General features: G+C 38.1%; 3 protein-coding genes across 4 annotated transcripts in view; 1 reads left to right on the top strand and 2 right to left on the bottom strand.

Moving 5' to 3' along the window:
- Nucleotides 1-31,825: 31,825 nt before the first annotated feature.
- Nucleotides 31,826-40,338, bottom strand: MAIP1 (matrix AAA peptidase interacting protein 1). Of its 2 annotated transcripts, XM_054477602.2 has the most exons (5): nt 39,587-40,338; nt 36,492-36,563; nt 35,951-36,077; nt 33,911-34,058; nt 31,826-32,128 (listed from the first exon to the last, which is right to left on the bottom strand). In XM_054477602.2, the coding sequence occupies exons 1-5, from the start codon at nt 40,034-40,036 to the stop codon at nt 32,050-32,052; spliced, it is 876 nt and encodes a 291-aa protein (XP_054333577.1). In that variant the 5' UTR covers nt 40,037-40,338; the 3' UTR covers nt 31,826-32,049. The 2 variants fall into 2 exon arrangements, with proteins under 2 accessions (XP_054333577.1, XP_054333578.1); XM_054477603.2 differs by lacking the exon at nt 33,911-34,058 and having other exon boundaries at nt 39,587-40,036.
- On the top strand, nt 40,310-65,448 carry TYW5 (tRNA-yW synthesizing protein 5). The gene is made up of 8 exons (XM_054477601.2): nt 40,310-40,442; nt 47,397-47,551; nt 52,022-52,091; nt 55,743-55,787; nt 56,828-56,965; nt 59,421-59,508; nt 59,872-59,988; nt 62,582-65,448. Exons 1-8 carry the CDS (start codon nt 40,365-40,367, stop codon nt 62,836-62,838), a joined length of 948 nt encoding a protein of 315 aa, XP_054333576.1. The 5' UTR covers nt 40,310-40,364; the 3' UTR covers nt 62,839-65,448.
- Nucleotides 65,449-67,637: 2,189 nt separating this feature from the next.
- C11H2orf69 (chromosome 11 C2orf69 homolog) overlaps nt 67,638-72,089 on the bottom strand; it is a 16,558-nt gene continuing 12,106 nt past the window's right edge. Inside the window, exon 2 of the mRNA XM_054477600.2 lies at nt 67,638-70,829. Coding sequence (XP_054333575.1) covers nt 70,005-70,829 — 825 coding nt within the window. The 3' untranslated portion in view covers nt 67,638-70,004. The remainder of the gene's footprint in view (nt 70,830-72,089) is intronic.

Below are 72,089 nucleotides of genomic sequence, written 5' to 3'. Positions count from 1 at the left end.
CTATTTTCATCTCATTGTCTAGAACTTAGATACATGACCACATCCAACTGGAAGAGGCTGGGAAATACAGTTTATTTCAGCCAACGAGAATCCGCCCCCCCACCCACATTCCTAGCTAAAAATTAGGGTTTCTATTACTAAAGAAGTAGATAATGGGAACTTAGGGACAATTATCTGGCTTTGCCACAGGTTGGAAGAGCAGAGATGACAGAAAGAATTGCCTTAGCAACATGCTGTTTCGCTTCTGATGCTCTGAAATCCTTGGTGGTATGGCCATCTTTAGGTCCTGGTCCTTCTACTGCTATTAGGAGGGTGTGGTCGAAGCCTCCCAGCTCCCCTAGTCCCATTTCTTTTTGGGTAAAGTCTGGAACAGCAGGCTACCATCTAGATGCTGGGTGAGAGTCACGTCTTAATTTGTCCTTGCACAGCTCATCAAAGGCTATTTCTCTCTTTGAATAAGCTGTAGCTGTAGCCGTTATTATGCCCGGAAAGGCTGTGAAGTTTCCACGGATCAGCAGTTTTGGTAGTTGACTCTGCCTGATCAGATGTAGAGCAAATCATAAACTATTCAACATGTAAACACTGGAGGATGTGCTCTGCATGGGTAATGCACATGAAGTTTGGTTTGGCTCAGTGGCTCCTGTGAGGGCTTTAACCCAGCCCAGCTGGGTGGAAGTGTGGTTTTAAAGCCTCTCAGCCCAATATGGCAAAGTTGGGGAGGGAGAGGATGTTGAAATGATGAGGGAAAGCAGACAAATAAAGAGAAAGGGGTCTGTTTTTCATAGAGGAGTCTTCCCTAGGAGATTCTGTTCTCTTCCTTCCTGAAGCCCCTCAAACTCAAGGACTTCTGTGGAGTCCATTGAGGAAAGTCTTTGGAATGCTGTTACACAACAGTCTAGGGAAGAAAAGGTGGCATTATGAATTCCTTGAAAAGGCAGCAAAGCCATCACTCCAGCCAAATCCTAGCACTAACTTGCCTCACCCACTATTTTACCAGAAGAACTTTCTAGTTGATCTCTCTTTTTGAACTGTTACCACTCACCAGAGGCCCAGGAAGGGAGAACACCATTCTGGCCAGTCCATGGGATTTGGAGTCAGGTAGATCCAGGCTAAAATTCTGCGTCTGCTATTTACTAGTTATGTAGTTTTAAACACATTAACTTTCTGAGCCTCAATTTGCCTACCTGTAAAATTAAAGGGGGAGAAAACTACCTCACAGGATTGCTGTGAGGCTTAAGTAAGATCATATGCATAAAATCCTAGTTCAGTTCCAGCCCTTCAGGCACACAAGCTATAATTTCCTTCCATCTCTGCTGGGAACACTGAATCACAAGTAGGATGTGCCATTAAAACCTTATATCTAAGAATCCTTGCCCACCCCCAGTCCCCTTCTCTACTTTCCCTTCTCTTGCTGTTCCTGACTCTGGTAGAACCCTACCCTTATCCAATTCTGTTCTCAGCAGTTACAGGATGTCCTTTAACAGCTGCCTGACCCTCGTCAATTTCCCCCTTCCCCAGAGAGACTTATGGAGGAAGTCTTTAATTTCTCTTACCACAAAAAAATTGCTTGCTAGCTAAATACTACCTCAGCCCAGACGACCTGGGCTTGGCCAGTCCAGGGTGTCAGTCTATCCACAGTTGTAGATACATGCTGTCCTCGAGCCTCATTGTCCTCTGAGCCTGAGGGCCCTCTGGACCACTCCATGAAAGTCTAAACTACTGAATTGAAAATGACCAAAATCTTCTGGATCAGAACAGGATGGGGGAGTTAAATGGAGAGACCCGAACTTTCCTTCTTGGCTGTGGCTTCTGTGTACAGCTCAAACCCTCTCATTCCCTTCTCATCAGTCTCTTGGCCAATAACATCAGCAGGGACAGAGTAGTCCAGCCACACTGAGTTCAGTTAACATTGGAAGCCTTGCAGTGGCAGAAAGAAATCTTGCTTCCTCAGTAAGACAAATGCGGTAAGACCTACATCTGCCTATCTTTTTCTTCCTCCCACCAGAGCAGGAGGTGCCCCCAAAGGCAACTCTGCTTGGGCTCAAGTCTCAGTCCTTCATGCTGTCTCCCTAGTTATACCTTCTCCTTTTTCATTGCTTCCCTCTGGGCTGAATCATTCCTGACATCATATGCAAACATACTTTATTATTTCCCATTTAGGAAAACACCAAAACAAAAATAAAGACCCTCTCCTGACCCCACATTACCCTCCAACCACTATCCCATTTCTCAAAACCTCTTAGAAGGATTGTGAGCACACTGTCTCCACCTTCTCACTCCTGTTCACTCCACAGCACAATCCAATCCGGCTTCCATTCCCTTTGCTCTGCTGAAACTATTCTAGCCAAGACCTCCAACCATCTCCATACTGACAATCCAGGGAATTCTTTCTGTCTTCATATTGCTTGACGTGGCACCGGCTCTCAGTGAAATTGGCTACCCTGTCCTTCTTTCAACCTTTCCCTCTCATAGCTTCCATGGCTTCACTGTCTCCTGGTTTTCTTCCTACTCACTATTACCCTCTCTCCAGCTCCTTTGACAGCAGACCCACATCTATCCAGCCCCTAAAAATTGGAGCTGCTCACTGTTCAGCTCAGAGCCTTATTTTCTTCTTTTTCACACTCATTCAGGGGCCAGATATGTCTCATCCATTCTCTTGGGTTTAGAAATCTTAGAATATTATGTATATGTTGATTATTTCTCAATTCATAAGTAATCCTTAAACTCCTCGTCTGAGATTCAGACTCATCTGCCACTAGAATTCTCCACTGGATGGCTCACAGGTATTTTCAAATGGCCAAAATGGAACTTTAGATGTCCTTGAGCCATGCTTCTTCCTCACTCTTCCTCAACCAAGGAAAAGGCATCCCAATTCTACCCAGTTAGTTGCTCAAGCCAATAATCCCTGATGAATGCAAGTGCCACCGGGAAGAGATCTTTGTCAGTATTCACTGTTGATATATCCCCAACAACTAGAACAGCGACTAACACATAGCAGGCACTCAATATTTATTTGTTGAACAGATGATTCCCTTAATTTTCATCCAGTCCCACATCTATTCCATCAGCGAGTGATTGTACACTGCCAGCTACCCACACTCTTCATCTCCATGGCTGTCATGCTGATCATCTCACCTGAATGTCTGAAATAGCCTTTCTTTTTGTCCTGTTGCTTCCACTTTTGCTCCTTGCCAACCAGTTCTTTTTAGAGCATCGTTTTAAGCAAACGAATGACATCAGATGATGTCATTGGTTTGCTTAAAATTCTTTAGTCTTCCCATTGGGCTTAAAAGGACATCCAAACTTCATTTCTTGGCCTTCAGAGCCTTTACTGGCCATGGTCTAACCCTTAAACCTCATCTCATGACCCTTCCCAACCTTCTCATGAAGTTTTAGTCTTTAGTCATTGGCCTTCCATGGATTCCAGAGATTTTCCAGTCTCTTTCTGCCTCAGGGCCTTTGTGCCTGCTATGGCTTCTGCTCAGAGTGTTTTTCCCTTTGCTTGCTGTGTGGAGGATTCTTTTTAAGTCTTTAGGCCTTAAGAGTCACTTCCTCAAGAGACCTCAGTGACTACCTAAAATGACCCACCTTGGTATTTTTTATTACATCACCCCATTTTTAATATTGCATAAAATCTATCATTATTCTGACCATTTATGTATTTAAATGTTTATCATCTCTCCCCATTTTTCTCCCTACTCCCCCCTCACTAATGTAAACTCCATGAAGTCAGGGACTGTTGCCATCTTGTTTGCCATCATATCTTGCTAGGTCTGGTATGTAGAAGTGGCTTTAAACTTATTGAATAATGAATGAATGGCTCAAATGTTCTCCACATATGAAGTAGCATGTGGATTCTTGAGATGTCTGGGCCTACCTTCACAGTCATTTGAATGTTAAGCAACTCAGATTATCAGCAGAGGTACCCGTTCTTTGCTATTTACATATAGTTAAGAAGAACTCCCTTTCCTGCAAAAGTGCAATACCCTCAGGATGTTTGTGAATGCCTGGTGTCTTAAATTCTCATGAGCACTTGTGGTTTTAATTTGCTGCCCCTGTAAATTTTCAATCTCATTCACATCTCATCTCATGCAGCTGTTCTTAGCTTTCTGCTCCAACATGACCCAGATGAGTCTTTCTCTTTTTTATTGGCCCCAGATATCACCGATCAGACATTTGAGTATAGACCAGTCTTTCTTCAAGTGTTGGAGCATTGGTGGGGACAAAGAGGCAGCCAGGGGCCATAGTGTCTATACCACAACACTAGGAAATAAACAACTTTAAATTTTAATATCAAATATCTTAACAGTCCTTTTGGGCTGGGCTCAGTGGCTCACACCTGTAATCCCAACACTTTGGGACGCCAAGGCAGGGTAATCACTTGAGGCTGGAATCTGAAACCAGCCTGGGCAACAAAGTGAGACCCCATCTCTACAAAAAATTTTTTAAGAAATGAACTGGGCATGGTGTCATGCACCTGTGGTCCCAGCTACTTGGGAGGCTGAAGCAGGAGGATCTCTGGAACCCAGGAGTTTGAGGCTGCAGTGAGCCATGATCACAACACTGCACTCCAGCCTGGGTGACAGTGTGAGACCCTGTCTCAAAAAAAAAAAAAAAAAAAATTCCTTTAGTTACCACCCCCACTGCCCTCCCACTGGTGACTTTTTGCTGGTGACATTTCTCAGCCCCTCTTCAGTCCTTTTCACTTGCTCTTCATTATTTCTTTTGGAGAGCAGTTTAATTCTCTGTTCCTGTTCTTTCAAATGAGAGGGGGTGATGAGATGGGAACAGGGAATAAGAGAAGAAAAGGAATATTCGCCTTTCAAATAACAGAAGGCAATCTACTCCTAGAGAAATAGTCCAGTCCCTTAGAAACAGAGCAGCTTCAGGCTGCTGTGATTTTAAAGAGCACTTTTTAAAACTCCACTTTACCAACACATTCTATGCCCCAAGTGAGGGAAGTACATTTATTGCTATACGTTGCTATATTTTCCTACATTAACAGTCACACACACATACACACACACAGATGCACAATCATGTGTTGCTTAATGATGGGGATAGGATCTGAGGAATGTGTTGGTAGGTGATTTTGTCATCATGTGGACATCATAGAGTGTACTTATGCAAACCTAGATGATATAGCCTACTACATACCTGGGCTATATGGGACGACAGTCTATTGCTCCTAAGCCACACACCTGTACAGCATGTTACTGTACTGAATACTGTAGGCAGTTGTAGCACAATGGTGAGTATTTGTGTATCTAAACCTATCTAAACAGAAAAGGTATGTTAAAACAGTATTAGAATCCTACGGGACCGCCATCATATCTGTGGTCCATCTGAAATGACTGAAAGGTCATTATGCAGCACACGACTGTGTGTATGTATGTGTATGTGTGTTTATGTGTGTCTGTGTGTATGTGTGTGTCTATGTGTGTGTGTAATTTTGGTGGTTTTCCAAAAAAGCTCCTGTATAGGCCAGAACCTAGTGAACCCAATTCTCAGTCAGCCATACCTTCAGAGTCTGAGTCAAAATTCTTGATTGGGTCTGCCAGCCTCCCCACCCTCACCCCTTCATGCTGAGACCTGTTACACCTTGACTCAGGTAGACCAAATAAAAAGCCTAGTAGGGTGAACTGGGGAAGGGATTTAAAGACACCAACACATATTCCAGTTAAGATCAGCCACAGAAGGTAAGAACATTTTTGTTTGGATTTAACGTATGGAACACCAATAAGAATGGTCTGAATTGATTTCCAAAGAACAACTTTGAGCACCTAGAAAACCTCATACATCTTAGAAACGATAAAGACAATAATAAAAGGACTATGCTACTCTGGTGAAAGAGATTGAAACCACTCTCTCTAGATAAAAACATTTGGGAAAGTCATGTTTAGATTACCCAAGGGCCATAATAGCTGACTCCCCAGGGCTCAGAGCAAAGTACACTCTCGGACTCCAAGATTCTCTTTTGCTCTAAGTACAATTTGATATGTTCTAGACCTTTCAGGCCAAAAAAACTTGGTCTCTGAATACCGATGAATTTATGCTTTAGAGAGAGCTCTGACCCATGCCAGCTTGCTTAAATTATGGAGAATGGAGTATAAATGGAAGCACCTAGCAGTCCCCAGCACCTAACTTAATGCCTGTTGTTAACAAACACTCACAAAATAAATGAATACATGAATTAAATATACACTGGCTGGCTCGACTCTTTCTTTTCTGGTCCAAAGAAGTAGGTTTAAGTAAATTAAGAAGGAAGCAAGGATTAATAGCAAATTTGAGCTCTGCACGTGCAAACTCAGCCATTCAGATGCATAATCCTAAGGAAACAGAGTTGAAAATATAGCTGTGTTCTCAAAGGATAATCTTTGATCATGCCCTGGACCCAGAGAAGAGATATCAGGGATCTGAGGGTATAGATGTATTCTTACTACATTTAAGTACATCTAGAATCATTTGATGGAGTACAAGGAGTTCTCAACTTTGGCGCTACTGAAATTTTGGGCTAAATTATTTTTTTGTTGTGAGAGACTGTCATGTGCATTGTAGAATGTTTAACAGCATCTCTGGCCTCTTCCTACTAAATGCCAGTAGCACCCCTCCCCCAGCTGTAAACAACCAAAAATGTCTCCAGAAATTGCCAAATTTCTCCTGGGGGCAAAATAGTCCCAGTTGAGAACCACTGGTCCATGTTCAGATGGATCATATGATCTGAAAAGTCTTAGGTGCCATGAAAGAAAGAAAACTACATTGGTAATAGGTTGCTTTATATTCCTGGCATGAGGAATAGCACAAAGTATTCAAAGGCCAGAATGTGTAATCAATCTAGCTTTAGCTTCAGAAATAGACAAAAGATCTACAGGATGAAGCCTGAAGCTCACTAGAGATTTCCAAAAGAAGAAGGAGGTGAATTAAATATGATTAGATAAAATAATTCATGCAACTGTGACAGGATTTAATTATGGGTGACTGCAGTCTATGAATGTGAATCCAAAAAGTGCCAAAGGCACATCGCGCAATGATGACTGAAATGATGCTCATCATAAATGACTGGCTCGTAAACTAGGGCTTGCTGGATGGAGCATGTGGACCAAGCTGCATCTGGTAGCAGCCTCAATCAATAGGCAAGTCTAGGTAAGCAGTTCAGGAGTTGCTAAACTGATGGTATCACTGGCCCATGGCACTGGGATGAGAGTGCTTTATAAATCATCTTGACATCCATCCAAGCGCTAGAAAACCGAAACTGAGGTTTCAGATCTTAGGTTTAGAAGAATGTGGCAAGTGTTTAGATAAATGGAGTAAAGAGAAATGATAGGGATGAGACAGAAGTGGAACGTGCTCTGCCCATGTGAAATAAACCCCAACATTGTATCGCCAACATGCAAATTTAGACACAGTGAAGGAATCAAAACAGTTAAGGAAATCAGCCTAGAAGGATCTTGGAGTGGAAAAATGATTACAATACACAGCCCTCCCAAGGAAAACAGGAAACACACTGCACTGGGGAAATAGCACAAAACCTTTCTCAGACAATCTTACACGCAAGTGGAAACTTGAAAGGAGACACAGAGCCACACACTCTCACACAAACACTCGGTAACCACATAACAGCTGTCTGATGCAGAGCAGGGTTTGTGAATATGTCTTTGAAATTATCAGTGGCAACAGCTGAAGAAGACCGACGCTGCGAAGGCTTCTTCTCTGTTAAGAGAGACTTTTAGAAAAGATCTGGGAGACCACGGACCTCATGATTTCAACAGCAGGGGGAAAGTGTTTTGAAGCTGTAAGCCACAGCTTGAACGTAAGAATCCTTAAGAAAGTTATGTTTAATGACAAAGAAATCAGCACAAATTTTCAGTGGTGAAACTGTCCTGCAAACCTGTGAGGTTAAACTGCAAAAGAAAACATTAATGGATGAAGCACCCTATCCAAATAATTTAAACACCCTTCCGGAAAGCATTTGACACCATTTTTCATTAAAAAACCTAATCTGCAAAAATACATTCTGGCATTTACAAGGCAAGCTATTTTAACCACAATGAGAAAAAGAATCCCCCAAACCAATTTTGAGATAGGCTATCGTATTACAGTCAATACTGTGGCCTGGCAGGAAGAACACTGAAGCTCATTTGAAATACTGTGTGCAGCTCTGATAAGGACATAAATATGGAGAAGGTGGAGCAGAGAGCAACCAAGTGATAAAGAGACTCAAAGGAGACATACTTTACATTAGCACATATCTTGCAAAATCAGCAACTGCACAGCACTTGGTCAGCAAAGAAGGGGATTTATGAGAGAATTTCATTGAGATGTTAAGAAAAAATCTGAAGGGATCACAAATGATAAAGCAACAGGGCTGCTTGACTTTGAATGTAAAATCAGGGTCTGCAAATTCAGGTGAATTGAAAAAAGGTTTTTAATGTTTTTTGTTTGTTTGTTGAGGAAGAGCTTGGAGTTGTTGACATGGGGAAAGGAGCCTTGAGCAGTGCTGAATGGGAAAGAGGGACAGCGGAATAATTGTCAGAACCGTGGAAAGGTTAAAGGAAGAAGAAAATAAATGTTATAGCATCTTTGACATGGCAGCATAGAATCATCCCACCTTAGACTGGAGAAATAGATGCTTTCCTTCGCAGATCCACCTCTGAGTTTTATAGAGAGAGATGTTGCTCTTCTTGGGTCCAGCTCATACTGGTTTTGCGTAATTCTGATATATGATGCAGAAAGTAACTTGTTTCATTGTGATGGAAAATCTAGATCCCATAGATCAACTTCTTAAGGCTCTTTCTGGCTTTTCTCTTCCATTATTTCAAGTCCAAGCCACCATTCAAGGTTCAGTTCAAATTCCATCTTCTCTGTGACATCTTTGCTGATCTCCCCAGTGGAAGTGAACTCTTCCAGCATGTACACCTTTCATATTCATTTGGCACTTTTTAACTGCCAGGGAGGGTCCCCTACCTAGATTATAAGAAATTTAAGGGCAGGGACAATATCTTATTTGCTTGTATGTTTTCCCTTCATACTTCTCACTGCACTTTTTGGTAAGGGGCTCAAAAATGAGTTAGGGCTTGGTTAGTAAAGGACATAGAATCATCTTATTACTTATTAATAAGCATGCTTATTACTTATTAGCTCATTACACCTTATTATCCTAGGTCTTGGTTTTCAAAGACAGCCAGGCAGTGAGGATCGGTGTGATAATAATAATGGCTACCATTTATTGTGCACCTACTGTGTACCTAGCATCAGTTATATCGAGAGAGAGAAAAAAAAACAAGAATTGCAGGGAAAACATGCCCTTTTGAATGGTGAAAAGAAGCAAGAATAGAGAGCTGAGATCCAATTTAAGATGTGAAAATGGAAGAAATCGGTTTTCTTAGAAAAGAGAAAAATATTTTAAAGTGCTAATTTATAGTTACATTTATTTTAAATTATTTCATTATGTTTCTATTATGTGATCATACTCTACCATATATGTGTGTGTGTATATATATGTATGTGTATATATATGTGTCTGTGTATATATACATATATATCCATGTAAATGTATTTTTTAAAGTTCTAGAGGGACAGACACCTGCTGATAGCTGTGGTTTCCTCTAGGGAGTGGAGTAACTAAGTGATAGATACTCATAGGAGACATAACTTACATGATCGCGTTCAGTGTGCAGCAAGAAAAGGGGGTAATATTATTGAGGACTTTCTATTGGCCTCTATTTATGTATTATTTTTATAAATGTATATTCATGTGTATACCAGTAAGAAGAAATACACCACTTCGATTATTTTACCAGTGAGAATTAGAATTAAATATAAAGAATTTTTAGCTAGGGATTAAAGAATTGACAAGGCAAAAAGGGGGCCACTGAAATGTAACAGAAATAATAACTGCAGAAAGTAGTCACCACTTCAGGCTGGGGAACAAAGGGAGAAGGTTGGGCTTGTTAGGATCTCAGAGGACAGATTCTGATCTCTGATAAGCAGGTGTCCGCAGAGGCTGGGAAAACTGCACACTGGAATCAACTGCCTTTGCTGGGGTGAAGGGCTATGGCTGGGAAACCCTAAAAGGAACAGGAAGCAACTAGTTCTTTCTCTTCCTTCCACCATGCTGTCTCCCCTTGGCGCCCTCTAATGGAGACAAATGGCTGAGCTTCCTTCTAAGTCCCACGGGCATGTGTGTGGCTTATTGATGAACTTCCCAATTAAGCTGTGCTGCAAACTCTACCGATCTAAGTGGATGACATTAACAATTCAGCTCTATCATAGTCATAGGAGTCAGAAGTAGCCCTAAAGAAGTTAGAAATGAACCTGGCGCTTATGTATATAACTAGGTACATTGGTTTGGTAGAGAATACACACAAGACCCCAATTTTTTAAATTCTATTTGTGGCCCTCTCCACTAATTAACTGGACAATTCTATAGAAACCACATCATGTCTTTCAAAATAACCATAGTAAGAATTAATTCCAGTATAGCACTTAACGATGTGCCAGACACTGTTTTATATATGTTAACTAATTTAATCCTTGTGACAACTCTACAAGGAGCAGGACTGTTAAGTAACTCATCCAAGGTCACTAATAGTAAGGGGCAGTCCGGGAAGTGGGCCCGACCATCTGATACAGAGATTGTCTCTTTATTACCAAGCTTTGCTGCCTCTCACTTACATTGGGCTTATCATATGCCAGGTATGGCTCTACTCCCTTAAAATGTAGAACAATCCTCTAAGGTAAGAACCGTCATCCCCATTTTACAGATGAGGAAAACAAAGCCTGAAGGGCTATGAAACCCTCTGGACTCCATTTCTCTGGCTGTCAAGTAAGGAGGCTGGACCAGCAGAAGTAAAAAGCTGGTTCTGTAAGACACTAGGAAAGAGCCCAAGTGTCCTGGCTCAAACACAACTAGAAAGAAAGACTCCCTTTATGTCTTTATAGACCCCCTGACCTCAGAGGATTGATAATAAAACAGTCTTGTATATGAGTACTAAAACTGCCAACTCAACAGAGGTTTTTATTCCCCACTGTCTATTCTCCTGCCAGGAATTAGATGGGAAATAAAAGAAAGGGAATTAACAGCTTTAAAAAAAATCATTTAGGAAAATCTGTTTCTTGCTGTTGGCAAGTAGCTCTCTGGTCATAGATGCATCTGAGTATATTCAGACTCCCTTAATATTAAACGGGAGTGTGGGGGTGAGGGATAACACACCCTTTTTATTGCTTTGCTTTTTCCCATTTTTATTTTCTGCTTGACTTTAATAGTTTCAGTCTAACACCAGCCTTTGAAATGGGTTAGTATTGTCACAGTGGAAAGGCGCAGAGCCCAGGGAAGCTCAAGACCTTGCCTGAGGACACCCACCTGGTGAGAATTGAGCTGGGATTCGAACTTGTGATGAGTTTTACCTAAAGTGACAGTATCAGGACTGCCAAGACTAAAATTGATCTTGTGTTAGAAATTCTGTTTTTTTAAATAAAAACTTTCCTATCACTGTGTAAGCTTATAACTCTTGACAAGCCAAGGATAGGGACATTGTTATACTGCCAGACCCTCAGCCAAGTGAGCAGACATCATTGCATCTCTGACAGACTCATGATAGCAAGTCACAGGCCATCCACGCATCATGTTGATGCCATTTGAGGTCCATAGGTGTTTAACATCCCCAGGACCTATACACCACGTGAGGGAACGGGCATGTGGAATATGGCAGTACCTGCAAGAGCCACAGGAATGGAGTGATTTTATAAGGATGGACACCTGTTTTCTTCGAAATGTTCCTATGTGGGGTGGGGGGGGAGTCCTCCTGGGCAAAAGCAAGTCCTCTCTGTTCTCCACCAACAGATAACTTTACCACACTTTTATAGTGCCATTTTGGGCTTATAAAAATGTTCCTAATATAATCTGCTGGGAAATTGATGGCTTATGGTAATAACAAGAAGCCTGCCTCAGAGAATGATCTTAATTCATCATTTTGAACATCTGTAGAACCCCCTAAAGTAGCCTGGAGAGGAATGAAAGTGAAGGGAGGAGAGCAAACCTTCCCAGGGAATGGGACTGGTATGATGTAGATTCCTGCTAATTTACTCTAAGAGTTGTTAAGCAGAGACGGGGGAGAGCTGCTCCTGTTTCAACCCTTCCCTTCTTCAGATAAGCCAGAAGGTCTTAGTGAATTCTACACTCCTCTACAACACAGCTACAAAGGGTATTATTCAATACCCCCTCAAACTTGAATATGAATTACTTTAATCAACAAAGTCAACAGTTAATTGAATCCAACACTGTTGAAGGGAGATTGGAAGGAGATGGGGTTACTTAGATCAGGGTTCCAATCCCACAGCCCTCACTGGATATGCAAATCTTTGCAGGTATTACACATTTTGTCTGGGTTTCTTCATTGAACAAACAGGGGTAATAATGCCCATCTTATTGGCTGATGAAACTATTAGCCATGATGCTTGGCATTGTGCAGTTTACAACATCTGGATAAAATTTTAGTGTATTCAGAATTATGTTGACTGACTAAATTTTAGTGCATCCAGGAGGCATGGCTATTAGTTTCCTATGGATGTCTTAACAAAGTTCCACAAACGTAAAACAATAAAAGTTCTTTAAAGCAACAGGAACTTTTTCTCTCATCTGGAGGTCAGAAGTCTGAAATCAAAGTATCAGCATGGTCATGTTCCCCCTAAAGGATCTAAGGAAGAATCCTTCTTTGTCTGTTACAAGGAGGCTCCAGGCACTCCTTGGCTTATGGGTACTTAACTTCAATCTCTGCCTCTGTCTTCACATGGTCTTCTCTCTGTGTCTCTGTGCTCTATCCTCTGCTTAAAACATCACCAGTCATTGGATTTAGGGCCCACCCTACTCCACAATGATTTCTTCTTGATCCTTAAGTAATTACTTCTGCAAAGGCCCAAATAAGGTCAAATTCTGAGGTTCCAGGTGAACATGAATCTTGGCAGACACCATCAACCCACAAGAGCTGATTAAGGGGGTTAAATGAGAAGGTGCAGTTGAAGTGCCACACATATTACCTGCACATTAGGGGTTTTTAATAAATAAAGGGAGTGGCTTTTGTTTTGTTATTATTGCTGCTGCAGGGATCATGATTGTTTTTCCAGGGAATGGAAGGAGAAGGTTGGATTTGGGAGTGGAAAGGCAGGCCTGAGGAGTAGATGAGGAGAGAGCAGCATAAAGACCCAGCGGAGAGAAAGGAGGAGCCTGAGAAAGGGGGGAAGAAAGGGCTAAGAGGATAGTCCTTGCCTGGGCTTGCCCGGCTCCTGTGCCCTCAGATGCCAAGGCCTGGATAAGCAAGCAGGGTTGGTCAGGAACCCTGGACACCTCACCCTGGCGCAGTCTGGCACAGTCTGGTCCTGTCCCCATAGTGTGGTCCCACTTCCCTAAGAGAAAAGAAAAAGGAATATGCAGAAAGAAATTGTGTGTAAGTTTCCAATTCTTCCTCTCTGTCTATAGGTATTTCAGAGTTTTTCTTAAGGGAGTGGGAGAAGAGTAGATTCTAGAAGTAACACTCTCAGAATGCTAGACCTTCTTGCTGAAAAGCAATGAATCTCAGTGCTGAGCCTGGACAGAAATTCCTAGGCTTTCAGAAGATTCCCGAGCCCTGGAAGTCAATCAAGCATAACAAAAATGTAAAAGCAACTGGAAACGCTGGGCCCCTCCTTCCCAAGGCCAGGATGACAGGTGTCCTGGATGTGCTAAAATTTAGTCAGTCAACATAATTCTGAATACACCAAAATTCTACCCTGATGTTGTAAATTGCACACTGCCAAGCATCATGGCTAATAGCTTTTGAAAATTTTTTATTTTTTGATTTCAGTAGGTTTGGGGGGAACAGGGAGTATTTGGTTCCATGAATAAATTCTTTAGTGGTGATTTCTGAGATTTTGGTGCACTCATCACCCCAGCAGTGTACACTGTATCCAGTGTGTAGTCTTTTATTCTTCACCATCCCTCATCCTTTCCCCAGAGTCCCCAAAGTCCAAGGTATCATTCTTATGCCTTTGAGTCCTCATAGCTTAGCTCCCACATATGAGTGAGAACATACGATGTTTGGTTTTCCGTTCCTGAGTTACTTCACTTAGAATATTAGTCTCCAATTCCATCCAGGTTGCTGCAAATGCCATTATTTCATTCCTTTTTATAGCTGAGTAGTATTCCATCATATGTGTGTGTGTGTATATATATATATATATATATATATCTCATAGTGTCTTTATTTACTCATTGATTGATGGGCACTTGGGCTGGTTCCATATTTTGCAATTGCAAATTGAACTTCTGTAAACGTGTGTGCAAGTATCTTTTTATATAATGACTTATTTTCCTCTGGGTAGATACCCAGAGGATCTACCCTCTGGGTATTGCTGAATTAAATGGTAGATCTACTTTTAATTCTTTACAGAATCTCCACACTGTTTTCCATGGTGGTTGTACTAGTTTACAATCCCACCAACAGTGTAAAACTGTTCCCTTTTCACCACATCCATGCTAACATCTATTATTTTTTAATTATGGCCATTCTTGCAGAAGTAAAGTGGTATCACATTGTAGTTTCGATTTACATTTCCCTGATAATTAGTGATGTTGAGCATTTTTCCATATGCTTGCCGGCCATTTGTATATCTTCTTTTGAGAATTGTCTATTTATGTCTTTATCCCACTTTTTGATGGGATTGTTTGGCTTTTTTCTTACTGATTTGTTTGAACTATTTGTAGATTCTGGATACTAGACCTTTGTCAGATATATAGATTGTGAATATTTTCTCCCACTCTATGGGTTGTCTGTGAACTCTGCTGATTATTTATTTTGCTGTGCGGAAGTCTTTTTGCTTAACTAAGTTCCATTTATCTTTGTTTTTGTTACATTTGCTTTTGGGCTCTTGGTCGTGAAGTCTTTGCTTACGCCAAAGTCTACGAGGGGTTAATAGTTTTAATATAAGTGTGGGACATGTTTATGTCACTGGAAAAGATGGAAGGGCAAGAACTGAGTCATGACTAAAATTATTGAGCACAAAGATTCCCTTTAAGACTGACTTATTTTCTCCAGAAACTATCCTATTGGCCTCTCAGCCAGGTGTTAATTTTTTTTTTTTTTTGGTACCATGAGCCCTTTTGCCAGTCTGGGGAAATCCATGGGCTCCTTCTCAAAATAATGTCTTAAACTTAATAAAACTAAATACATAAGATTACAAGGCAAACCAATGATATCAAAAGACAGTTATTAAAATATCAACAAAAACAACAAATTTGTGATATAATTCTGTATGTGCTTTTTTATTAATACATTAAATGACAAGATCCAGCAGTAGTCCTATAGCTACTGTAATTTTGAAGTCATGAGATGTAAATGGTATTTCAAGATATCTGCAACAACCGTAGTGGAATCTGTAAATATCTGTAATTTGTTGCCTATATTCATAATTGAAGAAAATGCTAAATTTCAGTTGGAGCTCAGCGAAAATAAACATATAGCGTTTTTCCCATCCAAGTTCACAGAATTTTATCCACGGAGATTTGTGCGCACCAAATTTAGAACCCCTGCTCTAAGCAAACTTTTCAAAGGCAACCAATTTTTGGTGGGATCTACCAGCTAGCCTGAGCACCAACACAGTTATGTTTGCAAAGGACGCCCCCTGCAGGCCAAAAGGCTTGGGCTATTCACTCGAAAATTCATTTAATTTGCCGTGTTAGAAAACAATAGGTCAGGCAATTAATTCACTGACTCACATTAAGAAATGGAGAAAGGAAGACTACTTGTCAGCGAGGCCCAGGGGCATCTAATCAGCATAGATTTAAAAGCCCCTTTTGGCTTAACGGGAAAGTGCTGATGACTTGTGCTGTTGGTTATTAGCACAGGAGAACAAGATTGCTAACCCCGCAGGCGGTTGCTGAGGGGGCTGCTTCCCCTGCTTCTGGTCAACTGCAGGGCGGCTCTGCAGATTGCTGAAAGGTTAGATTTCCCAATGCGCTGTCTGACCAAGGACTTTAGAATCTGCTTTCAGTGCTTGGAGCTTGGAGCCAAGAGAAAAGGAAGGAGAAAGAAAATGAATTCAGAACTTACTATGTGCCAGAAACCTGCTGTTTTCGCTTAGGCTATTGCACTGAGTCCCTAAAGCAACTCTATATGGAATGTATTATTATTGTTACTACTATTTACAGAGGTAACTGAGGCTCAGAGAGGAAAGTCGTCACTTGCCCATGGTCACTCTGAATAAACAACTGTGTGGGTTTGAGTGGGTAGGGAGCCCATTTGCTGTCCAGTCTCTGCCACCAGGGGCACGGCAGTGAGAATCCCACAGCACTGACCACTCCTGTTAGCATAGAGTTCTGGAGCCTGGTTTGAATTCCGGACTTCCCCACTTACGGTGTGAACTTAAGCAAGTAGTCTTGTGCCTCAGTTTCCCAATCTGTAAAATGAGGATAATAATAGTAAAGACTAAATGTTTACTATTACTTTACTAAAGTTACTATTACTTTATTAAATAGTAAAGACTAAATGTTAAGCCTGTAGAACAGTGCTCAATACCTGTAGGCATTCAACAAATGATAGCTATTACTATTCTAAGATAATGTTGTCTCCTGACAACCAAAGCAGCTACACAGCAGCTAACAGCCTAAACCAGTACTTCTCAACCACATGCAATTTTCTTTCCCAGGGAACTTTGACAGTATCTGGAGACATTTTGGTTGTCACCACTAAAAAGGCATCTAATGAATAGAGGCCAGAGATATTGTTAAACATCCTAGAATGCATAGCATAGCCCTCTACAATGGTTTGTGTGGTCCCAAATGTCAGTAATCCAAGACAGAGAAAGCCTGCCCAAAACTGAACACCAGTGAAGTAGAGACTATTTTGCCAAACATAAGGAGGTGCTAAATTGAAACTCTAATTGGGGAGAAGGTGCAGACAATAAAAAATAAAAAATGAACTATTAGATGATAATAAATGCTGTAGTAAAAATAAAACAGGGTGGCAGGAGAGAGTAATGGATGTGGTTGCTTTGGATGGAATGGTCAGGAAAGTCTTCTTAGAGGAGGTGGCATTTAAACTATAACCTGACTGTCAGAAAGCAATCAGCCATTGAAGATCTGAGCAAAGAGCACAGCTGGCAGAGGGAGCAGTTCCTGCAAAAGTGTCAAGGGAAAGGCAACTTTGATATGACTGAGGAACAGAAAGAATGGGAAATTAGAGAGTAGTGGGAGGGAGGGAGAGAGTCAAATAAAATTCCAGTAAGGCCTCAAAGAATGGCTTCCTTTGGACGAGGCTGCTTCTTGGTGTACTCCCTCAGGGGAAAAAAAAAAAAAAAAAAGTCTCAAAGTAATTGACTATAACTAAAATATGTGATTTTTTAAATGTGGTATAATTTTACATTGGTTTTAAAGTTGTTTACTTTTTGTTTTGGTTTTGCTTTAAGGACTAAAAACAAGAAGCCTCTTTCCCAGCACTGAGTTAGTTAATATGGTCAATTATTGATTTGCTTACTTCTGGTTTGAGATAAAACCACACTGTGTCTTTCTTTTCTCTGGAGTATAGGGGATTATTCAGATGTGGTATCATAAGAAAGGAGACAGAGCAGTTTCATTTTGCACTGTTGAAGCATTTCAGCTGCCCTGAGTCAAATGTAAGATTGCAATGCACATTTTGAAAACCAGTAACACCAGGATGGGGGTGGTGGGAAGGGCAGGCAGGATGTTCTCTTAAACCCATACACTTTGTCCATAGCTACTCTGCACTTAAAAAGTGCTAGGGGATGAGTCATAAAAGGAAATCACCATCTAATTCTTGCACTGGTCTTGGTGAATTTCTTTACATGAAGGTAAAAAGTATCACAGGATTCTTTGCCTACATCTCGTCTAAGATATTACTAGTGAGAGAGTAGAATAGTAGTCACAGGATAACCATGCCTACATCTCACATAAAAGTGAGCCAGAGTTGCAATTTATTAAGCAAGTAAATTTTGATAGAATGTCCAATAAACTGATAGGTTTATAATAGGGAAGGAAGTGGGGAGGAGGTTACTTTTGAAGATGGGATAAACTGTATCCAGGGTCCTCTAGGCAGGAACCTGTATGTGGTATAAACAACACGATGTGAGGGTCAGAGATCTGCACCTATCATTTGGAGTAACCCTTCAATGGTTCTAAAATCAGAAAGTTTTCTCTGGGTGCTCTACTTCATTTAAGTTTTGTAAATTACCTGGGAACAGACACATAGAGCAGTGAAACAGAATAGAGAACCCAGAGGTATGTCCACACATCTACAGTGAACTCATTTTTTGACAAAGGTGCCACGAACATACATTGAAGAAATGACAATTTCTTCAATAAATGATGCTGGAAAAGCAGATACCCATATGCAAAAGGGTGAAACCAGACCCCTATCTCTCGCCACATACAAAAATCAAATCAAAATCAACTAAAGACTGAAACCCAAGACCTCAAACTATGAAACTACTACAATAAAACATTGGGGAAGCTCTCCAGGATACTGGTCTGGGCAAAGATTTCTTATGTAATACCCCACAAGCACTGGCAACCAAAGCAAACATGGATAAATGAGATCACTTCAAGTTAAATAACTTCTGCACAGCAATACAATCAACAAAGCAAAGAACAACCCACAGAATGGGAGAAAATGTTTGCAAACTACCTATCTAACAAGGAATTAATAACCAGAATATATTATATAAGGAGCCCAAACAACCCTGTAGGAAAAAAAAAAACAAATAATCTGATTAAAAATGGGCAAAAGACCTGAATAGACATTTCTCAAAAGAAGACACACAAATGGCCAACAGGCATATGAAAAGGTGCTCAACATCATCAATCATCAGAGAAATGCAAATCAAAACTACAATTAGATACCATCTCACCCCAGTTAAAATGGCGTTTATCCAAAAGTCAGGCAATAACAATTGCTAGCAAGGATGTGGAGAAAAGAGAACCCTTATACACTGTTGGTGGGACTGTATATTAGTACAACCACTATGGAGGACAGTTTGGAAGTTTTTCAAAAAACTAAAAATCCTACCATAGGATCCAGCAATCCCACCCATAGGTATATACCCAAAAGAAAGGAAATCAGTATATCAAAGAGATATCTGCACTCCCATATTTATTGCAGCACTATTCACAATAGCCAAGATTTGGAAGCAACCTGTATCCACCAGCAGATGAATAGTTAAAGAAAATGTGGTACATATATACAATGGAGTACTATTCAGCCATAAAAAAGAATGAGATCCTGTCATTTGTAACAATATGGATGGAACTAGAGATCATTATGTGAAGTGAAATAAGCCAGGCACAGAGAGGTAAGTTTTGCATGTTCTCACTTATTTGTGGGAGCTAAAAATTAAAATAATTGAACTCATGGAGATAGAGAGTAGAAGGATGGTTACCAGAGTCTATGAAGGGGGAGATAGGAAAGTGGGGATGTGATAGGAAAGTGGGGATGGTTGGTGGGTACAAAGAAAATAGTTAGAAAGAATGAATAAGATCTAGTATTTGCCAGCACAACAAAATGACTAAAGTAAAAAATAATTTAATTGTACATTTGAAAAAACTAAGAGTATAATTGGATTATTTGTAACACAAAGGATAAATGCTTGAGATGATTGATACCTCATTTAGCCTGATGTGATTATTATGCATTGCATGCCTGTGTCAAAATGTCTCATGTAATCCATATATTCACCTGCTATGTACCCACAAAAATTAAAAATAAAATAAAAACTTTATTTAAGAATTAGCTTAGCAAGGCCAGGCATGTTGGCTCACACCTGTAATCCCAACATTTTGGGAGGCCAAGGTGGGCGGATTGCTTCAGTCCAGGAGTTACAGATTAGCCTGGGCAAAATGGTGAAATCCCATCTCTACAAAACAAAACAAAACAAAACAAAATGCAAACAATTAGCCAGGTGTGGTGGTGTGTGCCTGTAGTCCCAGCTACTCAGGAGGCTGAGGTGGGAGGATCACCTGAACCTGGGAGTTCGAGGTTGGTGAGCTGTGATTGCACCACTGTACTCCAGCCTCGGTGACAGAGCGAGACCCTATCTCAAAGGAAAAAAAAAGTAGCTAGGCAATATTTAGGGCTATTTCCAGACCGCAGTTAGGAGCCACCATGGTCTGTCAGTGAAGCTGGGGAAAGCAAGTCTGTCAGCTATTTGGCAGGGTCTGTGTGGCTTCATGACTCAAGTAACCCAATTAGGGCAAATTGCTAGAAGCCCACAGCCAACATTCATTCTCCCCCTCCTCCTCAGTTTTAGGACCTCTAGTTTTATTTGAGGCAACAAAATGTACCTAGCTAAACAACTACATTTCTCAGCCTCACCTTCCCAATTACGTGTGACCATATGACTAATTCCTGGCTGGTGAAATTAAGTGGAAATGTTTTTTGTGCCTTCTGGGAAAGCATCTTAAAAGACAGCTGATATATATACCCCTTGCCTGTTCTTTTCTTTCCTCCGTTCTGCTCCATGGAATATGGATATGAGAGCTGGAGCTCTATCAGCCATTTTTTAATATAAGGACACATATCATGCCCTGAAGAAGATAGTTGTGACTAGAAGGAGCCTAGATCTCTGAGGACTTTGTGGAGTTGGCATACAAGCCCCAAAGCATCATATCTCTGAAACTCTGTTAGTGTAAGAGGAAACAACTACTTCTATATTATTTAAGCCATAATATTTAAAAGTTTTTGTTTCATGCAATTATTTAATAGAAGTAATCCTAAACAGTATGCCAATCATTTGCATAATCTGCCCACATTATGAAATTAAAATGGCCAATATCAATTACTCTTATAAGGTCTTATTTTATGTAAGTTTCTTAAAATTTACTTTGAGATAATAAACAATTTACAATAATATTGACATGACCAATTTTGTTGTTGTTGTTGTTTTAGAAACAAGGTCTCACTATGTTGCCCAGACTACTGCTAACCTCAAACTCCCACACTCAGGCAATCCTCCTGCCTCAGCCTTCAGAGTAGCTGGGATTACAGGTGTAAGCCACTGCTTCCTCCTAGGTGACCCCATTAATCTAATGAGTGTGTTAGTACACCTTGGCAGATCTCATCAAATGGAGATAATGGAATTCAAGGGCTCTATAGCCTTTCTCACTTAAACTGGTTTAGACATCTGCAATCATTGTTACACTAAACGAGTGATTCTCATCTTCAGACCCTCATAGCAGAGTAGTCAATAATGCTCAGTTAATAATGTGTAACTAAAACACCTGGAAAGTCTCTCTCTTGATCTCTGTGATGTAATACTGTGTGCTTTTTCTGCATGTGGTAATCATTATTGCATCTCACCAAATACTTCTTACCCTCTGCCTTCTAGGAACATGGCAGAATTGTACCTCCTGGGTCCCTATGGTTGAGTGAGACCATGTTCTGGCAAAATAATTGTATCACTTCCAGGTTCACCCTTCAGAGTTGTCTTTTCCATTTGCTATCATAGCTGGTAGTGGCTTCCCATCAGCCTGTGTCCAGGGAAGAAGATGAGCTGGCACTGAGCAGAGTCCCCAGGTGTCTCTTACTGAACATACAGTATGAACAAGAAACAAACCTTTTTGTTTTGTTTTGTTTTGTTTTAATCCACTGAGATTGAGAAGCTGTTTGTTAATGCAGCATAATCTACATTATCCTGACTGATACACCACACAATCTTCCCAGGATGGGCATAATTACAGAGGCACTGAATGATATAATCTGTGGTTCCAGCAGGGATATGGGTAAAATTTCCCTCCAATTTGACCCATGCAATTAACCACTTTTACATCAACAAATTATATTCATAAAATATTTTTGTGGAGCAATTTCCTAAAACACATCTATGTAGAAAAATCTGTCAATAAGCAAAGCAATCTTCCCCTTCCTTAGCGGCTTCATACCCTACCAAACTTACAGCCAATCCTGGCATTTAGATTCCATATACGGTGAGCTCCATCGTGTGGAATTTAGAAAGAATGACATTTGTTACAGGACCATGAAAGTGAGGTCAAACATCCAATAATACCACATACTCCTTGAGAGGGGTACTGTACATGATTTTAAAAATCACATCCAGCTTGCTAGGGTATCAAATCAAAAGCAAGAGGGAAAAAGTTCCTGCCATGTGAACTAGGAAGTTCAACAGAAGTGAGGCTCACTCTTATTTATCCAGTCAACTAATATTTACTGAGCTCCACTTTGTATGAGATATTGTTTCAGGGCCTGGGGATTCAGCAGTGAACAAGATAGGTAAAGTTCTTGCCTTAGTTCCAAAGACAATGGGAGAAATAAACAAACACATCCTACAATGTCTGATCGTGATAAGTGCTATAAGCCAAAATAAATCAGGGTTAGGGTATAGAGAGTGATGGGGAAAGAATTATTTTAAATAAGGTTGACAGAAATAAAGGCAAACAATCCACATTTAGCTTTCCCAAAGTTATTGTAGGTAAATGATCCAAAATCTCAAACATGTATAAACATTCTCTTACAGACATAAAATGAGAAAACACCTCAAAATGCTCAAATCTTGGTTTTCAAATTCATCGCCCTAAAAAAAAAAAAAAAAGACTCCTTGGAGAAATGGCTGATTCCAGCTCTGAGGCAGGAAATGGACAAGAAGATCCTGAAATGTATTGTTACATTGGAAAACACAGGCGCACTCAAAGACTAACAACGGAGTCATGTTCATCTTTAATCTTTCACACAGACAGATTACCAGGACTCCTGCTGGCAAAACTGGGGCATATTTAGGCATCAACAAGAATAATAACTATAATTGATACTACATTGGATGAATAAAAATCCATGAGTTTAGGCTGGGTGTGGTGGCTCATGTCTGTAATACCAGCACTTTGGAAGGCTGAGGTGGAAAGATCATTTGAACACAGGGGTTCAAGGCTGCAGTGAGTATGATTCTGCCACTGTACTCCAGCCTAGGTGACAGAATGAGACTTCATCTAAAAAATGAAGGAATTCGTGAGTTTCTAGTGATATTTAAGAAAAATGAAGGGATAGGGCTCTGTTGTATCAAAGAATGCCAATAGCAGGTATTATAGAATTAAAGAATAATCATTTGGCAAATTATAAGGTAACACTGATTCATATAAGGTTCATCTTCTGTATTAATTTCTTGTTGCTTATGTAACAAACTACCACAATGTAGTGGCTTAAAACAACATAGATTTATTATTTTGCAGTTCTGGAGATCAAATGTCTAAAATGGGTCCGTGTGGCTGCGCTCCTTCTAGAGGCTCTGGGAAGAATCTGTTTCTTGCCATTTCTTGCCCCTAGATGCTGTCCACATTCTGTGGCTGTCATGGTCCCTCATAGTTCCAACCTCTGCTTCCATCATCACGTGTCCTTCTCTCTGACTCTGACCCGCCTGCCTCCCTCTTATAAGGACATCTGTGATAACATTGGATCCACCCACATAATCCAGCATAACCTCCCATCACAAAATCCTGAATTTAATCATACCTGCAAAGTCCTATTTTGCCAACTAACCCCTGGAACACATTTTCACGTGTTCCAGGGGTTAGTATGTGGGCATCTTGTGAGCAGAATATTTACCAGGTATCAAAGTATCATCTCACAGATTACTTATTAACTATAAAGAGAAAAAAATGACTTTTACAACTAAGGGTTCTCATAATCACCACTCTAAACAATGGGACAATAAGAAATTAGGTACTGCCTGATGTTATATAATATGAGGTCCACAAATCACTTATATATTCTTGCCAAAAATGTTTCACCTGAATCTAATCAACTCTTTCGCCCTAACTTCCAGCTTACAGAAATGATGCCATAGAAAAACAAGCACATTCTAGATATGGGACATGCTGTGTGTCTACCACTCTAGACTTCTCCAAATTGCAGTGCCATAAATGAGGATGGGGATATTCTAAATTTTGAAAAAAGGACTAAAGAGACATAATCAAATGCAACAGGTAAACCTTGACTGGATCTTGAATTAAAAAGTCATTTTAAAGACAACCGGTGAAATTTTAAATTTAAATATTAGCTGATACTATGGAATTATTGCTAATGTACATGTGGTTATATAGGATAGTGTCCTTATCCTTTGGAAACACATATTGAAATATTTAGGGTTGAAATACTAATACATGATGTCTGAAACTTACTTTGAAATGCTTTCAATAAAAATGTTTGGTCAAACACTATTCTAGATGTTTCTGTGAAAGTAGTTTTTGATGAGATTAACATTTAAACCACTATACGAATGTTAAATTTCTCTATATAATATATGTTTCCATAGATATCTATGTTTCTGTCTGTCTCCATAGATATGAGATAGATAAATATAAGTTTTGTTTCTCTGGGGAACTCTAACACAATACCCTTCTTTCAACTTTTCAGTATGTTTGAAATTTTTTCTAGTGAAAAGTTAGGGAAAAAATTAAATTCAGATAATTTTTTAAAACATTCAGGAGTTTTTAAAAACATTTTCCTGATCTAGCCAATGCTGACATTCAGGAGTTAAGTGCGTTATTTTGTAGCTCATAGCTATTCTTCTAGGAGAGAAAATTAGTCTTTATGGAGAATAGTCTGAGGAGCCTAGCCAACTAAAAATAAGCATCACCTGTCAGTTTGCAAATATTTTTGAGAATTTATTGTCTTAGTGGCTATGCTCAGTCCTGGGAAAAGAATGGTAAGCCACCCAGAAGTAGTCCTTTCTAACTTCTTCCTGTGTCACTGTGTGTCCCATACTTGGCAAGCCAAGTTCATTTGGGTCAAAGTAGAACACATCTAACTAGTTCTTGATTTTAAGAGAATCTACAGGTTTTCTGATCAGGGAGCCTGTATTGATGATATAGCCACTTCAGTGAAAGCCAACAGTGACAGCTTCATATTTCAAAAGTCAGACAACTCCAGTGAACATGATATAAACTCTTTTCTTCCTCTGTAACCAACACAGAACACATTTAGAAAGCTTATTTAAAAACATGTCAAGTTCTCAGAGAGAGAAGAAGAATGGTTACCAGAGGCTGGGAAGGGAAATGGAGGTGGGGTGGGGGAGTGGGGATGGGGATGGTTAATGAGTACAAAAAAAATAGTTGGAAAGAATTAATAAGACTTACTATTTGATAGCACAACAGGGTGACTATAGTCAATAATAACTTAATTGTACATTTTAAATAACAAAAAGCACATGATTGGATTGTTTGTAACACAAAGAATAAATGCTTGAGGGGATGGGTACCCCATTCTCCATGATGTGCTTATTACACATTGCATACTTATTTCAAAACATCCCATGTATGTGCACCCCATAAATATATAAACCTACTATGTACCCACAAAAATTTAAAATAAAAAAATTTAAAAATAAGAAAATAAGTTCTGCTTTGGCCATAATAAACATTTATCCTGATGCCTTAAACATTAGACAACTCAACAGATTACATGAAACTACTGTGCTCAAACATTGGACAGTAGGAAGCACAGTATTTTTATCTATGAAAGAAGAGAAACAAACAAGGCAGATCCTATGATAACCCAAATTTCTGTGTGGGGCATTTTCTAGACCACCCAGCCAGGGAAAAAAATCCCCAGCAGAACATGATAAACTTGCTGAATTGAGGAGACAGACATGGAAGGCCATGGAGTCTGAAGAGGCCAGAGGTGTAAGGCAAATGTTCAGACAGGAGCAAGCTATGCGGAACAGAACTTCAGAAGTTTGTATAGTAAATTCCTTGAGTTTTTAGTGAACTCTAAGCTATGAACACAAAGGGTGAGGCTCTATAAAGTCAAGCAAAGAGTGACTAGAAGCTGTGAAGTGAACAGTTCCCAGACAGCCTATAGTGCTGGGAATTCATTTGAGTTCTCTAAGCCGGCATGGAGAGTGCTGTCCTGTTTGGTAACTCAGGGCATCCAGTAGAGACCCCATAAATTACTCCACACAAATGGGGCTACACTCTTGGTAGAGGAAAAACTAGTCTAGAAAAACCCTAACAAAGCTTAACAATAGCCTCAAAAAAATCAACCTGAACCCCAAATGACCTAACTGGCTACCTAAGAGAACACAGTTCAACATTCTTCTCAAGGCAAATAATACCCAATGGTATCCAGATATTCAATGACAGAAAATTCATAAATTCAGTGTCCAATCAAAAATTACTAGACCAGGCCAGGCCTGGTGGCTCACACCTGTAATCCCAGCACTTTGGGAGGCCAAGGCAGGAGGATTGCTTGGTCCAAGAGTTCAAGACCAGTCTGGGCAAAATAGTGAGACCTTGTCCCTATTTATTTTATTTTTTAAAAATTACTAGACCAGCCAAAAGCAGGAAAATGTGGCCCATAACCAAAAGAAAAATCAGTTACTAGAAAGAGATTTTAAAGAAAGACAACTTTAAAACAACTGTTGGGCCAGGCAGAGTGACTCATACCTGTAATCCCAGCACTTTGGGAGGCAGAGGCAGGCAGATCACTTTAGCTAGGAGTTTGAGGCCAGCCTGGGCAATATAACGAGACCCCATCTCTACAAAATCTACAATAATTAGCTGGACATGGTGGCATGCACCTTAGTCCCAGCTACTTGGGAGGCTGAGGTAGGAGGATCACTTGAGCCTGGGAAGCAGAGGTTGCAGTGAGCCAACATCACACCACTGCACTCCAGCCTAGGCAACAGAATGAAACCCTGTCTCAAAACAAACAAAAAGCTGTTATAACTATGCCCAGCAAGTTAAAGGAGAACATGAACATAGAGAAGCTATGAGAAAGAATCAAATGGAACATGTAGACATGAAAACTAACACATCTGAAATAAAGCTGACATAATTCCACTCCCACCTTTCACTAACACAACACATTCTTCCTCAAAAATCCCTGTAAGATCAATGGTTTGCTCTGCTCGACAAGACTCCTCCCTTACTTAGGTAATAAATCAATTCAAATTTGGGGTTTTATATTGATTTTGAGTGGTGGTCTCATATTTTGACAATTACGAGGTTCCACCAAGGTTATTTTGATGACTCTAACTTAAAAATAAATAAAGGTGTGCTCACCAGGTGCCTTTGTGTCCAGATTTCATTTATCCTTTGGATTTGTTCCAAGTATTTTTGTCTCAATATTGATCTGTACTCTGACTCTCAGTGAGCATGTATTGTTGAGTTTATTTTGTTAAATGAGGATTCCTATCAAAATAGTTCTTTGCAGATGGCATTGTCAATATTTTGGCCATTAATTTCATTATTCTTCAAGCGTGTGCTTGTTTTGCTTTAGTGCATCTATTAGTACAAAGTCTTGGCTCAGGACTTTTTTTTTCCTGTTGCTTTGTCTTTCGTAGTCATTTTATTTCTTGGATATATAAGGGGGTTCTACATAGGGAATGAACAAAGGAATAAGTCCATCCAGCCTCCAATTCAATCCAAGTTGAATCCAAGGACTATGAATTAGAGGTCCAGTAGACAATGACAAATTCATGATCAAACTTTGCCTTTTGTCCCCTAAACACCTTCATAGGGACACTTCCTCTTTTATCAATTAATGAAAAGCCATTTTGTTTAGCCCATATGCCAGGGTAAAAAATTGTCACGTCATTCATTGCATAGTCCCTTCTTAGCCCCAGTTGGTAGGTAACCCAAGATGCTATTCTTTAGCATATATTTTTGTTTGACTATAATGGCTTCTTTCTTGTTAGTCACGAATTTTTCTAAATTAAAGTCATAACTTCTTACTGGCAGAACTACTTTTTATATGAACTCTCACTAAAATAATAACTCACGTGCTCACCCTAGTACAGCAAAAATATTTTTAACTCAAAGTAGCAATGATTACCTTGGGGGACATTCTGATAGTCAAAATTAATACATTTAAGCAGAGCTCTAGAAAAATGAGGAAAACTAATAATAGTCACGATTCAGTAGTCAACTTCTTTGGTGTGTCGAGACCTCAAAACAAACAATTGATGACAAGATAGTCTCTTTCAAAGACTCTCTAATTTCCTATCATTCAAGCCTTCTGAAACTATGCTCCGTATATAGATGATATAAAATTCTCATCACTCAGTCATATTCTTTCAATTCCTTCTACTCCTGGCCTCCTAAATGTCTAAATGTGATACCCTTTCCTCAGGACTTTTCTCAGAAAAGGTCATTGTATAGTATCTCCTTAGACTTGCTAGAACAGAAAGCAGGATCAATAGAAGCTGAATTTAAACCTTGGTCTAGAGCATCAGTAAGACTAACACAAATTCGCTGCAGAATTTGGAATTTTGTTAGATAGACATTATTTTGGACTATTTAATTTATATAGCTTGCTTAATTGCTAGTCTCTCAAAAGGGAAAAATGGTTAAAAGCAGCAGGATGGGAAACACCAGGAGGAGATTTTCATCACTTAGCTGTGTGTAAGTGAAGAAAATGGCTTTGAGAGGGAAAATAGATGTATATATAGTACACTATATAGGGACATGCAGTTTTTCCTTTATGGATATGAACAGATTCAACATTGTAAGCAAAGTGAAGATGAATTAATACAAGACTTTAAAGATGGATTTCAGGAAAGTTTCAGTTTGAGTAGACAGTTGGAATAGCCCCAATATATGAAATGAAGGGAACCTTATCTGTCATTGTAATGGGCTGAGACTCAAAAAAGGGGTCTTAAAAAGCAATTGTACAATGGAATGGAAAATTGCCAGTTTAGGAGAGTTCCAACATGTAGCTGAACATTTTCAATGAGCTTTAAAAAGGAAACTAGCTGAAAATTAAACCAAACTTATCATCCTTTAGATAAAGTAACTGGCTCCAAGTTAAAAATAATACCAAAAGTCCTCTGTCCTTTAAAAATAAAGAGCCTATGGCTAGGAACACCTGTAGGTGTAAGCAGAAAAGCCAGTGAAGGAAACAACAAGTGATATTTTGAACAAAATATGAAAGAAACAAAAAGATAGTTATCCAAGATTTGTCCAATTATGCTGCTCTAAGAGAAAACTCAGCACCCAGCAATTTTCTGTCATTCCTCTAAAGTCCCAAGGGGAATTGTCTATAAATACAGATGGACAACAATGCAGCTTTTATGTTACTAAACATGCCACCTATCTATCATTAATTCTACTTCTGTAGAATATCAGATTGCTCAGAAAAACATTTTAAAGTTGAAGAGCCAGACGAAAGATGAATTGACTTGTAATACAAGTTCAGAAGAGGGGAAAGGGAGAGTTTTGTCTTAAAGTGAAAATGTTTGGTTGTGCAATAATGTGAAAGAAAATAGTAACAAGCAAACTTAAGGGTGTATATAAATTTTAGAAGGCTTGATGAAAAGTGGACTTTACTTGCCTTGTTTTACTAAAGCAATTCAGAAGTGGGAATTTTTATCAATCCCAAATCTTTTCACCAGACTCAATATTTAAATGTTACTTTGGGACTACTATGAGAACATTCCTTTCTTCTTTGTGACATAAGTCCTATCTTACATGGAATTTCCAGATAAAATAAAGCAGAAGGGTTATTTTTAAGGCTCCCTAAAATTTTCCCTCATATATACACTTACTAACTGGTCTATGCATTGGAAAACTTTCACTATATAAAATTCAAGAAATAACTACAGAATTATCTATGGTCCACAGATGAGGTCAGAATATTTGCAATAAAGGCCATAAGAATCCATTGACTCTTTCAAGGTTATCATAAAAGTTCAGTTATATAGGTGTGTGAAAAGATAAAGCTCTTCTCCTCTAGGGGCCATAACTCAACAGCATGAAAACTGTCAAAGAGCCATTGCGTGTTCTCCTTGTTTCAAAGATATTGTAGTCTCAGCTAATTTTGTTAAAACCTTTTCAGATCATCTTTCCCAATCTGTGAACTGCCTTTTAATTATCTTACTGATGTCTTTCAAAAAGTTTTAATTTTAATAAAGTTCAAGTTATAAATTTTTTTCTTTCATGGTTCATGCATTCTATATCCTAAGAAAATCTTTGCTAATCCCAAGACAGCAAATGTCTCCTATTTGTTTTTTTTTTTTTCTAGAATTTCTAGGTTTAGCTTTTGTTTAGGTCTATCATCCATTTTAAAATCTAAATTTTGCACTAAAATTATGTATGTGATGTAAAAGTTGAGGTTCATTTCTCATATGAATATATACTTATTCCATTTGTTGAAAAGATGCTTTTCCTCTTTGCTTTGGTGCCTTTTTGTTTTCTTTTTAGACAGGGTCTCACCCTTTTGCCCAGACTGGAGTGCAATCATAGCTCAGTGCAGCCTCAACCTCCCCAGGCTCAGGTGATCCTCCCATCTCAGTCTCCCAAGCATGTGGGACTACAGGCACACACCACCACACACAGCTAATTGTGCCTTTGTCAAAAATCAATTGTCCATATATGCATGGGTCCATTTTTGAACTCTATTCTGTCCATTGGTCCTTAACATTTCTTATAAAACATGTCCATCGGCAATAAATTCTCTCATCTTTTCTCTGAGTCTTCTCACTTTTTGAAGATTTTTGCTGAATATCAAATTCTAGGTAAACCGGTTCTTTTTTCAGCACTTTTAAGATGGCATGCCAAGGTCTCTAACTTGCTGTTTAAGAAAAATAGGTAGTTCTTCTTATCTTGGCTTCTCTGCATGAATATACCTTTTTTTTTCCTCCAGCTGCTTTTACAATTTTCTCTGGTTTTCAACAATTTCATTATGATGTACCTTGATCAGATTTTTTTTCTCTGTGTTACCTTGTTTGTTGAATTTCTTGTGATCTGTGGGTTTATAGTTTTCATCAACTAGGACACTTTTCAGCCATTATTTCTTAACATACTATTTTTCTTTCCACTACTCCAACTTCTAGGACACAAAATACAAGTATATTAGAATAGTTGACATTATCCCATAGGTGGCTAAGACACTGTCCTACTTTTTTTTCTTTGTATTTTAGCATGCTTTTAAATTCACTGATTTTCAGTTCTGTAGAGACCAATCTGCTATAATTTCATCTATTCCTTCTTACCTAGCTAGTGACCAAAGAGGACAAATAGCAGCAGTGATTAAAAAATAAATGAATAAATCTTACACATACTTAAAATAAAGGTATAAGGCCAGGCACAGTGGCTCACGCCTGTAATCCCAGCACTTTGGGAGGCTGAGACAGGCGGATTGCCTGAGGTCAGGAGTTCAAGACCAGCCTGGCTAACATGGTGAAACCCTGTCTCTACTAAAAATACAAAAAAAAATTAGCTGGGCATGGTGGTGCACACCTGTAGTCCCAGCTACAAGGGAGGCTGAGGCAGGAGAATCGCTTCAACCCGGGAGGTGGAGGTTGCAGTGAACTGATATCATACCACTATACTCCAGCCCGGGCAACAGAGGGAGACTCCGTCAAAAAAAAAAAAAAAAAAAAAAAAAAAAGTGTAAATGTATTAGCCACAAATAAAATATTTAAGAACTATTAATTAAGAAATGTGTAAGTAGGCCGGGTGCAGTGGCTCATGCCTATAATCCTAGCTCTTTGGAGGCCGAGGCAGAACCACTTGAGGAGTTCAAGACCAGCTGGGCAACATAGCGAAATCTCTATAAAAATTTTTTAAAATTAGCCAGCCATGCTGGTGGATGCCTGTAGTCCCAGCTACTCTGAAGGCTGAGGCAGGGGGATTGCTCAAGCCCAGGAGCTCGAGGTTGCAGTGGACTATGATCATGCCACTGGACTTCATCCAGGGAGACAGAGCAAGACTCTGTTTCTCAAACAATTTAAAAAATATATAAAGAAATGTGTAAGTCGTTTTTTCAATACCTTCTTTATTATGTCTATAAAATTATATGTAGCATTGGAAATGTTATTGAATATGACACCAACAACGTGCTATTGTATTTTTTTAATTTTGACTTCTTTTAAAGAAGGTGATAACAATCTGTGGAAAATGCTTTTACTGTATCATGCCAATATACTGCAAGGAGTATTTCAAAATAATATAAAAGTAATTCACAGACTTAGATTAAGTGAAGATCAAATGACCCAAAAATTTTTCTTCCTTAGTTTTTCACAGCAACTGCTAAAGTCCATAAGCTAATTTTTCCAAGAAAATTATTCTAGTAATTTTGAGTGTTCAATCCGTGCAATGGTCCAGTCAGGCTTTACTCCTTGTGTGAACTCCCTCTGAAACCTAGGAAAGACATTGCAAATAATGTAAATCTTACATCAGTCCAAGTATGTGTTAGATAACTATGTAATTTGCAAGTGTATATTTAGAAGAATTTTTGGCAACAAGCTAATGGTTAATATTAAATCAAAATCAAAACCAAAAAAAGTTTAACCTACCCATTCAATCACAATAAATATACCCACAAAATTGAAGTACATTCTCAAGTAATGTGAGTATTTTTAATGGACTAATCTATATTCAACATCTGCCAGCCCCTAAGAGAAACTTGGATATTATTCTGTTTAAATACTAGCTATAACACATGCCTAATATGAGGACAGCTAAACTGGACTCTGGTGATGCAAACAGCACTTTAAATACATAACCTAGGATACAGGAAAAAAGCTATTTTTCAAATAGCACTGTTACCAATTTAGGAATAAATAGTGGCATTTAGTTTACATACATTAAATCAACCTTGAAAATAACAATGTTTATGAAGTACCCATAGTCTTAGTAAGAAACATCAGAAAAGATAAAGTTTAGTATAATGACAGTGCTCTTTAAAAATGATTTCTTAACAGACAATTCAGTAGATTTAAATTAAGTATTTAAATATATAGAATATTTTGGGTAATTACAAATAAAGCAAAATTTAAAAAAAATCATTTCTTTCAAGAAGAGCAAAAAAAAAAAAATGAGGATATAATTCTCTTTTACCTTAGTAAAACAGAATACATTTTATGTCTTAGGTCATTTTTAGGGTTTGTTATTTTGAAGCAGATTTGTGTAACTCTGGCAACATAATCATATTTTTTTAATAAATGTTAAATTATATCTTCATTGACTTGCTCCAGCAATTCACTGTTCTAGATTTTATTCGCATAAAAATACAATATAATGTCTCTTTTACGTAACTTGCTAACTTCCTACTATACAGTAGGTGCTTAAGGGTAGCATCCCTTCAACTTTGTATCTGAACCTCTACCAGAGCATGTGGGCACACAGATGACCAACAGATGTCTAGTGAATAAATGGTTCATGTACCAATTATGGCAGATTTTATTTTCCAAAAATGGCCACAACCATATCTCCCCTCCCATGTGCTCTTCTGCTATGTGGCCTTGCTGTTTTTTGCCCCAAGAAGGTGGGGGAGTCTTTCTACACCCTTTAAACTATACAGATCCTTTGACTGCTTTGACAAGTAGACTATGGCAGAACTGATGTTCTAATTCTGGGCATAGCCCTTTACTGGTTTAGCAGCTTCCATTTTCTGCCTCCTAGAATTCAGCCACTATGTGAAAGACATGACTAGTCTGAAACTACCACAAGTCCAAGCCACAAAGAGTGGCCCTGGAGAATACAGAGTCATGCAGAAGCCAAGGAGTACCAAGGTGCCACACATGTGAGTTGAGAAGTCACTGTGGAAATGAATCCTGCAGCTCCTGCCACCTGTGTTGATGCCACGTGAAGCAGAGAAAACCCCCTAACTGAGCCTATCCAAAATTTCTGAGCAGTGAAATAGCAGGCAAAATCAATGGCTGCTTAAAGCCAGTGAATTTGGGGGTAGTTTGTTAAGCAGCAATAGACAGCTAAAACATTTAATTAAATTCAGCAACATTACCTCTTTCTAATTTCTTAACTCTCCTGTTTCATATCCAGTGTGTCTTTCTGACCTTTTCTCCTCATAAATAACTTGTCAAATTTCAATTGTTTTCTTCCTAAAGATCTCTTAGTTTTCATACCTTCAAACTACCTTCCATTTTCTGAAGAAAGGAAACAATGAAATCTGATTAAACTTACTCATAGCTTGCACTAAGAAGTTGTTTAGTTTCCACATTCTGATTCCCCAACTTAACCTGGAATACACTGGCTCCTCTTAAAGTTTCACTGGGGATGTTGGCACTGGTTAGATACCAAAAGCACATCAGGATGTTAACAAACTTCCTTCCTTAGAGAAAAAACATATACACACACATACGAATACAAATCAAAATAATCTATCATCCACATATACAAAATGAAATCAGAAATTGGCAGCAGTTATAACAGTTGTTACAGGTCAAATTTTGTGCTTATTTTGATGTGACTTAAAATACTCATATTGATACTATTTTATTTTTAGAAAATTGTCTTAGGGTTTATGGCATACTTGCCCTCTTCTCTGTATCTCAGTAATAAAACTACTACTTAACTGAGCATGTACTTTACTAAGTATACCACATGGATTATTTTCAATTAGTGGCATTTTCTTTTTCTTTCTCTTTTTTTTGACACAGAGTCTCACTCTGTCACCCGGGCTGGGGTACAGTGGCGCAGTATCGGCTCACTGCAACCTCCGCCTCCGAGGCTCAAGCGATCCTCCCACCTCAGCCTCCTGAGTAGCTGGGACCACAGGCACGTACCACCATGCCCAGCTATTTTTTCATATTTTCAGTAGAGACTGGGTCTTGCCATGTTGCCCAGGCTGGTCTTGAACTTTTGAGCTCAAGTGATCCACCTGCCTCAGCCTCCCAAAGTGCTGGGATTACAAGTGTGAGCCACTGCATCTGGCCAGGCATTTTCTAAGATTATAATAACCTCCTGACAGATATCTGTTGTCAAACCAAAAATGAGGAGAAAAAAATACTTTTTGCTGCTCAGTAACTATCTTAACTTCAACTGCCAGAAAGAGTAAAGGCTTCCTATTCTACCCCTAATTCACCTTGCTGTGCCTGGTGATTCTGACAAACTCCTGATGCAAAAATTAGTTAGTGACCATGGTGCTGAGATGCAATTTGAAATATTAGGGAAGAATATTTATCACTAAAAATATCTTTACAAATGTTTCAAAATAATGTGTGCATGAAAAATTTTATCATCACTAAGAGTCTTTTTCTTCCACCTTGGGAAGTGTATAAGCAGAGGCTACATTTCCTGTGTGGCTGGCACATAATACATATGCAAATAGAGTCATCCCTCGAAATCCATGGAAGATTGGTTCCAGGACTCCCCTGTGGACACCAAAATCCACAGATGCTCAAGTCCTTTATATAAAATGGTGTAGTATTTGCATAACACACATCCTCCAGTATACTTTAAATCATCTCTAGATTATTTATAATACCTAACACAATGTAAATGCTAATGTAAATAGTTGTTATACTGTATTATTGAGGAATAATGACAAGAAAAAAACTGTACATGTTCAAATACAGATGCAACTATTTTTTTTTAATATTTTTTACCCTAGATTGGTTAAATCTATGGATGTGAAACCCCCAGATATAGAGGGCCAACTTTGTATGTATCAGGAACAAACAGTGAATTATCAGGAATGCATAGGGAAAATGTATGCCTCAAACAAGAAGAACCAGATAAATTTCCTCACAGCTTTTTTCATTATTCTCAAATAGATCCAATTTGGGAGTTCTGCAATTAATCTTTTCAAATCGTCTTTAGCTGATAATATCTAATTTGATTTTCTTTTACCCCTCATTCCTTCCATATAAGGTGCAGCTTTAAAATACACAATTGTTTCCTTCAAGTAGGAAATCTGAAACATAAATATTTTCTATTTGAGATGTGGGAGTCGCTCAAACTATTTTCATCAATGTAAGTGATGATGTTCTCTACTGTGAATAAAATAGTAGCAGAAAAAAAGTTCTAGATAGAAAGGCTTAAGAAATGATGACCATATCTCAACTCTTTCAGAAGTAGGTCTTTAAAGAATGGATATAACATTTTCTTTGAAGTTCTATAAATACTTGTCCTGACAAAACTCTACTATTTTGTGATTATCCACTAGTTTAGCTTATCTGGACAATTATGGATCATTTCAAGTTGACTATGCTCTGGCATTACCTTTCTCATCATAGTAAATGGAGATGTCTCCTGTTGATGTAAATACAATTTCTTCTATGTTAGCAGCAAGGGCATTTTTATGGTTGTCAGGTAGTGAAGTAACCTTTTCTTTCAATGCATGTAGCACCTAAGTTTGAAAAAAGCAAGCCATTAGTTCACCGATACAATTTTTGAAAACTTTCAAAAAGTGATCTTTATCATTGAATACATTTTTCCAAACCTATTTTTAAATTTACTACCATATTTACTCATTCTCAAAAGCAAGGCTGAAATGTATCTCATTATTCAACTAGGTAATTCCTAACAGAACATTCCATATAAGAGCAATTGAAAGACATCATGATTACTTCATTATGCCTTAAGTAGCAGGAGTTATTCCATGCTTTTATATGACCCAAAGTACCCATAAGAACAGATACACAGACTCTACTTTGGATGCTGGCACACACACTATTTTTAAGCATAAATAAGGAAAGTGTGTATCATTCTATTGCAAAAGAATAGCATTTATTTTTAAAGCAAAATGTAAAATGTACTTTACCTCTTTGGCCACAAGTTCTTCCAACAGATCAAATTTACACTGTGACAGCAACTTGGAGACATGAGCAAAAGCCTTGAAAAAAATATTAAGAGAAGTGTAGGGATTATTATTTCGAAAATACCATACCATGTTCATATTTAAATGGCTAAGTGTAATACAGACTATTTTATGGTAATAGTGATAAACAACATCAAATATTAACTTATCAAGGCATGACTCTGTTGACTTTTCGTATATGGCCTTCCCACATATATAGCAGTAAGTGACTTGACCTTTAATTCTGGATCCACTCTCAGGACTGGGAAATGATAGTGTGTGGTGTACAATCTAGATGGCTCAATAAAAATCCTCCTTTATATTTCTTCCTAAAATGATGAAGTAAACAATCATTTGGCAGTTATATGACCTACCTCTTAATCATGCATAGATAGCAGTTGGAAAGGAGAAGAGTCGAGACTGCACTGGGAGTCTGGAAATCTGGGCTGTAGTCTGAATCTCAGTATGGGAGATAATGTAGGTTTGGGAAAGTGGGAGAAAAGGTCATTAGTTTATATGGTCTAAAACAGTAGATCCTAACTTTGAAGTATGAAATTCCATTTTCAAGGAGGGAAAAACCCAACTGCAATTCTCCTCATTGCTAGCAATGAGAAAGCAAACCGTGAATTAAGATCCTACCTGTCTTCAGGGAACTTTCAGTCTACTTGGGAAAAGGACAAGTAAACTGACAAGTTTAAGAATTTTGACAGGGATAAGAACAGGATGACTTGGGAGCATACAGAAGAGCCTTCTAACCCAATCTGGGAGGATCAGAGAGGGCTTCCTAAAGGAAGAAACATCTAAGCTGAAATCTAGGCTGCCAGAGGATGCACAGGCATGTCAGATATGGCATGTCAGAGAATACTGCCTATTATAGGATGAATTGTGCTCTCCTTCCCCCAAAATTTATGTTGAAGCTCTAACCCCCAGAACCTTGGAATGTGACTATATTTGGAGATAAAGCCTTAAAGAGGTGATTAAGTTAAATGAGACCATCAGGGTGGGCCAAAATCCAATCTGACTGGCATCCTTATAAGAGGAGCAAATGTGGAGTAAGAGCCACCAGGAGCACGCATGCACAGGGAGGACCATGCAAGGACACAGCAAGAAGACGGCCATCTGTAAGCTGAGAGAGGCCTCAAGAGAAAACAACCCCTCCGACACCTTGATACTGAAATTCTGGTTGTTTGCTTTATATAAGCAACAATGCATACAGACTGGCTGATGAATGGGGTGTAAATACTGCTTAATAGCAAGGAAGGAGGTGAAAATAGCTAACAGCTGGAGGACCACTAGGACTGGAGTGACCCCAAAAATGCTGCATGCTCCTCTGTGTGTTCAGAGGAAACAAGTACTGAGGCCTGATGCCTGCCAGTGGTGGGGAGATGATTTCCATTCCTTGCCGAAACATAAATGAACTGGTACCATCATATGTGTTATGAGGTGGACAAGCTCATATATCATCAGTGGGCATTGTAAAGAACAGTAGGATCAATACAACTTATCACTGCATGGACAAAAGATTTTGAGAACTGACAAGAGCAGAGGTTTATCCCTTAATTATAATGCTGAGTTAAGCATCTTAATCAAGTTTGTTCTTTGACTTTTTTTATATAAATATATATAGTAGTCAAGAGTTGACTCAGAGAAGCAGGCAGCAGGAGTTAATACTGACACTTATTACACAAAGTTGAAAACATTTGATTTACAACTGATAGGTCTCATAAATACAAATGGCCATGATTATGGAAAGAATCTGAAATAAATTTGGAGTAAAATATCAATACCAGTATACAACCAATACTGTAAAATAATTATGCCAATGGCATGGTTCTAAGGCATATGGAGGTATGAAGCGGGAAATAAACTTTATGACTTCTATTGTGATTTTTTTGTTTTTGTTTTTTGAGACGGAGTCTCGCTCTGTCACCCAGGCTGGAGTGCAGTGGTGCAATCTTGGTTCACTGCAACCTCCACCTCCTGGGTTCATGCAATTCTCCTGCCTCAGCCTCCAGAGTAGGTGGGACTACAGGGGCTCGCCACGGCTAATTTTTGTATTTTTAGAAGAGACACTGTTTCACCATATTGGCCAGGCTGGTCTCGAACTCCTGACCTTGTGATCCACCTGCCTCGGCCTCCCAAAGTACTGGGATTACAGGCGTGAGCCGCCATGCCTGGCCGACTTCTATTGTTACCAGTAGTTCTGCAATGTTTGGGAACGATACAATCTGTAAAGGAGTCAAAAGAAAAAAAAAAAAAAAAGCACGTACCTACAAAATCTACAAATAATCTCAGGACCCAAGTGACCATATGTCACAAGGGTAAGGCAAGGTATAATCAGCCATTCAGAAACAGGTACGTAACTAACAAAGTCAGGGATAAGAATCTCTAAAGGCTAAATATTTTCTGTGTGCAGGGTGCTGTGCACTTAGCCACCAGGCAGTCTCAGCAAATCCTTTGAAAGGGTAAAATTGCTCATCTCCAGTTTAATCTTTACAGAGTATGGGGTGGTGTATTGGTCGGCCCTGTCAAATAGCTGGCAGGAAGTTCTGCTCTTCTACCCAAGGTGACATTACAGCACTTTGGAAATGTTATCTCAATTATTCTTCAATCTTACCCATTTATTAATGTATTCAACAAACATTCATGGAGTGCCTACTATGTGCCAGGAATTGTCTTGCCCACTTTGTAAATTTGAAAATTATGTTCAGACAAGATGCGACCATATAGCTTTTTCTTTCTATGAGACAGGGCCTGGCTCTCTATCCCAGGCTGGAGTGCAATGATGGCACGATCACAGCTCACTACAACGTCCAACTCCTGGGTTCAAGCGATCCTCCCCTTCAGCCTCCCAAGTAGCTGAGACTACAGGCGTGTACCACCATTCCCGGCCCAGAAGCTTACTTTAAGTCAAGCAATGGCTGGAAGGCTCTATGTCTGGGCCACTAATCACGTTTGATCACTTGTATCCCAGTGAAGAAAACTCACTGCTAAGCACTTCTGCGAGCAATAGTTGAACTCATTAGAGACGGATAGGTCAATCAGGGAAATAAACAAACCTGCTTCGCTCCCTCGGAGAACTCTGCGATGCTGAACTCTTTGTCGAAATAGGCCCAGATAAGGAAGGCCTTAATTCGAGTCCTAACCCAGTTGATGGGGTTGGAGAATCCCAGGACGATCATCTTGGTTTTCTGGTGCTGCTGGGGCTTCTCCTCCGTGCTGTAGCTGCGCTGAGGGCAGGCAGGGAAAGAAGCGAAGGCTGCGGGGAGTCCCGGGCTGCTGAGCACTGGCCGCCGGGAGCCCTGGGCAGGTAGCGCCGAGGCCGCCAAGGCCCTAGCGCTTCGGGGAAATAACGCCGCTCCCGAGCCGAGGCGACAGCGGCAGAGGTAGCAAAGTCTGGCCGACCGCAGCCTCACCTCGGCCACAGCGGGAGTCCGGAGTCGGACGGCCCCGCAGGGCAGCGACCGAGAGTGCAGGAACTGGGGTAGCAGACGAGCGGCCAGCGCCATTTTTATGACCCTTCACCCCGGTGCCTGCAGGTGCTGTATGGAAAGGAAGTCGGTGGGAAACCGCCTCAGCGGTGTCGGAGAAAGAGACTGGAGAGCAAAGTGGACCTGTTGCTGCAGCCACTGGTGAGTCGGCCTCGTCCCCGCTCTCCAGCACGCAGCCCAGGCCGAGGCCCTTCGGCAACCCGCCCCGCGCTCGGACCCAGCCACTCTGGAGTCTGCCGGCCTCGCGGACCTTTTCTCTGTCGCTCGTGTTTCCGGGCGGGTGGCGCTGAGGAACGCTTAAGAAGCGAAGTTCCGAGGACCTGGAAGAGGGCAGGCGTGAGCAACCATGGCCGGGCAGCACCTCCTGGTACCCCGGCTGGAGGGCGTTTCTCGGGAGCAGTTCATGCAGCACCTCTACCCACAGGTGAGGCCCGCGCGCGGGGCAGAACCCCGAGAAATCAGCGGGAGACGCGTCTTTACCATTCGGACGGCTGGGAACTGGTTTTTAGAGACCCAGGGTGTGGGAAAGAGGCGCAGGACGGCAGCAGATGACTGGTTGGTCCTTAGGCCAAGGGAAAGGTGCACGGGGGACGCCGACTGGCTCCTCTATTGAAATTTCCGGAGAAAGCCCCATGTTTCTGGGGAGCAAGATGATGGCGGAGAGCTGAGTGCGAGAGGTATTTTGCCTAAACTCTTTACTTCGCATCTGTCAGTCTGCTCCGAATTAATGGATTTGAAGGCACAACTTTTCACTCCACTGAGCCAAAAAAGGAAAGCAATGGGATTCCCCCGGAAAACTCCTACTTGTCTTGAATTCTAACTTACTTAGGTTCTAGTTCCGTCGCTACTTAGGTTCTAGTTCCGACGTTGGAGTCTTTTATACCTGTAGTTAGAACCTTAGGTCTTTAAAAGAAAACTCATAGAGAAATATTAGGGAAACAAAAAGTGCTTTTACTTGCAGTGCTTTACAAGGGAGTCCAGACCTAAGAAAAACAGAAGGTATTAAAAGGAAAAAATCCACAGGATTACAGTAAGTCAGTTTATGGTAGGAAAAATACCCAGCAATTTTCTTACCTGGTATTTACACTTATGAGGGTGGTCATAGAATTACAGTTCTGGGGCCGGGCGCGGTAATCCCAGCACTTTGGGAGGCCGAGGCGGGCGGATCACCGGAGGTCAGGAGTTCAAGACCAGCCAGTAGAAATCCCATCTCTACTAAAAATACAAAATTAGCCGGGCGTGGTGGTGGCCCATACCTGTAATCCCAGCTACTCGGGAGGCTGAGGCAGGAGAATCGCTTGAACCCGGGAGGCGGAAGTTGCAGTGAGCCGAGATCGCGCCACTGCACTCCAGCCTGGGCAACAAGAGCTAAACTCTGTCTCAAACAAACAAACAAAACTGCAGTTCTGAGTGTTACAAAAGTCGGATGGGCTGGGCGCCGTGGTTCATGCCGGTAATCCTAACATTTTGGGAGGCCCAGGTAGGTGGATCACTTGAGGTCAGGCGTTCAAGACCAGCCTGGCCAATATCGTGAAACCCCGTCTGTACAAAAAATACAAAAATTAGCCGGGCGTGGTGGCGCACGCCTGTATTCCAAGCTACTCTGGAGGCTGAGGTCGGAGGATCTGCTTGAGCCTGGGAGGTCGAGGCTGCAGTGATCCATGATCCTGCCACTGCTCCAGCATGGGCGAGAGGGTGAGACCCTAGCTTAAAAAAAAAAAAAAGGCGGGGGTGGGGGGGATGCGGGAGGAATGAAATTTTTCTTTTGATAGCAACCTACGGGAGAGGATTCAAGCCTTTATTAGTTTGGAAACTTGTACTAGATGGGTTGTTCTTGCTCTCCCTGTCCTTAGACGCCCCCCATCTCAGAATATGCTAGACGTAAGTTGTCTAAAGGGCAGTGTTGTGAAGATTAGGGTATGTGGAAATGCTTTGTAAGATTCATATCAAAAGGTATTTTGTAATTTTTTTCTTCAGACAAGACATACAGCACAAAGCATCATTACATTTTAAAAAGTCGAAAATTACAAACAACTTTCTCTGGCCATAGGGCAGTAAAACTAGAAATTAATAACAAAATTGGAAAAAAAGACCTTTCTATCTGGAAACATTAAAAAGTATGAGGGGGCATAGTGCTATGAGTTTTTTGTTAAACATTTTGTAATAACTTCATAATTAACACTGTATATTGTACAGGTACATGAATAGATAGACCAAGGAAATAGAATAGAAAGTGCAGAAATACCTATTCCTATGGAAATTTAGTGTATAATAGGCATGACATTTCAAAAATCAATAGGGCACAAAATGACTTTTTAAAAAATAGACTGTTTTTTCGAGGCTTTTTAGGTTCACAGCACAATTGACCAAAGATACAGAGATTTCTCATGTCCTTTCTGCCCTGACACATGGATAACCTCCTCCATGATCAACATCCCCTCATTAGAGTGGTATATTTAGAGTGGTATATTTATCAATTATATTACAATTGATAAACCTACGTTGGCACATCATTTTCTTTTTCTTTTTTTTTGAAATGGAGTTTTGCTCTTATCGCCAAGGCTAGAATACAGTGGCACAGTCTCGGCTCACGGTAACCTCTGCCTTCAGGGTTCAAGCGATTCTCCTGCCTCAGCCTCCTGAGTAGCCAGTACTACAGGCACTCGCCCCCACGCCCGGCTAATGTTTGTATTTTTTAGTAGAGGCGGGGTTTCGCCATGTTGGCCATGCTGGTCTCAAACTCCTGACCTCAGGTGATCCGCCCATCTCAGCCTCCCAAAGTGCTGGGATTACAGGCGTGAGCCACCGTTCCCAGCCTGGCACATCATTTTCACCCAAAATTCATAGTTTATATTAGGGTATACTATTGAGATTGTACATTCTATGGGTTTGGTCAAATTTATAATGAAGTGAATCCAGCATTATGGTATTATACAGAGGAGTTTCACTTAGAAAATGATAAAATTCAGTTTATATCTCACACTGTACACAAGAATAAACTCCAAGTGGATCAGAAAAATGTGAAGAAATGAAACTACACAAGTTGTGAGTACACTTGGCAATACAAAAAAAAATGAAGCTACACAAGTGCTGGAAGAAAATATGGGTAAATTCCCCTATAATCTAGGTCTATGGAAGGCATTTCTAGCTATGACTCAAAATTCAGGTGTAATATTAGATTAAAATTTGACTACATGAAACATTTGTATGCCAGAAATACTGTAAGCAAATTTGAAAGACAAATACAAAGTGGGAGAAAATATTTGCAACATTCATCTCATATAAAGGACAGTAAAAGCCCTTGTATGGAAAGAACTTTTAAAGGGAGGTAAAAAGCTAAAAATCTGGTAGAAAAATGAGCAAACGATTGAGGGGGGAAAAACAACATTAAAATGGCCTTTAAACTAGGAAGTTTAAGTTTACTCATAAGAGAAATAAAGCTACACTGAGATACAACTTCTTACATATCATATTGGCAAAAATTTAAAAAGCTCTGGTGATACTGTCTTGGTGAGGCCCTGAAGAAACTGGCACACTCAAATTTTATACCAAATGGTACAACTCTTTTGGCATATCTAACTATGTTTACTTTATGACCCAGTAATTCCTCATTTAGGAATTTATTATGGAGATATACCTCCAAAAATGTGTAAATATTTACGTAGTGTTACTGTACTTGCAAATTATTGGAAATAACCTAAATGCTTATGCAGGCAAGAATAATTGAATAAATTATGGCTCATTTACACTGAGGTATACTAAGATGTAAAAAAGAATAAAGGTGATATCTGAACTGATAAGTGGTGATTTCTAGGATATATTTATGATTTTTTTTTTTTTTTGAGACGGAGTCTTGCTCTGTCACCCAGGCTGGAGTGCAGTGGCGCCATCTCGGCTCACTGCAAGCTCCACCTCCCGGGTTCACGCCATTCTCCTGCCTCAGCCTCCTGAGTAGCTGGGACTACAGGCGCCTGCCACCACGCCCGGCTAATTTTTTTGTATTTTTAGTAGAGATGGGGTTTCACTGTGTTAGCCAGGATGGTCTTGATCTCCTGACTTTGTGATCCGCCCACCTTGGCCTCCCAAAGTGCTGGGATTACAGGCGTGAGCCCTGCGCCCAGCCATATATTTATGAATTTTTTAAAGAGCACATAACAAAAGAAAATATATAGTAAGCTACTATTTATGTAAAAAACAAAGGGAAGAGATAATGAAATATATGTTTTTGATCACTTTGCAAAAAAGAAAGGAATAAACCAAAAATTAACGAGATCGGTTATGCATAGGGGATGTGTGAGTATGAGATGGAAGAATGTGGATGGGGTGACTTTTGTATAGTTTTGATTTGGGGAATCACATGGACGTTTTACATTCTAACGTCATAATAATAAAATCAACAAGGATGAAAAATTATTTTTTAAAAGACCCTAATATAGACTATAAAAAGTAACACATGAACCCGTTTAAGTGGGAGAGGGAGAAGTTACCCAAGTCACTATTTTAAACACAATACTTTAGTTATATGTCCTCAATCTAAGACACAATGAACGAAAACAAACTGAATTCTAGTTAGTACAGTAAGTCCTCATTTAACGTTCTCAGTAGGTTCTTGGAAGCTGCAACTTTAAGGGAAATGACCTATAATGAAACCAGTTTTACCACAGGCTAATTGATATAAACAAGAGTTAAGTTCCAGTGGCATATTTCTGGTCACAAAAACATCACCAAACTTGTAAATAAAGACCCAAAACATTTCTAATCTTAAACATTGAAATAAACATGAGCTACGTGTACATTTAAGAAGGATTAATAAAAGTAAATAATTACTCAATTTTTGGTGAATTGTTATGTGACAGTGGTCATAGTAGTGGTGGGTTAAATCAACGAATAAATGTTTACAAACGGAAAATTGTAAGGAGCGCCTCCTACCACTGAACAGTTCAAAACAAGTGTGGCAGGTTTGCTGATTGCTTTCATACCCCCTTGTTTATTGTGCACTTGTATGATTATCATATGCTTTACAAATTTTTGTTTTACATACTTTGTATTCACTCCTTTCTTCATTTTCCAACCTGCTTATTTCAGTTCAGGGTCACAGGTGGCCAGAGTCTATCCTGGCAGCTCAGGGCACAAGGTAGGAACCAACCCTGGACAAGATACCATCCCATCTCAGGGCACGCGCACGTGCACGCACACACACACATATACACACACACCCCCACATGCACTCACTCATACTGGGACCATTTAGACATGCCAGTGAACCTAATGTGCACATCTTGGGGTTGTGGGAGGAAACCAGAGTACCTAGGGAAGACCCACAGAGATGTGAGGAGAATGCAAAAACTCTACTCAGACAGGGGCCCTGGCTAGGAATTGATTTTTTTTTTCTCATCTGTGTTATAACTTTATTTGAGGACCCATTGTAGACATATTTTTTTTTACAGTGGTGTGACCTAACAGTGGCAAAAGCAAATTCTGTGAATTCTTTACTTCCTGTGAATTGTGGGATTTTGCAAGTGATTAAACATTGAGGATAATGGGAACTAGGTTTCCCACTGCTGAAAATGGGAGTTACAAATTCAGTAGATTATAATGAACCTTGAAATGTTTATGGTTCATACGTACACCTGTTAGGTATATGTGTGTGTACATGTATTATATATATGGACATATATGGAGAGAGAGCTGAATAGAATAGGTATATGCATATATGGGGTGTACGTGTATATATATTTGTGGGATATACATAGACCCTCACATATATCCTGACTCTGTCCACTGAGAAGAAACCAGAACTACTTTAAGAAATGACTGATCACAGGGCTGGGCAGAGAAAGTATAAAAGATGTCGGGTTCTGTTATTTTGCCATAATGTAAGGAAGTGCCCCAGTTAAAAAGTCACAAGAAGCATCTTGAAGGGGCTTACTGGCCAAATCTGGGATAATTTGGGTATCAAAATTATACCACTAGATTATTACCCAGTAAATAAAATAATTCAATGGAGAATTTAGAGCTCATTTCGATATTAGGATGCCAACTAATAAATGTAGAAGAAATGATGGAGTTTAGAAAAATCACTGTTTTTTGCACTCATCATAGCAAAACATAGTGTGCTACCTGATGTGGCATGCTGAGAAGGCAACACCATTCCTTTTGTGGTACATTCCTTCTCCAAAATGTGTAACTTGAGTCTAATTATGAAGAAACTTCAGATAAACCCAAATTGAAGGGTTTTCTACAAAATAGCTGGCCTATACTCTTCCAAAATGTCAAGGTCATAGACGATAAAGAGGCTGATGATTAAACATTTCAGATTAAAAGAGACATAGCAACTGAATGCAGTGTGACATCTCAGATTGAATTCTGAGTTAGGAAAAAATAACGCTAAAGGAAATCATTGGGACAATTAGCAAAATTTGAGTATGGACTGTAGATTAGATAATAGTATTATGTTGATGTTTTGTTTTTTGTTTTTTTGTGTGTGATGGAGTTTCACTCTGTCGCCCAGGCTGGAATACAATGGCGCGATCTCAGCTCACTGCAACCTCTGCCTCCTAGGTTCAAGCAATTCTTCCACCTCAGCCTCCTGAGTAGCTGGGATTACAGACATGCACCACACTTCAAATTTTCTTTTTCTTATTTTTTTTTATTTTTAGTAGAGATGGGGTTTCGCCATGTTGCCCAAGCTGATCTCAAACTCCTGACCTCAAGTGATCCACCCTCGGCCTCCCAAAGTGTTGGGATTACAGGCGTGAGCCACTGCGCCCAGCCTACGTCAGTGTTAAATATAATTTTGGTAATTATTCTGTGGTTATATAAGAGAATGTCTTTGTTCTCAGAAAATATACTTAAGTTTTTAGAGATAAGGACCATGGTGTCAGCAATTTAACCTTGAAATGGTTCCAAAAAAATTAAATTATGCTTAATTTAATTTCAATTAATAATAATATGTCCTTCTCTTGAAAGTAAGAACAAATCATAAAGCAAATGTGCAAAATATTAACAGTTGGTGAATCGGGGTAAAGCATTTACGAAAATTCTTTGTAGTGTTCTTAAAACTTTTTTATAAGTTTGAAATGACATCAAAATTAAAAGTTATAAAAATATTTGACTATAAAGTACAGATTTTAGTCATTATATATTGATGGTCTTGCAGTTTTGTTTTGTTTTTCTAATCTTAAAATTTTGTTCTAGATATTTCACATGGCCCCTCTTCTTGTTTTAGTGACAGCATGAACTGTCAAAAGCTTTGAGTTCAAGCATCTTGGGAGCAAGAGTCAGATCTTACTTGTTTTTGTCTCCCTGTTGCCAAATACAGCTCTTGATGTGTTGTTGGTTTTCATGAATTTTGTTGTATTTCTTTCCCCACTTACAGAGAAAACCTCTTGTGTTGGAAGGGGTTGATTTGGGGCCATGTACAAGCAAATGGACAGTGGATTACCTAAGCCAAGTTGGAGGGAAGAAAGAAGTAAAGATTCATGTTGCTGCAGTTGCACAGATGGACTTCATTAGTAAGAACTTTGTATATAGGTATTTTCTTCTGAGGTTTACTCTGGGGATACAAATAACTTTTTAAAAACTTTTAAAATATTTTTGCATTATTATACAAAGACCATATGGCATTTCATCTTTTGGCTGGTTTGATGTAATCATGGAATAGCTTACTGATTTTTAAAGAGTGGTTTTTAAAAGACAAGAGTTCTGAGTTTACATAATTATACAATGACAATTTTTTATTTTTTTTTATTTTATTTTTGAGACAGAGTTTTACTGGGCCACCCAGGCTGGAGTGCAGGTGTGTGATTTCGGCTCACTGCAACCTCTGCCTCCTGGATTTGAGTGATACTCCTGCCTCAGCCTCCCAAGTAGCTGGGATTACAGGCATGTGCCACTATGCCTAGCTAACTTTTGTATTTTTAGTAGAGACAGGGTTTCATCATGTTGGCCGGGCTGGTCTCAAACTCTTGGCCTCAAGTCATCCACCTGCCTCAGCCTCCCAAAGTGCTGGGATTACAGGCATGAGCCACCATGCCTGGCCAACAATTTTTTAAATAGGGTATATACCCAATACCTTCTGCAGTCATGGAAGGAAGATAAAATTTCTGTAACTAGGGTTAGATTTCATACGAAGTTGGATGTGCCATACTCATTCAATGCTTGATTAATTAGTTGATCCTACCACATTAGTAACTGTTATCTAGAATAGGAAATTCTAAAAGGCTCATGTTTTCTTTTTCTGTCCTCCCCAGAAAACCAGGACAAGCTATGTTTGGTATAATCTTTCATCATCTTAGATAACTTTTAAAAATCATACTTAATTTTCCCTTTTGATAAAATAGTCTTAAATACCTTTAATTTCTCCCATGATTGTTATTTGATGCTGTGGAATTTCTTAAAAGTAAATAAGAAATAGTCAAAAGCTGCTGATTGTCTAAACATGAAAGTTTTAAATGCTGTCATCTTGCAGATTTCATTTGCTATTTATTCCCATGAGTTTCATTTAAATTGTTAAATTAAAAACAAACAGCTTTCAAACTCTGAGCATGTGAAGTTCCCAGCAAATTCAGTCTATTGAAAAACCATGTAGTTCACAAGACTTCAATTTAGAGATGAGTTAAACAGAGCTTCTAATGTCCACAGCCATTCCTTTCTCATTAGAGTTTTCCAAGTTCATATAGCAGCTGCCAAAGCATTGCTCAGTTTTTAATCCTTTGAATATTCACCATAATGGTTTTAGTTATTAATAGTCCATGAATTGAATTTAATTGCCTTAAGTTTTTCCAAGTATAGGAACTTTTCATTTTTTATCAAATTAAAAATGCCAGAATGATGAGTGTTTTTCAGCCGGCAGTTAATGATGTTTATTTTCCAGGGAGTCCAATGCCATAACAAATGAGTACTGAAACTTCATCTTGAATTGCCTTGATGTTTTGTCATGTCTTTTTAAACTTTTCAAAACTTGTTTTTGAAGCACATACATTATGTAATAGTTCCTATCGCAACTTCCTCCAAGCCTTTCACTAGAGCTACTAAAAAGTTGCAAGATTATTTTTTTTAGTGCAACCAAAAAAATAGGTTTAGTCATTTTTAGCATTTACCAGGCAGTAAGAAAGAAGGAATGCATCCAGGCCAAAGAGAGACTAGAAAGTAAGAAACCCTGCACACACATGTATATTATTATTATCACTTCAAATTGAGGTTGCTTTTATGCTTTATCAAACATTGGAAGATTGATACATTAACAGGTATGAACTTTTACTTCTTTCTTCTTGGTAGCGCTCATTGTTCAGAGTCAGGAGAGTCTGGACAAAAGAACCTTGTGTGGTGAAAGGATATTGTTGGCATTCTTCTGATCATAGATTTTTTTTAAAAGTCTCATCATGTAAGGTTTGCCACATCTTCCTGTCACATCCTGTAATTCTGTCATCATCTTGCTCTTGTTTATTGTACTCTCATCAGTTCTGATCTTGATTTTATAAAGCAGCCTTTTCCAAATGGGGAACAAGACAGTGAAGGGCTTTTTTCTTCTTTTTTAAAATGTTGATGACTACTTGCATGCTGCAAAAAAGGGTACATTATCATTGTTGTTAACCCCACCATCTGTCCTTTACTGAGCACTTATTATATATCAGCTACTGTGCCAAGCAATCTAGGTTATATTACTCATTTAAACTTCAGAACAATCTGTGAGGTAGATATTTTTAATAATAATTTCACAGATGAGGAAAGAGAGGTTTAAAAATATTAAGTAACTTCTCCAGGATCACATAGCTTGAAGTGATGGAACCCAAGGTGTTTACTCTAATTTCCCTGACTCCACGGAGCTCATGATTAAGCCTTCTTTGACATTACCCTCCTTACTGGTGCTGCCAGTCCAGACAAATGGCACTTTAATAACGAATGCCTTTGTTTTTGAAACATGGATAGGATAGATTTTTAAAAAGCCAAAGAACTTCCCAATTTACATACCTAATTTCTCCCCTATCTGGGCTTAGTAGAAGCTATGACAGGTACCATTACCTAAGAGAAAAGGTTGCTGGTGGCACCCCAGTTCTGCTTATCTGGGCTGAGCTACTCTGTCTGCTCTTTCAGGGTCACTGTTCTGTTCTGTTTTTCTAAAGGTCTTGAAACACTTTTGTGTTATCCCTAGTAAGAGAGCTAAGCCTGGTTAAATACTGCAATTACAGTAGTGGCTATGGTCCAGATAAACTTCCCCACTGGCCCAGACTCTTCAAAGATGCTTTGAAGAATGAAAGCAAGAAGGAATGAAGGGTATATGGTGAGGTCAGAGATGGGAAACATTGAGTAGGAGAATGCCAAGTAAATTTGTTGATATTAGTTAGTCAGACACTATTTATAGTCAAAGAAATAGTACTCTGCATTGGTCTGAGTAGATGGCAGACCCCTCTTTTCTCTCCTGCACTGCTCACTCTACATAATTACCAGCAGTGGCCTCAAGTTCAGATTGACATACAGAGCGCCCACCAATCCATAACCTGGCTTCAGATTCCCTTAGCTTTTTGCAGGAGGATATAAGGCAGGAAACGGCATTCTAGCAGGATAGTATCAATGGAGTCTTTATACAACTCCAGAGAATATTTTTTGACTCATCAAGTTACAGCTCAGTTGTAAGGGAATGAGACAATGGAGGTAGTATAGAAACACCTGAGCTTAGGTAAGACATATGGTCCATAGAAACCGGTAGCTTGAAACACCCCATGAACTTAGCTTCTGCATTCCTCCGAGGGCCATACTCAGTTAGGAGAGTTGCACTACACACAGGAAAGCCAAATCATCTGCTTCTGAACAAGTATTTGTAGTCCACTTATAGGCCACCTAGTGCAAACATAATTCATCTGTTGGGTTATTTTTACGATAAACAGTGTTACCTGATATCACAACTGACATTCCACATTTATCTTTAATTTTTTTTTATTCAACATAATTCATGGGTTCACACCATATTTGCATTATTTACCCAGTATATTTCTGGAAAAACAGTGCAAGGAGAAAGTAAGCTGGCCCAAGGTCATCTTCTCATAGAGAAGGAGAAAGTATTTAACCTTTTCTTTTGACTTTCTCAGTACAGAGTTCAAGTGGGAAGATATTTAGTAGTAAGACTGAAAAGATTACAGCTTTTAATCAGAAGTTTGGAGGCAGGAGTGTAGTGGGGGTAGCAGAGGAGAGGATTTTGAGGACTTCATTGTCTTGTTACCTATACAGTATCACTTTCATTTATAGAGCAGTACTTTTGATTCTAGAGAGTAAAGGAATAGATGCAATCTGGAGTAAGAATATCCTTCTAGCTCAAGAGTGTGATGTAAAAGAAACAAATTTTATTTCCACAGTGTTCAGCCTTGTTCATCAGGATGGAAGGAGACAGGCATTTGGGCAGAAATTTTGAAGAATAAAAATTGGTCACTTTACTGGAATTCTCCTTGAGCTATTCCTCAAAGCCTTAAAATGATAGAGGTGGTGCAGCAGGATGAGGGCAGTGTTACTGGCTTCTGTGTTCTGTGATACGCCAAAAGGCAGGAATATGGGGGGTGGTTATCTTCATGGGACCATTTGTGTACTGTCTCTTCCAAAGTAGCACTAGTAGTTTGCCCCACTCTTCACAAGATTTGTTTTGCCATGACACTTAAAAACAGGTAGCAATCAGAACCTGAAAGTCTGTGTATTTACAAAGGTAGTCAGATACCGTAGAAACATTTTTCTGTCATAACTTGGAATAGAATATTGACCTATTGAAAGATCCATCTGTATCATAGATTTTGAAATCTTTAATTCCAAAGTTTCAGACAACTTAGATCAAGTAAATATACTGCTCAATGAGTTTTGAAAAGTTAGAATTTCACATAATAGGTTATAATAAAAATTACAGATATTATAAAACAGGAGATTATATCCAACTCCAACAAGCCTTTATGTATAGTGATTAGATTCTTACTAGTTGATCTGTTATTATTAAGTCCAAGGATTCCTTTGTGTTTATTTCAGAACTTTACCTTTTGACCAATTGGTCCAGAGGGCAGCTGAAGAGAAGCATAAAGAATTCTTTGTTTCAGAGGTAATTGCTTTTAACATTTTTACAAGAAGGCATTAATATCTATATACTAAATGGATTTTCTTATGAAAGAATAGTAGATACACAAGAGCAATAGCCATCTCTGATAGACATTCGTAAAATTTGGTTGGATGCACCATAGACTGTAGCTCTGCTATTTATTAGCTCTCAAACTTTGGCCAAATGATTTTTCTGTACTTCAGTATACTCATCTGTGAAATGAGGATGATAATAGTACCTATTTTGTAAAGTGTTTTTGAGGATTAACTAAATAAAATCAGTAAAATATTTAGCAGTGTGCCTGATGTATAGAAATTACTCATTAAATGTTAGCTATTAATGTTACGTCCTTTTAAAATGCTTTGGTCTGATATGCCGACTTCAAATGCTAATGGAAAACTTCATTTTCATATCTATTGACTATTAGACTGTTTATGTATCTTGTTGTTATCAATGTGATTTCTATTGTGTATATTTGCTGTAATATTTGTTCAAGATTAAATACGGAAGAATTCTGCTTAATTATAGTCTAGCTTTAAATAATTCAATTTAAATACCTTGAGATAAGGCATCAAGGCCTTGTACATAAATATGTTTTTAAAAATTTCCTGTGTTGGTTGGGTGCAATGGCTCACGCCTGTAATCCCAGCACTTTGGGAGACCGAGGCGGGTGGATCACCTGAGATCGGGAGTTCAAAACCAGCCTCATCAACATGGAGAAACATGGAGAAACCTCAAAATTAGCTGGGCATGGTGGCGCATGCCTGTAATCCCAGCTGCTCAGGAGGCTGAGGCAGGCGAATCACTTGAACCCTGGTAGCGGAGGTTGTGGTGAGCTAGATTGCGCCATTGCACTCTAGTCTGGGCAACAAGAGCGTAACTGTCTAAAAAAAAAAAAAATTCACTATGTTATTCAAAAGCACATTTTAAAAGCAAATTGCTTTTTAATCTTTGAATGAAGCTGTTTTCTGCATATGAGCCAGCTGGGCTGGGGAGTTTGGTTCTAAAAGGTGTTGCATTTTTACAGTCCTCTTGTCAGGTAATAGTTATACTAGATCACTGCCACAATCCCCACAAACTCTGTAGGTCTGTGATTCTGTAGTATAACCAAAATGTCTTTTTAAATTGATTCCATTAGCTGCACCTGAGAACTGTTTTATAACTTTATAGCCCTGCTTTGAACATGCATATTCAGTTGCCCTTTGGTACTTTCCTGTCTAAGGGTAATCAGTGGTATATATTTAAATAGCCATGAAATGTGAAGTAAAAGAAGTAGACACGTGGTAAAAGATTAAAGTCTAAAAATCACGGAAACTATGTAAACAAGATCAACATGAACTGTCAGTTTGGTCCTCTAGGAAGCAGATGCTGAGATGGAATTAGGAGTGCAAAAGGCTGGCCGGGTGTGGTGGCTCATGCCTGTAATCCCAGCACACTGGGAGGCCGAGGTGGGTGGATCAGGAGGTCAGGAGATTGAGACCATCCTGGCTAACACGGTGAAACCCTGTCTCTACTAAAAATACAAAAAATTAGCTGGGCATGGTCGTGTACGCCTATAGTCCCAGCTACTTGGGAGGCTGAGGCAGGAGAATGGCGTGGACCCGGGAGGCGGAGCTTGCAGTGAGCCGAGATTGCGCCACTGCACTCCAGCCTGGGCTACAGAGCAAGACTCCATCTCAAAAAAAAAAAAAAAAAAAAAAAAGAAAAGAAAAAAAAGGAGTGCAAAAGTCTTGTTAAATAGGAGAAATAACTGTGAAAGGAAAGGGGAGGAAGCAGGATTGGATAGGGGAAGCCATGAGATGTAGATACAGATCTGACCGTCTCTGCCAACTCATCCTGGAACTCCTGAGCAGACTGCCTGTGAGAAAAGTCCTGCATTGGGTGGCAATGTCTAGGTCTTTTATCAGCTTAAGTCACTGGTTGTGACTACCCCAAGAAGAGCATGACCTAGGTTCCAATCCTGAGGTGGACCTGAAGAAGTTAACAGCTGGTAGCTCTAAGCTAATCACACTCCTTACAATTAAGCAGTGAGTTCTTTCTTGAAGGAATTTCTGAGCAGTGCACTTCTGCGTCTGGTGCATTAATTTTATTTTTTAAATCTTGAAATGTTGGAACTAGTAGAAAATCCTTAGAATTTCGAAGAACATATTTTGAAACTTATTAGCCAGTAATTTATAGAATCTATGTGATGTGGTGCTAGCTAAAAATAGAAAAACACTGAGAGTTCAGTTAAAATCTCAATCATCAATTTATGTCCTAAGATAAATATTATTATCTTTTGAAGTTTATTTATAATTCTCAGTGTTGTGTGAAAGAGGCAGAATTCTGAGTTTGGATTGCCCAAGTGCTTGACTTGGTATATCTCACTTCTCTAACAGTGAGTGTTTTATAATTCAAACAGTTCTCTATTTAGGTACTTGGTGAAGGATAAATAATAATTTTTGGCCTCACACAGTGGCTCATGCTTATAATCCCAGCACTCTGGGAGGCCAACGCAGGAGGATCACTTGAGTCCAGGAGTTTGAGACCAACTTGGACAACATAGCGAGTCTCCTTCTCTACAAATAGTAAAAATAATTAGCTGAACGTCCCAGCTACTCGGGAGGCTGAGGCAGGAGGATTGCCTGAGAGTAGGAGGTTCAGGCTGCAGTGGGCGTGATCGCATCACTGCACTCCAGCCTGGGTGATGGAATGAGACCCTGTCTCAAAACAATTAATTAATTTAAAAAATTTAAATAATGATTTTTTTAAATGATCAGTTTAAGTTTACTACAATGAAATTATATTTTTCTAATTCATACATGAGCTGAATCTTAAGCATTTGGCTTGAGAATTTATAGACAGGGATAGGCTTAGCTTGATTAAATGCAGTGTTCTCAAGTTTAAAAAAATATATTATTAAAAGCATAAGGTATTTATCTGTTACTGTACATTTGTATTATATTTACTAAGTATTAAGACACTATTAAAATAAGAGTCTAAATAATTTGGAATATAAAGACTAAATCATTGTAGTTTTAGAGATGGTATGTATATGTTGCCTTTAGAATTTATTTTACTTATTGTTTTATGGATCCAGTCACTATCATGAGCAACATATTAAAGACATTTCTTCATATGGCCACCAGAGAGCATTAGTAGAAAGGGTAAGAGAACTGAAGTTTTTTTTTTTTTCTTTTTTGAAAAGGTCTTGCTCTGTCACCCAAGCTGGAATGTAGTGTCACGATGATAGCTCACTGCAGCCTCAGCCTCCCAAGTAGCTGGGACTACAGGCACGCACCACCATGGCCAGCTAATTTTTTGTAGATGGTGTCTCACTCTGTTGCCCAGGCTGGTCTTGAGCTCTTGGACTTAAGCAGTCTTCCTGCCTGGCCTCCCAGGGTGCTAGGATTACAGTTGTGACCCACCACGCCCAGCGATAATTGAACTTTTTAGAAAACTACTTAACTGGGTCAGATTTTAAGACTTGTTTCCTAACTTTACTTCCTAATATTTTTGAAGTGAAGGTGTTTTATTTTTTTCCGTAGTTCTCAGTACATAATTCTTTTTTTACTTTTAATTATTATGAATACATGATAGCTATACAAATCCTAGTATTTTTACATTTAAAAAAGTAAAATATTGCTGATGTTATTTTTCTTTGGGGTGTTTAAGGATGAGAAATACTACTTACGGTCACTTGGAGAAGACCCTAGAAAGGTAAGAATTCTAAATGTAAAATAATTCCCTAAAATCCAAATGGATGTATATATGTTAACTGGCAACACTGTAATTTTTATACTTACTGCCTGACATATTCTCTGTTCTATCCTTTTCCATTCTTTTCTCAATGATTTGTGCCCCTGAATAAGAAGTTAAGATGATTAAAAAGTGATTACTTAGTATTCAGGTAGGCCTGTAGAATCTTAGTGTTTATAGTCATCTAATCTCTATACAATAAGAAATCTCTTCTACTGTATATTTTATAGGTGGTAACTCAGTTAACAAAATATTAATTTGAAATAATTGTTAGAATCCTGAATAGTTCATTGTATAAGTTTTGACATGTATTCAGAGTCAAATTAGTATGGCTGCCATATTAAGGAGTAGTCCCTAAAATGATCAAATAAGATTATTTTTTCCATTTATGTCACTGTTTAGTTGTTTACCCTCTCTTTTAGTCCCCTCCCTCGTAGAATTCACAGGTTTTATGTAGGTGATAGCTAGTAATGTTAGTTCAAGGTGTTGACTCCTGAATACTAGAGTGGATGACAATTGTGTAATTCTTGCTTAAAGTAGAAAGAACCTTTCTATCGATGAAGCATATTGAGCTTAACAGTAGTTAAGTATCTGAGCTTAACAGATACTATTAAATCTGCAGTCTTGTTACACAGCCTGGTATTTCTTCATTTGAAAGATCATGTATCAGCCAGGCAAGGTGGCCCCATGCCTGTAATCCCAGCACTTTGGGAGGCTGAGGTGGGTGGATCACCTGAGGTCAGGAGTTCGAGACCAGCCTGGCCAACATGGGAAATCCTGTCTCCACTAAAAATACAAAAATTAACTGGGTGTGGTGGGAGGTGCCTATAATCTCAGCTACTTGGGGGAGAGAGAGAGAGACAGAGAGAGAGAGAGAGATCATGTATTGGCACATGGTCACATCATAGTATTTTAAAGCAGTGAACAAAGTTTTGCCCCAGTCTTCCTTAATATCATAGGGTCTAATCTGATTTTTTCTTTTTATGTTTCTGTAAATGCAGGATGTTGCAGATATCAGAAAGCAGTTTCCTTTGTTGAAAGGAGATATTAAGTTTCCAGAATTCTTCAAAGAGGAACAATTCTTTTCCAGTGTTTTTCGAATTAGTTCACCAGGATTACAACTATGGACTCATTATGATGTATGCTACATAAATGAGAAATTTAAAGCTATAATAGATCTTTAGCATTATAGATTTAACAGTCACAGTTTCAACTTCCTATAGGTTACCCTAAACATCTGTGTAATTTGCTGAAACGACTTTTGAAAATAGGTGCTGTGCATAGCAGTGATACAGGAATGAATTATTTTGCTAATGGCAAAGCCTAGTTGGTTCCTCACATTTGTATTTCCCTGTGGTCCTATTCTTGATTCATCATCATATATATACCAAGTTTTGTGAAGTGATTTTTTTTTTCCATGTGAGGAATGGCCACCAGATAATGGGGGAAATTGTATTGGAAAAAGCAATAAGCCTTTAGTATGAGGAGGTATAAATGATACACATGACTCTGGCTACCCAGAGATCCATAACTCTCTGGGTCATGCAGAGTTATGTTATTCAGGAAAAAGGCTGAAGCTTGTTGAGTCATTACCAATTGGAAGAATTTGGGGATATCTGAAGATCTTAGGATATATATGCCTTGAGAATGTCAAATATCTGCTGTATTTATAGGGCAGCAAAAATGTGTGCAATATTGATCTTGATCTGCTGGGCACGGTGGCTCATGCCTGTAATCCCAGCACTTTGGGAGGCCGAGACGGGCGGATCACGAGGTAGGAGATCGAGAACATCCTGGCTAACACGGTGAAACCCCGTCTCTACTAAAAATACAAAAAATTAGCTGGGCATGGTGGCGGGTGCCTGTAGTCCCAGCTACTCCGGAGGCTTAGGCAGGAGAATGGTGTGAATCCAGGAGGCAGAGCTTGCAGTGAGCCAAGATCGCACCGTTGCACTCCAGCCTGGGCAACAGAGCGAGACTCTGTCTCAAAAAAAAAAAAAAAAAATTGATCTTGATTATTTATGGTGTTATTTTGTTTGCTTAAATTTATGTGCACATCTATAAGCATTTTAAAAACATTAAAAATACTAGTATGGTATATGGTTTGGTGTTGGGAAATAGAGAAACTTAAGGAAGGTAAAGGAATATCTAACAAGTTTCCAAAGAAAAAAAAATTTTAAGTTCTAAATCACAGTATAACGTTTTATACATGTGTTTTATAATTCAGTTGAGACCCTCTTGGGAGGATTTTACCATAGTCAGTAAATCTGTAATTATGAAATAGACATAAACTCTTAGCATATTTTACAGTTTTATATGAATAACATGGTGAGAAAATCATGTGGTAATACATTTTAACTATATTCTATGATGATGATGATGATGATTGTTGTTTTTTGAGACAGAGTCTTGCTCTTTCACCCAGGCTGGAGTGCAGTGGCACGATCCTGGCTTACTGCAACCAGTCCCTCCCAGGTTCAAGCGATTCTCGTATCTCAGCTACCCAGATAGCTAGGATTACAGGCATGCACAACCACACCCGGCTAATTTTTTTTTTTTATTTTTAGTATACGTGGGGTTTTGCGATGTTGGCCAGGCTGATCTCAAACTCCTGGCTTCAAGTGATCCGCCCACCTCGACCTCCCAAAGTACTAGGATTACAAGCGTGAGCCACCATGCCTGGCCTCTATGATTATGTTTTAAATTTTGAGTAGTATCCCCTTTACCTTGAATTATAATAGAATGTAATATATAAAGCTTTTATTATAAAATTAAGTCAGAGGAACACTAGTTTGAATTGTATAGTTATGGTTTACGTAAGTAAAGGGTTAGTACTAAAAGGAAGAATGCTTAGGTAGAAGTAAAAAATCATGAATATATCTTGCTTAGTGTTTATCTTAAATCCTTAGCTGAGAATTATGTGGCTCTGCCTTTAACATTTTTTCACAATTTATACCAAGAAAGTATACCATTACATTCATGGGAAAAGATTGCTCCAATAATAAATATATATTAAGAAAATCTGTCATAAATCACCATACTGTTTGCAGAAAAGGAAAAAAAGAAAATCTGTGATTATATTCCTATAGAAATAACTTGAAAATCAAGGTACCTATAATGAAATTATGGTTGAACATATATTAAGAGTGTAGCAGCAGTTGCAGCAGTACCTTGTATTTTCCTAGCATCTGATTTTTCTAACTGCTTTTACTCTGTTGTCTAATTTTGGGCTTATAGCATTCCTTAACAGATAGTAAATATTAACCAAGGGGAGCCTTAAATAGGCTTAACTATACTGTCAGTTAATGGTGAGGCAAAGGCAAATAGTTTTCTGACTCCACATTTCTAATTTGCCAAGTCTTCCCATTTTAGGGCAGTACTGCAGATCCCATTTTAGGGCAGTACTGCAGAAATGTCTTGAAGGCCCAGTTGTATATGGAATACAAATGTTTTTATTGTTACGTAACTGTAAGAGTCTTAACTAAGTCAAGTCTCATTAAAGGATCAGGTTTGCAGTTAAAGTTTAGAATGCCATTGGTTCTATTTATTTGAATTTTAGATAATGATTACCCATAAGCTTTTATTGGTCTTCAGGTAATGGATAATTTGTTAATACAAGTGACAGGAAAAAAGCGTGTTGTACTCTTCAGTCCTCGAGATGCCCAGTATTTATATTTAAAAGGTATGGGATTTTTTTTAAGTTTATATTTCAAAAGTCTATTCAGTTACTCTTTTTGAGAAATCGCTTGATTCTTATAGGAAAAGAACACTTCAGTACTTAATCCTAATTGTATTTGTGTATATATGTAATAACAGGTTCAAATTTGAAATTATCTTAATTATATTACATGGGTATCAGTCATCAGAATTAAAGAGTGAGTCATTGAAAATTGTCTTAGGTGTCAGTAGCATAGTAATTCTCACAGTGTGGGTACAGTAAGTAACTGGATAGAAAAGAATACATTTTCAAATTTATATTTGTGATTACTTTTTTTAAAATGCTAACTTTGCTGAATCTATATTATCCCTTTTTGGAACTTTTTAGGTACTAAATCAGAAGTACTGAATATAGATAACCCAGACTTGGCTAAATATCCACTTTTTTCCAAGGCTAGAAGATATGAATGTTCCCTTGAAGCTGGTGATGTATTATTCATTCCTGGTAAGATTTCTAGACCTCACTAATGTGCTATTTATAAAATGTGTACTCTGTCACTCATCCTTCATGTGATTTTTTTTTTTAGTACAAATATATATTTGTTATATGTATCTGGTCCTATACAAGATGATTTTTAGACAAAACTCTGTGTGTGTGTGTGTGTGTGTGTGTGTTTAAAGCAGGCCTAGGCAAACTTATTATAAGTTAACAACAGTCCTTGTACTTGTGGCCTATAAGTTAACAGGTCTTGCACTTTTGGCCTCAAACAATCCTCCCAACTTGAACTTTGGGAGGCCAACGTGGAAGGATTGCTTGAGGCCAAAAGTGCAAGACCAGCATGGGCAACATAGCAAGACCCTGTCTCGACAAAAATAAATAAATAAATTTAGTCAGGCATGGTGGTGTGCATCTGTAAGTCCCAGCTGCTCGGGAGGCTGAGGCAGAAGGATCTCTTGGGCCCACGAGGTTGAGGTTGAGGTTGAGGAGGTTGATGCCATGGCATCGTGGAATCACTGTACTCCACCCTGAGCAACAGAGTAAGACCCTGTCTCTAAATAAACTAAATTAACAGTCTTGCTTTCAAGGGCAACCTATAAAAATAATATTATACTCTAAACTACTTTACTAAGTGACATCAAGTAAGATACATTTTTTATAGCTTTTATTTATTTATTTTTTATTATTTTCCAAGTGAGACACTTTATATCTGGGAAAAGATTATACTGGTTGGTTTTTAAAATTATTTTTTAAAAATAATGTTATACTCTATTTTATTAAATGACATCAAGTAAGACACTTTATATCTGGGAAAAGATTATACTGATTGGTTTTGTAAATTATTTTATTTTAAAAATATTTCTGTATTTTAGAACTGTGTCACTTAAATATTTACCAGAAAAAAAATGATAAGTATCTTTCAAGGCCAAAACAGATGAAAGATTTCATTAAATATTAAAATGTTATAATCTCAACACCTGTAGTATCATTTGTGTACATTATTTTTCTATACAGTCTGGATTTGTGTCACTTAATTTCTTTGTTCAATTAATAGGCATTAGTTTGAAAGTCCATAAAGTTCAACACAGCAAGGTAATTAACATCTGTAATTAATACTTAAAAGTGAACTCTTGAAGATTATAAAAATCATAATTAAAATTAAAGGGATATATTAACAAATTCTATTTATAGTTGTAGTTCCATATTTAAATTAATATATTAAGAATCATTAATACTTTCACTGATAAAAATAAGTAAATATTAATAAAGATAGATATTTGATGACTTGTTTTGCGACTAGATTATAAATTCCTTGAAGACAACTATGTTTTGTTCATCTTTGAATTCCCCAAAAGGGCCAGATATGATATAATGGCTTTCATATAATTGATCATTTATAAAAATTTGACTTTTTATTCTTATTTTCATTGAAAGCAACCAATGTATTAGTCTTCAAATCCATTGCCATCTTTTAAATTTACACTTTTGGTTTTTGTATCTTGGGAGCATGATTAAGGTCTATGTAGTTTTCCCTTATTCTTCATACAATTGTTTTAAGAAAAAAATAGAGAAATACTGAACATTTGCATATATTTTTAAACAAAAGCAAAATTCCTATCTTTGGGTTTAAATTCAACTGAATGGTTAGCATTTTCTTCCTATTATATTGAATAAGGGAAAAAAAAGATTCCGAAAGAAAGTGTAGTTAAGATTAAAACCATGTTTGAAAATTAGTTTTCCAAATCAAAATATGTTAAGCTTTTGTTTTTCCTTAAACACTCTTAGAATAAGTTTCTAAAATTTAAATCTCCCTTTCACAGGATTAAAAGGGTTTTTCCTGTGATTAGTGTTCCATCTTTGTTATATTGTTGTATTGCTTTAGTATTCCTCTAGCACCTATATTCTGAAAATGTTTAGATTCAATTGAAAATAAAGTAAATTTCCCAATAAAAGGAAAAAAATTAATCAGGTATATAATAAAGTTTACTCATCATTTCCACCACCAAAATATTTGCTGTAGTTTTTTATACTATTTATAAAGGAGCTGAAAGAAATATAAGATGATTATAATTGCATTCAAAATATAAAACAAGGAGGCTATAATGAATACGAATTTAAGCAAGTTAGAAAACCAAATTGCAGCTTGAACAGGAAGTCTTTAGGGACAAAAGTATTATAATGAATCAGAAAAGGTCAAAGATACTCCTCAAGTAATTGAAATGTTCTGTGTACCAAAAAATAAACACTTTGATGTGGTTGTATGACTCAGGAAGTATAAACAAGTAACACAAAACACAGCCCTAGATTAGAGAACTGCAAAACAAATATATCTTTATTATGTCTTTCAAGTTTAAAGGAAAAATTGCTATTTCTAAAGGTTTTAAAAGTAAGGGTTGTGCTATTGACACTTTAAATTTGTTGGCAATTCATAAAAGTTAAAATGATTCTGTTAAAAGCCTGGAGTGTGCTAACGAAGGGATCTGGTTACAAGAATTATTTCTTACATTGGCTATATGCAATTCGTGATATTTCACTGACATTTTGGGTTTTTTTTTAACTGTAGGTTTTATTTTTAACTTGTTTTTTAAACTTTCTCCAGCTTTATGGTTCCATAATGTAATTTCTGAAGAGTTTGGAGTGGGAGTGAATATCTTTTGGAAGCACCTTCCATCTGAATGCTATGATAAAACAGATACCTATGGAAACAAAGATCCTACAGCAGCATCAAGAGCTGCACAAATTCTGGACAGAGCCTTGAAAACACTGGCTGAATTACCAGAGGAATATAGGGACTTCTATGCACGACGAATGGTCCTACACATTCAAGACAAAGCCTACAGCAAGAACTCTGAGTAAATAATGAAGTGAATGCCATGCACATCAACCCTTTAGTAAGGTATAACGATATAAATTAAAGATTTTGTTAAAATAGGAAAGATACATCAGATTTACAGATTATGTAAGTACGAAGGGGTGTTTTTGTGGATTCTACTTGATACAGATTGTTATAATTAAAGAATGCTGTGCTGGGACCACTCTTTAACACTCAGATGCTGACCGCTAAAAGTCCAACTTAAAATGACTTAAAAACAGTAAGAAAATATGAAATCTATTGACAGAATGGGCTGCAGTGTTTCTGATCCAGTGATTCAGTAATGTCATCAAGAACCTTGGGAGCACGCCTCCACACCCCACCCCCTTTTCAACCACAACATTGGCATCATCCTAAGGCTGGCTACCCTCGTGGTCATGGGATGATTGCCAGTAGCAGTTGGAGCCTTGTGCATCTTCATTTACATGCAGCGGAAGAGTCAGGCTGGATTCTAGGGGCCCCGTCCTAATATGAGGAAGCCTTCCCAGAATTCACTTGCCATATCCTTAGGTCTCATTGCTCTAAAGTAACTTAGACCTGTCCATCCCTGAGCCAGTCACTGGCAAAGGGTCTAGAATAACCTTTAGGGCAGTCAGGTCCGCTGGAGCTGAGAGTAGAAGTCGAGGCCACATGAGGGATATATGGGGACAGAAAGGATAGTTTTAAATCATGGTTCTGATAGGAAAAACATGAGCAACCCACAGTATCTATTACATTTGCCTAGAAGCAGAATTTTTTGAGGAACTTTAAAAAATGTACAGATACCTAGGTCCCAACTTTGTAGACTGATTCAAGAGTGTTTGGGATTTGGTATATGAACTTAATAGACCTCACAGGGTGTTTTGATGCATAATCAGAGCTGAGATCAACTGGAGTTGATGATAGTGACTTGGATTATTAGTTTTGTGATTAGTCCAAAACAAATGTTTAATCTGATCTTGACTTTTCTTGCCACCCAGTGTGTCAGGTCTATCCTTTTTTTTTGTTTTTGAATGTTAGAAAATAAATGTTTTAATTTATACCTATGTCTAAACCTTAGCCTAGTTAAAGATTTCCCAACTTTTTTTTCTACCGATCCCTTTTTTAAAAGAAAAATTACTTAAAGAATGAATAAATGAGATCCTAAAAGTGTTGTCATTGAAGACAGTGAGCCATTGTGTGTGGATCTCTGCTTTTCTTTGTTTTGTACCTAGTAATTATATTGCAGTGTCATTGAAGACCAGATAATCTTCGCTGAACATAAATGTGTTCATCTAAAGCAATCTCTTAGTATATCAATTTGGTGCATTTTAATTAGAGAAAATCATTTTCTCTATCGAAGAGAATCCATTCACTCATGTCCTATAAATTATAGTAAATAAGGAAAAGCATATATATAACATTCTGAATTTCCTAGGTGTCTTTGGAAACAGGTAAGTTACTCAGGTGAATAAAGGTGAAAAAAGTCTTGTCAGAAAAGGAATGATTATATTAGCCAAATTTAATTACCAGATTTTGATCTTCATTAAGCAAAGCAAAGAACTTCTTTACTGATTCCTTGTCCTTCAGTAAGGAAAAAGACAAAACTATCCTTAGTTTACACAATATTTATGGTCAGTTTTTAATAAATCTTGTTTTTTTCTTAACCAGCAAGAGAACTGATACAAAGTATAAATCCAGAGTCATGTAGAAAACTTGGAAGTATTAATAGAATAGATTACAGTTTGTGCACTGAATATTCATCTTAATTGTTTAATGGAGAAGCAAACTGGATGACCTTAGATAAAATAACATTTATCTATGAAGCTTATTTTCCTCATCTTTAAAACAGAACTACAAAAATGCAGAGAGATAGTTCAAGGGCAGGCACATAGTTGATAACTGGTGGTAGTTCTTCTATTTAATTATATTCCTTCTTTGCTGAGAGATTTGAGGTAGCTCCTGTTGCAGTATTAATTTATAATATTTAAAAAGAGAACTTTCCTTTGGGATGTTTTAAAATTATTTCCCTGGTCATAATTAATATTTGGGTCTGTTTATTTCAAATACAAAATATTTTAATCTTTTTTTCTACTGGATTAAGACCAAATGAGATGTTTGTTTTTAATGTATAAAATATTATACAGTGTATGTTAGCTACAACTTCTCAGGAATTCTGAATCTTAGAACTTTTTTATTGAAAGAGATCTTAGAAGCCATCTAACCAACCCAGATTGCTTAATGATTGTCTGGGTTCACATAGCTATGGGTGATAGAAACTGGGATTAGTTGTGACCAGTAATTCTCCATTCTTTCTCCCTAATGTGCAGCACATCTCCAGTACTTCTGAATAGATTACACAGCTTTTCTTTGGCTAGTTTGGGGCTTGACCTGATGCAAAGAGGAATTTTTTTCCTCTGCCAACAAAATTTCTCACTGCACTGCTTGCTACACAGGCAAGATTCAAAATAAAAGTAATGGTGGGTCAGGTGCGGTGGCTCATGCCTGTAATCCCAGCACTTTGGGAGGCCGAGGTGGGCAGATCACGAGGTCAGATCAAGACCATCCTGGCCAACCAACATGGTGAAACCCCATCTCTACTAAAAATATAAAAATTAAATGTTACATGAAAAACATATTTGAAACTGTACTGCCATTTGTGTAAAACAAGGTATGTGGTGTGTGAACATCTTATTTGCATATGCATATAATCATCTCTAAGGATGCACGAGAAACCAGTGATAGTTATGCCTCCAAGAAGAGGTTCAACTAGGTGGGCTGATTGGAATCTGCAATTTTGTATTATTTGGACTTTTGTTCACATTATCCTTTCAAAATACATTTTAAAAATACTGTATACACCGAGGTGGGTGGATCATCTGAACTCAGGAGTTCAAGACCAGCCTGGGCAACATGGCGAAACCTTGTCTCTACCAAAAATACAAAAAATTAGCTGGCTGTGGTGGTGTGCGCCTGTAGTCCCAGCTACTCAGGAGGCTAAGATAGGAGGATCACTTGAGCCTGGGAGGTGCAGGTTGCAGTGAGCTGGAATTGTGCCACTGCACTCCAGCCTGGGTGACAGAGTGAGACCCTGTCTCAAAAAAAAAAAAATATTATATGCAGAGCTGGGAGTGGTGGTCCACACCTGTAGTCCCAGCATCTTGGGAGGCTGAAGCAGGAGGAGTGCTTGAAGCCAGGAGTTCAAGTTCAGCCTGGGCAACATGGGGAGACCTGTCTCAAAAAAAAACTAAACAGACTGTAATTATTAGCATTTCATAACATTATTTGTCTTGGTATTTGAATACATTAGAATTCTATTTGTCCTGTAATTAATTTCTAACTCACTGTGATAAAATACCAAAACAAACGAAACAAAGTCAACAAAACTTAATTTGTATCCTTCATCCTTTTGAACAGCAGCTATGTGAACATTTGGAAAGAACCTTAGTAAGGCGGCTTTTCTATCACCTATAAAAAGTTGCCAACAGACATCAAAGGAGTTGACAAAAAAAAAAAAAAAAAATGCAGGAAGCTGGAAGGCAGGCCTGGATGGAATTGGAACTGTGCTGCTGTGACTCCTTTCCCCAGTGCTAAAAAATAGATGTAGTCAGGAGGAACTAACATAGATTGGCAGTCACCCACACATCTCTGGTGTTACCTTAGTCTTGTTTCAAGCATACAAGCCACAAGTTTTTGGGTGTCTTAAATATACCTAAGTTGTAGTCTCTATTTATTTATTTATTTTTTTATTATACTTTAAGTTCTAGGGTACATGTGCACAACATGCAGGTTTGTTACATATGTATACATGTGCCATGTTGGTGTGCTGCACCTATTAACTTGTCATTTACATTAGGTATATCTCCTAATGCTATCCCTCCGCCCTCCCCCAATCCCACGACAGTCCCGTGTGTGATGCAGTCTAAGTTCCATTAAACAGGATACTAAAATGACCTTTTTTGGTGACTCTGCCTGTCTCTACCACTAACAGGCTTAAAAGCTGCTGGGTCTCTTCCTTTGTAAAGAGCAACATGAGTTTACAGATGAGGTCTGTCTATATCTCCTCTTATGTTTGTTTCTCTTAAAGAACTTCAAGTGAAATAAAACAAAATAGCTCTTTTATGAATACTACCTTTTCTTTTGTATTTTACCTCATAAGCTTTAATGTATTAAACATATCTATACCAACATGCTGGAACTTTGTATTGTCTGTCTTATATCCTCATTGCCTAGACCTTCCTTGACCTTGGTGGTTACTTAGATAGTACATGAATGAAATGAAAAATAGATTACACCATACCCTAACCAAGTCTTGTAAGAAGCTAAAGGACTACAGATCCCTGAGATGATTAGCACAGAAAAGAGAAAAGGATGAACTTGTTAGAGGTTTTGTTCTCTATGAAATCCAATAAAAGAAGTGGATATAGTGTAAATTTTTATGGAGCAATTTTAAAGGGAGAAGATATGTATTTGTACAAAAAAGGTTCAAAGTTGCTCATTTGAAAAGATGTGGAGGATAATGAAAAGATGTACAGTAAGTCCTCACTTAATGTGCATAGGTTCTTAGAATCTGTGACTTTAAACAAAAGGACAAACAGCAGGTCCTCAATGTTTTGTTCATTGTCATCGAGTTAAAACAATGATGAGAAAAAAATTGGTTTTGTTATATTGGTTTGCTTCAAGTCCCAGTTTCCAAGAACCTACTGATATGTTAAGTGAGGACTTACTGTATACAAACCCAATTTAGCAGGGTGGAGAAATGGCTTCCTTTTCAATAATCTGAAGTTTTAACAATGCTAATAATATAAAGCACATCCAAACAAACTTCTGTGGATGATCAACTTTAATACAATTATACATTCATGCTGTGGTGGTAACAACTTTCACATTATTTGTAGGACTACTTTTCTCAACTCATGACAAAGGCACAATCCAAAAGTATAAATTAACATTACAGTAAGTTTTAAACAAATGTGGACAAAGGACCAATCTGAAGTATTAAACAGAAAACATCTGAATATGGATCAACTTGAATATATTTTCATTCCAGAAAATATTTTTTCTTACTGTCTCATTTTGCTATGATGGCAGTTTTGGGTGCCTGGTGAGTTACTCTTAATACTCATTCAACATGTAACAATTATAATTAAGCATTCACATACTGGATAGACAACCTAGATTTTTAAATATGTCTGATTTTTAAAAATTATTGTTAAATGAATTATTCTGCTAAATGTCTTACTTTTCCATTTCAGTTAATCATGTGAAAATAAATGCTTTTTCTTCCCCTTATAGAATTCAGTAACCCAGCTATTTTACTTTAGATACATATGAATTTAACCAAGGATTATTAAACAAATAGAAAAAAAGCCATCCAATCATAGTGCTTAAAGGCAATGTAATATGTAAAATGTTAAAATCAGGCTGATTTATTTCCTTGATGGGAATTTTTGGTCTCAAAAGAAACAGGAGGTATTTAAAGAAACTGAAGCAACATACTACTACTTTGTCTTTAAAAAAAAAAAAAGCCATTTAGAGATGCTGTTCTGCAGTTTATAAAATTAAGTGTTAAAACACCAAAAAGAGATGTTATTTTTTAAACATTTGTTAAGAATCCTTTCTCATGAGTCTCTGAATATTTGGAATGTATTTATAGAGTCATTAAAATATAATTCTGGGAAGAAACCAAGAAATTAACATTTTTATTCTATATGGCTTTATAAATCTGTCTTCTGGGTCATTAAGGTATTAAGCTTCAGTGTCTTTTTTTTTTTTTTTTAGTCCTAAAGCAGCATGTTACTTCCCTGCTATTTCATGACCTGCAAAAGCTAATTATTAATAAACAACAAACTGCTCACCTTTTATTGTAATCACCCAATTACAATGTCAATGTTGGCTGACATTCATTAGATCTGGATTTCTCAAAGTGTATTTATCTAGGTCAAGAAAAACGGGCAGAAGGAAACTTCACCCAAATTATGTAGCAGTGTTAAGCAAATTCAGTTTTTGAGCCAAAATTAAATCATTTGTGTCTTCAAACTTTCCCTTGTAACTTTTCTTATAGCAATGTAATTTTGCATTTTGGCCAAAGAGAGCTATTTTCTTTTGGCAGACAAAATCATGCTTCTGGAGAAACACTGACTTAGATCTATGGAATCTGTTTCCTTTTTAATACAGCTCTAACAAATAGAGCATTATATATTTATTTTATCCAAGTTGATCCTTTCAAAAAGACTGATATAATGAAAAATTTGAAATTTGCTCTGTAGTACATTTTTATCCAATATACATAAATATGCTCAATTTAAAGCAATTTTCCAAAACAACTGGTTTTTGGACAAGATTCAAGAAACCCCAGAATGTCTTATCCAAAATAATGAAAAACTGACAATTAAAAATTAAACAATAGTGCTTAAGTGTAATTTTGTTTTATTTTGTTTTAGAGATGAAGTCTCACTATGTTGCCCAGGTTGGAGTGCAGCTAGTCACAAACACAATCATGGTGAACCACAGCCTGGGCTCAAGCAATTCTCCTGCCTTAGCCTCCTGAGTAGCTGGAACTAAAGGCACGTGCCACCACACCTGGCTATGTTTTTAAAAACCACCTTTACACTATTGTACACTTTTGGACATATGGAAACAAATATATGTTGACTCTCATGAGAAAAGTACTTGGTGACACATTAAAGAATGAGTGAAGGAGTTTACAAAAACACAAGAGGCAGGGTGCAGTTATTCCAAAATGATAGAAAACAGCATCGTACCTTTGCTTTTGTTTGAAGAGAAATGAAAATATTTCCACTCAAAATAGCTAATTACTGTTAAAATGTCACCAAATTAGTTTAAAACATTACTCAGAAAATCAGTTATTTCCAACAGTAACAATTTTAGTTACCTTTTATAAGAACAATGTTGTAACTTTCATTTTAAGGGTCTTATATCTCCTCAGGATTATTACAAACCACCTTGTTAGATTTCAAATTAACTAATTCTAACTCAATCCAAATAACTGCTCACATTCACAAGCAAAAAATACTATTGCACATTACACTCACATTTTAGGAATGTGTGCTTCCCCCCATACCCCAAAACTGACAACGCAGCTATGAATTACATCCCATTATCTGAATTTATAACACTCGAAAGTGCTTATGTTCTTCCACTGAACAAGTTCATTAATATATCTGTAATCTCAAAATACTTCATGAACCCTGAAGTGATTCTCTATGGAAGGAGCTTCCTTTGTAAAATGAATTTGGCTAGTCACCTGCATACCAAAATCCCCAAGTATCTGAACAAATTTCTTGTGCTCCTTTCCAATCCAAGATCTCATTGGATCACGTACTTGGTAAGGTGTTACATGAGTGTGAACGATAATCCCTGTTTGTGCAAATTCTTTCAAGACTTCTGGATAAGTAACCCAAGTATTGCTTCCTCCAGAATGACCACCATCCAGCCAATACATTGTTCTTATGCTTTTGATAAAAGCATCTATGTTCTTGTCTTTCTTGGCTTCTTTCAATTCAAAAAGCAACTGATTCAAAACAACACAACCTTTACTGAATCCAATCAAAGTAAAAGATGCATCATTTAGTGATGGTGGATAAAAACTCATGGCAGACTCATCAGATTTTTCACAGGTCCTCACTTTTTCTCCCTGGCAACCATTCGTAGTATGAGAAGAACTGGATCTACAGTTAGATGCTATGGAATCCTTATTCCAAACATTCAAACTTTTCTTTGATAAACTATTCTGACTTAAATTAAAAGCATTAACTAATAACATATAAAGGTGCTTAAAAGCTCCAAAGTCAGTGTTGTGTTCTGGGGCACCAAACATGTTACTTTTCACAAAATTGTCATAGCAGCTGAATTTGTGCAAATGCATTCGGGAACATTTTATCACCCAAATATAACTATTGGGGAACCGGTGGGCTAAAATGGTAGCAACATTTTCTAGACTCCAGTTTTCCCATTGATAATTCTCAGGATGACGAGTCATAATTTCATGGTAATTCTGAAAGGTAAGAAAGATGAAATAAGTATTAAGTACATATTTACATAAAATTTCCACAAAATAGTTTCCATTTTTATTGTAGAGAAAGGATGTTACAATGACCTATGGTTAATGCACACTAGAAATGAAAACTATAAATTTGTCATTACTTTCTAGTAATAAGATTTTTGAACCAATTACTTCCTCAGTTTAAGCCTGAAATCTATCAAGAGACAAGGAAATAAGTTATACCTACATGAAACAGTAAAAAGTTTTTAAAAGTTTAATTTTGAAGGGTTATAGGTATGTTTAACAAATTTTATTTAGTATATACATATAATCAATTTTCCTAACACATCAACTGAAAATATAAATTTGGTTCACTAGATAGACTTTTTGACCAACACAGAATCTTAAAATATTTCCCTAAGTTGCCATTCTATATCGCTCCCTCTTTGGATTTCTCTAGCAACCTGAACACTATGTTCAATTTCAAATTTAGTATTATACACAAAGCTGCAATAAACATTATAGAAAACTCTTTGTACACATCTGTGATTATATCCTTAAATTCCTAGATATGGAAAAACTGGGTCAAAGAATATTTGTAATTTAAGTCTGGATTTCTACTCTTGCCTTTTCATATCCTTTGCCCCCCATTCCCCATTTTTTGTGTGAGACAGGATCTCACTCTGTCGTCCAGGCTGGAGTGCAGTGGCATTATGGCTCACTGCAGCCTTGACTTATCAGGCTCAAGCAATCCTCCCTCCTCAGCCTCCGGAGTAGCTGGGACCACAGGTACGTATCATCACATGTGGCTAACGTTTTTATTCTTTGTAGAGAGAAGGTCTCACTTTGTTGCACAGGCTGGTCTCAAACTCCTGGGCTAAACCATCCTCCTACCTCATTCTCCCAAAGTATTGGTATTATAGGCATGAGCCACCATACCCAGCCTCCTTTGCCCTTTTGTATTTACACCTTATTTATAAGCATTCCATATACACTAACCATAACTTTTTGTTTAGGTCCTAGGACATGCATATAAATTGTTTTCCTTTTAATTTTACTCATACTGACTTTTTTTTAAAGAGGAGGTGATTCATTCAAATTTATTCATTTGTTCTATAAAATTTACTGGATACCTACCAGTTGGGCAGGGAGCAAAACAGACTAAACCCTTGTTCACATGGAGCTCACATTCTACTGCAGAGATACACAATAAACAACTCCACAAGTAAATAGAGCAGCATTCTATTTACTTGTCTACAACAAGAAATAAAT

Source organism: Pongo pygmaeus, chromosome 11 (genome assembly GCF_028885625.2).
Source record: "Pongo pygmaeus isolate AG05252 chromosome 11, NHGRI_mPonPyg2-v2.0_pri, whole genome shotgun sequence".
Taxonomy (NCBI): Eukaryota; Metazoa; Chordata; class Mammalia; order Primates; family Hominidae; genus Pongo; species Pongo pygmaeus.
This window is presented reverse-complemented; position numbering and strand designations above follow the sequence as displayed.

What these genes read in the sequence shown, in the direction of transcription:
- MAIP1 (XM_054477602.2), bottom strand. Translation starts at nt 40,036, where the DNA reads ATGGCGCTGGCCGCTCGTCTGCTACCCCAGTTCCTGCACTCTCGGTCG. An exon ending in CATTTACTATGATGAGAAAG is followed by an intron (nt 34,059 to 35,950) that starts GTAATGCCAGAG and finishes TTTTTCTCTAAG; the next exon opens with GAAGGAAGTTTGTTAACATC. An exon ending in CTTCTTAGTGCAAGCTATGA is followed by an intron (nt 32,129 to 33,910) that starts GTAAGTTTAATC and finishes TGTCTTTCCTAG; the next exon opens with GTTTCAGAGGGAGTTCACAC.
- TYW5 (XM_054477601.2), top strand. Translation starts at nt 40,365, where the DNA reads ATGGCCGGGCAGCACCTCCTGGTACCCCGGCTGGAGGGCGTTTCTCGG. An exon ending in AAGAATTCTTTGTTTCAGAG is followed by an intron (nt 52,092 to 55,742) that starts GTAATTGCTTTT and finishes GGGGTGTTTAAG; the next exon opens with GATGAGAAATACTACTTACG. An exon ending in CCAGTATTTATATTTAAAAG is followed by an intron (nt 59,509 to 59,871) that starts GTATGGGATTTT and finishes GGAACTTTTTAG; the next exon opens with GTACTAAATCAGAAGTACTG.